Here is a 71456-nt window from a genome sequence, read left to right on the forward strand (position 1 = left end):
GAAAACCATTGCCAACATAGCAGGTTCATTGCACATTGAATCTTAAGAATTTACCATCATCGCTAAATATTCCACGACTAGCTTGGGAGTAATCATAAGGCAATGGATCTGAAACTTTATGTTTTTTGAAATTGAAGAAGACATTGAAGATCTCCTAGTTCTATAGAATTCTTATTAAGTGCAAACCTGCATATAACAGGAAGGCGATTAACTAACCATGTAATAATTTAATAATATATTTCTTTTCGACATCACAATGCAAGACGCATTCAACTAACAACCTAGACTCCTCAATTTTTGCATTTTTTCACGTAGTCAACCGCATCATTTTATTCTTTTTTATACCTATACTTTCCCCATTCAACGCATATCGTTCTAAAAATCATTTCTATTGCAAAAATATATATTATGAGAACATTAATATTCTAAAAAATCTCCATCATTTAAAATTTTCACAGTTGACAAGGGGTTGACATAGTTTCAACATTTATATTTTCCACCTTTTTTTCTGAAAAATCTGCGACGACAATATTTGCATCTATGCCGATAGCGAAAACTTTTCCTGCATACGTGGATCAAGAGGGGCGAAAAATATCTTCTGCCAAAATGTAAAGAAGGTGTGTCCTCGACCGCAAACTTTCTGTGACGTGGACAACACGTGACACTCATTTTAACCAAAGGAGTGGAAAATATACAGAAGAATTTAATGCACAAATTGGAGATATTTTAAATTTAGCTTCTTGTTACTATACGAACTCATTTTGTCTGTCTTCAAGCAAAAAATAAAAATAGAATGGGACAAAATGGAAAATTTATGAACAGAAGAATGGACTCAGCAGACTTGACTTTCCCAGCAATATTTGACAAAACTTTCGTGTAATATAATTTTCTCATCTCGGAACATTGACCTTCACGTGTGATAGCATTTTCGTAATAAATCGGAAGTTCTTGGAAATAAATTCGGTGGCGAACCCAATCAATCACTTCCATTCATCATATTCGTATCGTTCGATACACAAGCACAACTTTCACTTTTCATTTTGCTCCGTAACGTGGAATCCAATAGAGTCGATTGACAGTGCTTTCTCTTCCTATATACCTCCACCCTGACCTTGAAGCAAGTTCTAGGGCACTAGACATAATATGTAATGTCGGGCACGTGTTTGGCACTAGAACGCGTCCTATGGAAGCTTAGCATTTGCGTAGGTCTGAGGGAGCGTAGTAAATATGAACTTTCTTTGTATGAACCCAGCGAAATGGAGAGTACAATTTTGAAACTCGCTTGTACGCAAGTCTGTAAAGAAAGTGAATCGCTTCCTGAGGACAGGGTGGGAACATGTGCTACTAGTAATCGTAGAATAGCTATGAAAGCGTGCAAACTACGATATGTAATGAACATCCTGGAAAATATCACGCTCTTCCTGAAATAAATATTGGCATCCTAGCGACACGGACAATTTCCTTGATTAGTCAATGGGGAATAATAATTCATCGTAAAAGACTTGAAATCTTTTTTTGGGGGGTAAAGGGCCGTATTCTTGAGTACACGGAAGTCTAGCTTCTTGCTGACCCTATGAGCGTTTAAAGCTTTCACTCTACGCTTCTCCAATACCCACGCAAAAATACTAAGTATATATGTAGGTACTAATATGAAATTATCCCGATACATCCACTTTCAACAGAATGCCACATTTTCTGTATATATTGAAGCGTCACCAAATAGCCGTGCTACATATCTCTAGCGTGCCGTGCCCCCAGTATCTTTCTGCGTAGCTGACTATCGCATCACAACTTAGATGCACCTCACGGGGGTGTACTAAGATATCCTTGCTGTGGTGCAATTGTTGGAAAAGTAAATAAGTGAACTTCTGGTGCAATAATATAAAATACAAATTTATTAACTCGTCTAGAGGCCATCGAACGATATTTAAACAATTTACATATCCACATACCTCTTTCGATGGGCCTTCACCGCTGTGAGGAACGGAAGTAATCCATTAACGTATGTGCGGTTCGTTTTAATAATCTCGAGTTCAGAATCAGAGCAATCATCGAGATAAAGACTAGTTATTGCAATTAACATCAGTTGACAGAAGTAAAGTACAAGTTTTGTTGCAAGTGGAAATTAGCTGAGTTTTGAACTTACTCCGGGAAAGTTACAAATTAAAAATGTTCCGCCGAAGTTTAACTACATTTCTACGGAGTTCGAAGAGTTTGAATGATTTCGAAAGCATTCAACGGTTCGCGCATTCACTACCTACTGGGAAACCCCCGAAAATATTAATTACGGGTGAGAAGTCTAACCAAATATTGTGATTCTAACGAAATTGTGAGATAATTCTTTATGTTTAATTACCTGTAGGGGGTTTGGGGCAATTGGGAACAGAATGTGCTAAGTTGCTACGCTCGCAATATGGTCGAGAAAATGTAATTCTTTCGGATATTATAAAACCCAGCCAAGAAATTGTGGATAGCGGACCCTATATCTTCGCAGATATTTTAGATTTTAAGGTAAGCTGACTTTGGTTCTATTAAACTTGACCATCCGTTACGCCCTTAAATTTTGGAAGTTTGCTAAAAGAAATTGTGCGATACATATTTATACTCAAACATAATAGTTTAATTACTCATTAGTGCTGAAAAAATAATATTAATAGCTTCAGTTGATTTTTAAAAGAAGTTATCCAACGAGGAAATGTCAATATCCAAAAGTCCCAGAAGAACAACCCTAAATTCATAACAATCTAATATAGTTTAGGCAGTGATAAACGGTCGTGTAGAATTTTCGCACATGCAATTAAATTAAGCCTTCAGCTTGAAAAAGACTATTTCTGAAGCATATCCTTGATCTGCCCCTAGTTACTAAGTAGGCTCTAGTCTTCTTTAATTTTACATTCCTTTCGGCAATCATTACGGATTATATACATAAATTCTCTTAAGATCACCTCAAACAAAATGATTCGATCTCTCCACTTTTATCTATTATTTGCACTGAATGCTGGGGAATTACCCATATCTGAGATTTAGGACAAAAGTAAGAATCATTGTTACGCATAACATCACGGCACCAGTCATAATTAGTCAATAACTAAATCAGGAGCTAATAAACCTTTCCATGGTATAACAACTACATAAATACACTGGGTCAACCTGCAGGTCCTGATTATTCTCGTCGTCGCTTTTTAGTTCTGCCATCGCCGGCTCATGCTACAGTAAAGCCTACGTAACTCCTCTGCTAAAATGTCAATTGATATGGCCTCCATCTTCTCCCTGAGTACATGCATATTCCGTAGGAAAACAAGAAGGACTATCCAATGATTTCGACCTACTACGACTATTCTTATCACAAAGAACTTGACATAACTCAAAACGAGATTCAATGCAACCTCAAAATTTACCATTATTTTGCGAAATTGAAGCATATTTTCTGCTAACGAAAGGCGAGTGAATGTCAAAAAAAGGTATTACTGCTATTAAAAAAGTTCCCTTTAAAACCCCCATGAAAACTTTTTTAAACGCAAGTTGTTGCTAGCTACGAGACTTGAACGACCTATATGAAAACTAAGAAATCTTCGACAGTTATTTACTATAAAGGAGCACTCAACATCTGCGAGCCGCTTCGGTCACGCTGCTCCCAGGCAAAAGTGAGGCAGCGCCTGACGATTTGCCTCTGCCCTAGTAAGAAACCATAAAGCCCTCATCGCCTGGCATTAACAAATCCCGCGGCGTCTTCGATAGTATAGTCACGTAATTCGCACTAACGAGAGTTCTCTCGCCAAACATCAAACTCGTAAACGACGAAAAGGCCGGTCAAAACAACGGAAGCTTGATACGCTAGATGGGGATTTGTAAACCTCGTGATTTCCATCCAGATCAGGCTTTTAGTAAAACCAAATGGTGAAACCAACCACGACGAGCTGACTCCGATTGTGAACGGAACAAAGCCTGAAAAAAAAAAGAAGAAGAAGTCAATTCGATTAAGACTTCTCTAAAGCTAAGATGCAACCTCTTGATTGTTGGTGCATGGTAACAAATCTGTTGCGATAAGTTTCTCTGGTAAGAATTTAGTCATTCCTACTTTATCATCTTTGGGCATTGTCACCCCATCATGCCTAATGACGCAAAGGTTGCCAATTCCCTTGAATATCTGCCAGATCATCTTCTTGTGAAATACTTTGACCTGAACTATCTTCCTCGGGAACATTATTGACTTTAACTAGTTTCTTCAGCAAATTGTTTATGGTTTCGTTCCGCTAGGCAATGATCACTGATGTCACGGCTCCTTGTGCGCTATCTTCAGGATATTTCATGCCAATACATAAAAGACCAACCATGAAGAAAATCCGGCTCACGAGAAGCTTCTACGATTCTATATTTCTACCCTCGTTTCAATAGTTCCCTTATTGTACTATTAAACTACGTAATAAGTACTTGTTTTTAAACACGAGAAAGTGGCATTATCTTCACGAACCTTTGAATTTGCCAAACGCAATCCAGAGTTTCAGCATGTAGCTGGATTCTTCAACGCGGTTTGTGTTTCGAATGTTAATTCTTGAACATTTAGTTTATAACGAATGAATGCAGCTTGCTTAGCATATCCTTTGGCATGTTTGCTAGGAGGATTAAATTGCCGTCAACATCCACGTCTTCCTTGCACCTCCTGGCTTTTTTATTTGTTGATGATATCAATTCTTTCGCATCCAGGCTCTAGTTTGTGCTACTGTTATGGCTGTTATCGCTGTTCCGACTCCTTATTTCCTTCCGCTCCTGATTTTACAGGCTACAAAACATGGCGCCAAAGTTATCTCTCCATCATTCAATGTATGCGGCATCTCGCTTGTCAATAATCATCCATTTTTGGTATAGAATTTATTTTATCACACAGGACCCGTTTGTTGTTTTTGTTACTGTTGCTGTCATATTGTTCTAAAACTTATACTAACCAGTTCAGGCTGATTTTTTTATTTTCCGTTACGGTGTTCATTTCAACACCATAATAATACACTAGGAAGCAATGGGGTCAGCTCTACGCTGGCCTGAGATTATAACCCTGATCTGACTCATACTCATTCCTCTTTCAAGTTCTGTTTTCCTTGATTTTCCTCTGAGCAAAAGTATATTCTGTTTTGGAATTCACTTTTTTTGCGTCATTACCTTGTTATCCGGCAGTATACTACGTTTTTTATCAGTTTCTTAGTTATATCAGTTACGCAATTTAGATATTTAGTACATATATGTTGTCCTTTATTAATGGGTAGAATCCGTTGTCACGATGCCAAAGATTGGCTAATCGAGTGTAAGTGCAAACTTGGCTAAGTATAGGAGTTAAGATTAGGTGAGTTCAACAGGAGGAACCACAGCTCCAAGCAGGCAGGCCTTCCATTAATCTCACTACAATGCCCCCTAAAATTGGCCATTGAACTGCCTCATGCCTTCGGGGTGCCCAAAGTGATTTCGTCTAAGGTCTGGGGAGGTCGGGCAGCTGCATATGATATGTAAATGCGTCTCCTTCTCTTTCTTACTTTGGCTACATACATATAGCCTAGACTACCAACATTGTTCTATATAGTTAAAGAAGCAGTGTCCCGATAAAAGTCCTCCCCTCCTTAAGGGAGAGTGAAAGCGTAGCGTTAGCAGCTTCCGGTTTTTTCACAAAAAAGTTCGCCTATCGACAGGAATGGTTCCAACTACACCCTTTAGACTAAGTTTGACAGTGGGTGGCTTAATGCCAAATACTGGCATTGGTCCATCATTGTGCAGTTTTGTTCTCATTAATAACCTTGACGCCCACATCGGGAGTGTTTCATTCAGTCGACCAAGTTTCTGCAGCAACTCCTGGCCTTTCTTTTGCCTTGGTGATTACGGCAAAGCATGTTTTCTTAAAGTCAAATCTGGAAACCATTCAATCAGCAGCCACGTGATTCTTACCTAAAAATTTGCAGGATTTCTGATATTGCTCTTAGATATGATGCTTTCACGTTAGCTTGGAGTAGAGATACACTTCTAATTACTTGGCTGCTGTACCAAATACCACCCCCGAATAACTATCGAGTCCTCCTGGCATTCACCGCGAGTCTATTGTTGGGGCACCAGCTGTCTACAAAGTTCGTGAAAATTATTAAGGCTAGATCGTCCACAAATCCTTCCTCCGATATTAATTTTGACATTGGTTGGAAAGTGGAGGAGTGCGGAATCCCACAAGGTATCAACCCAATAATCTGAAAAAATATGGGAGTCCATTCACATGGTATCGAAGCCCCAAAATACTCCCGATACCGATATTTGTTTAACGAAAGCTAATAATAGCATATTAGCATATTTATTATTAGGATATTTTTTTAGAAGTTGACTGGAAACCCCATTACATCATCATGCAGTAGTGTAGGCTATACTAAAGAGCATTAAACTAGCAGGCTCTTTTAGTTGAGAGGAAATGTTTCTATATTTAGACATTTTTCGCATTTTGTTAACATTTTGCGCACATATTATCGACTTTTACCACTGGCCTGACAATAAAATGCGCCTGGCGTCTTGTGTACTCCAATTGAAGGGTTATGGACCGTAGTCAAGCTAGTTTTAATTTGGGTGTATGATTTTCTAGACGTTTAAGTTATAGGCCAAACACGCCTTAAAAACAGACCTGCTTTTCAAAACTTATTAACTCCTGAAGTAGATATTGAAGCAATTCTTTTTGAATTCAGGAAACACACGGTCAAAGTAGTTTCTAGGTATAAAGACTACTGAGAGAGACGGAGGCTTTTAGAGCCGCGCATGACGTATGCAGGGAATGTCCTAACATTAATCGAGCATGACTATAATAATAATGTCGGAATTTTCCAAAAATTTTAACACGATATTCTTAAAAACATTTACTTTCAAAATTTATAAAGCCTCTAATTCCCTTAAATTTAAATTGTACAGATAAATTAAAATTTATATGGTTCAAGTAATTTTTTATTCCTTTCCAGGGTTTACAAAAAATTGTGGTCGATCATCGCGTCGATTGGTTGATACATTTCTCAGCGCTTTTGAGTGCCATTGGAGAACAAAACGTTCCATTAGCTGTAAGGTAAACACGATTTTTTTTTCTTACTAGTATATGCACTGATGGAAAAGCATAAGAAGGAGGGAGAGTTGAAACCAAATTTCATTTAGTTTGTACAATCTGCAGTATGAAACCAGATAATTCAACAGGTGCTTTCCCCCTTCCCGCGGTTTTGATTAGCGAGTTTAAAGGAAACCCCGAGTTGTCTAATGTATGTATACCGACTTTTCCATTTGCCTAATGAGCTTAAAATATACCAAAAAAGTCCGGAAGCCCCGCGCTAGACACTTCAGATATAAAAGGTTTTGATGATTTTTTCTGTAATAATATTTGTCTACACGATAATCCCGTTGATGTATAGCTCGTAGTGTATACAATTTGAATATACCCGATATTCAATTTGACGTGGCAATAACACTTTATCTCGTAGGGCGTAGGAATTTGAAAAGGACAACTTTGGCCTACTATAACTTCGATAATAATTATAGGATTTCTACTAAACTTTCCAGTATGATGCCTCCTATTAAAGACTATCCTACTGCACTGACGGATCTAGGGTCAATATAAGGGCAGTTCGCAGTAAATTTTCAAAATTTAATAGTATACTATCATTAACTTTATTTGAGCAGATATCGTAACGAGAAGTATTTTGAGGCTTAAATATCATTAGCAGGGACCACCATTATTTTTTTCAGATTTTTAGGTTTTCAATTTCTGAGAACGGGTCCTTGAAACAATCGATCCATTTCGGAACCCCGCACTGCTACCCATTGCGAACAATGTCAAAACTAATATCTGCTTCGAAAAGTACTAATCGAGACCTCTCATTAGATACCCCACATGGCTATATTTGGTGAAAAAATATGTACACCCCCTTTTGCATATATAATATATACCCCCTTAAATCCAATATAGAACTATGTTGCTCACTGCATGTGGGGGCATTCACAATTTCCATCTTTCCACCAAATCTCGTATCAATAGGAGTAGGAGAGTATTCCCCAACTCTTGCATATTAGTAAAATCATAATCGAACTGACATAAAAATACTTCGGGATATGATGCATTCGAGCACATTTTGAGCAATGTAGCATCTGCCATGCACCGACTGATGATCGATGCTGTCCTGCTTACAGTAGACATTGACTGCTGATAAACGCAATTCACCAATTACCTCACAATTATCAATTGTTTGAAGATGTTAAGCAAATAAGGGATAGCGCAAACATCTAGTGCCGGTGTAACAGCGACAAGCATCTTTACCAGTACACCGGTCCAGGTTAGAATTAGCTTTGAGTGCTTCTTAAGCAAGGAGAGGAGGTGTATATATATACGACATGAAGAAAAAGGGATCACGTTCTCAATGCGTAATAATGATATTGATTTAACCATTCTAGGGCCTTCTGGCGACTCAGGATCGATCGAAGATATGACCTTTCTTTTTATTCTTTAATTATATGAAAATTTTACTAGATCATGTTAATAAGCTCAAAAAAATTGTAAAGAACCATAACTACTTAAAAACCCAGAAAAGTTCGTTCTCAAAGTTTCTTCTGCATTTTTTCGAATATATGAAAATTTATTAGGACAAACATCTTATTAACACGGTTTTCAGGAATTCTTTTGAATATACGACTTCTGGTAATAGTCAGTAACTGTTCAGACAATCTAAATTTTATCTAAACACGACATTAATTGGCTAGTGACTAAAAGCCGAGTAATAATGAAGTTCTACATATATCGTTTCGCATCTGAATATGTTGCTTAGTACATTACCCTTCCTTCAAACGGTTGTCTCTATAATTATTCAATTATAAACTGTGACGATGTACCATGTTGATAATAAACCCGCCGACTCGAACGGCAAATTATTTGAAGACTTTCACTATTTTTAATTTGATGTAGACTAAATGGTGTTCATTTTGATACTCTCAAACCTAAAAACTGAAGAAAAAGTGCATGAACGTGAAAGTACTTCAACAAATAATGGTATTTAACCTTTCTGAATAAATCATTTCATTTTAACTTCCCCAGGGTTAACATTGAAGGAGTACACAATGTTATTGAACTAGCGAAACAATATAATTTGCGTATATTCGTACCAAGTACGATTGGTGCTTTTGGACCTGATAGTCCCAGAAGGCCTACACCAAATGTGACAGTGAGTAATTTCTGCATAAATTTTCTATTTTTTTGAAAGCATAATGAAGCTATTTTCGTAACTTTGGTTGCAAACAAATATATGTATACCGACATAGATAAATCGTTATTAACGCTTCAAGCTTTTGTCTTTTTTTCTGTCATTGATTAGGTACAAAGACCAAGAACTATTTATGGCGTTTCCAAAGTACATGCCGAACTAATGGGCGAATATTATCATCACAAATTCGGGTTAGATTTCAGATGTTTGAGATTCCCAGGCGTTATTTCAAGCGATCCACCAGGCGGTGGTACTACAGGTGGGTAAAATATTCAATCTTCAAATTTTGATTTCGAACTGTTTAATATTTTAGGATATCTTTGAAGTATATGAGTATGGGATCCTCCCCTTTAATAAACATCCAATATGTGGAGCTAAAGATTACGCTTCAAGGTTCAAGGCTTTTTTGAACAGCGGAAAAGTCAAAAGTCATAGTTGCGCTTGTAAGAGAAAAGCCATTAATTTTCATCGCTAGCTATGCGAAGTGTATAGGCCATAATATATGGTCTTCAAAAATCTTCAAAAAAATATGAAAATAAGTCAGAGAATAGACTCCCTGCCTTAATTTCACTAACAATAAAAAAAATTTCTAAAAACTCCCAAAGACCATTTTTGAAAAGAAACTGAATTTTCTAAATTATCAGCATTTTAAATTTCAACCAAATTCAAATGTCATTGTGTATGACGTCAACAGCAACTGGCAATTACTCATTAAAATCTCAAAATATCAAAATTAATTTCTGGCGTGAAATGTTAAGGATCGTGAAATATTCTTTCGTGCCTTGTTGCATAAATAATTTTGTAAAAAACTCTCTGAAAGCCTTTTTAGCTCTCCCAAAAGGAAATACTCGCAAGAAGTGGATCGATATCGCCCGACTAAATTCAGTTTCTTTGGAGTCAGGTTTAAATTTTGAAGATAATTTCAATGTGAGTTAACATTTTTTAAGCTTGAACTCCAATCTTAATTGATAATATATGACTGCGTTAGAATTTGTGTCGCTATTATTTATACCAATGTAAAGACGCGAGTGAAGTTTCTTGGGCACCTTTTGTTCGGTCCTTATTTCTGAAAAATCCGTGTAAACATTGTCCTAACGTATTAACTGCATTCTACGCACTGCATTGTCTCTATAACTTTTACGCTGGGACCTGCAAATCAATTATGTAGCAATATGTCGATCATCATCAACGGCGCAATAACCGGTATCCGGTCTAGGCCTGTCTTAATAAGGAACTCCAGACACCCCGGTTTTGCGCTGAGGTCCACAAATTCGATATCCCTAAAAGCTGTTTAGCGTCCTGACCTACCCCATCGCTCCATCTCAGGTAGGGTCTATCTCGTCTTCTTTTTCTGCCATAGATATTGCCCTTATAGACTTTCCAGGCTGGATCATCCTCATCCATACGGATTAAGTGACCCGCCCACCGCAACCTGTTGAGTCGGATTTTATCCACAACCAGACGGTCGTGGTATCGCTCATAGGTTTCGCGCGTTATGTAGGCTACGGAATCGTTCAACCTCATGTAGGGGCCCAACAATTTTTCGGAGGATTCTTCTATCGAACGCGGCCAAAAGTTTACTGTTTTTTTTTTACTAAAAACTCAAGCTGCGAGAAATACATAAGGACTGGCAAGATCATAGTATTGTACAGTAAGAACTTTGATCCCATGGTGGGACGTTTCGAGCGGAACAGTTTTTGTAAGTTGAAGTAGGCTCTGTTGGCTGCCAACAACCGTGCGCAGATTTCATCGTCATAGCTGTTATCGGTTGTGATTTTCGGCCTTAGATAGGAGAAATTTTCAACGGTCTCAAAGCTGTAGTCTGCTATCTTCATTGTTTTCGTTTGACCAGTACGATTCGATGTTGCTCGTTCTTTTGGTTTTGGCACTGAAATTGCGACCATGTACTTCGTCTTGATGTGCAGCCCAAGATCTCGTGCCGCTTGCTCGATCTGTATGAAGTTAGACTGCACATCTCAAGTTGTTCTTCCCATGATGTCGATATCGTCAACGTAGGCCAGTAATTGGGTGGACTTGAAGAGGATGGTGTCTATCGCATTTAGATTGGCATCGCGAATCAGTTTCTCCAGGTTGAAGAGGACGCATGCTAGGGCATCCTCTTGCTGTAGACCGTTGTTTATGTTGAATGGTCTTGACAGTGATCCTGCTGCTTTTATCTGGCCTCGCACATTGGTCAGGGTTAGCCTAGTCAGTCTTATCAATTTCGTCGGGATACCGAATTTTCACATGGCTGTGTACAGTTTTTGGCTATGCAATTATAGGCGGCTTTAAAGTCGATGAAAAGATGGTGCAACTGATTTCCATATTCAAACAGTTTTTCCATCGCTTGCCGCAGAGAGAAAATCTGATCTGTTGCTGATTTGCCTGGAGTGGTATGAGCTAATGATGTTCTGGGCGTATAGGGCTATCCGGCCTAACAAGATAGAGGAGAATATCTTATAGATGGTACTCAGCAACGTGATACCACTATAATTGCTGCACTGCGTGATATCCCCCTTTTTATGTATGAGATAGATAATGTCTCGTTACCAATCGTCAGGCATTGATTCGCTCTCCCATACTTTGAGCATCAGTTGATGACCCACTTGGTGTAATTGGTCGCCTTCATATTTAACCAATTCGACTGTAATTCCATCGACTCCTATCGACTTATGGTTTTTAAGCCGGTAGATTGCACGGACTGTTGCTTCTATGCTTGGTGGTGGCAGTATTTGTCCGTCGTCTTCAGTTGACGGGACCTCCCAACCTGGAGGACCAGTTGACACAATTTGTCCCATTTTTAGGCACGGGAGACTCAGCTTCATCCTTCTCCTTCTGCAGTTTTTTCACTAAGGAAAAACTCCCAGCGACCACCTCGTAGAGGCGGAGATAGAGTTTGGTGGTAGAGCTGTTGGTGCTGGTTCAGCAGGCGTTTCCCAGGGTTTATGCTCCATCGTGGGTACCAATCCAAGTTTCGCTTTGGGGTCTATACTACTCTCTTACTGCCAGTTATTTAGCGGATCCTAAGGATCTCGTCGAAAATGTGAATTAAGCGAATTAGCTGACGATACATCTAAGGTATTCGATGTTCCTATCGCGGGGGTAATGACAACTCCAATGATTTTGGAATTTCCGTTTCAATCTGCGCTACGAGGGTTGTCCCTAAGGTACCCGCCCCCACATAGAGATGGTGGTAATTGTTTGAAAAATGACACTATATTAGAAAGTACACAATCTATCAAGCAAGTTGTTTAATTTTTGTTTTGGCAGCCATCAATAGTGAACGCTTTCAGTCAGTTTGTAAAAATGGAGAAAATTGGTCACCGTTTTGTGCTACAATACTTTAATTTGAAAGGCCTTAGCGCACACGCTCATACTCTAGCAAAACAGTGTCGTGAAAATGTTTCAATTGAGTGTTTAGCGAAATCTTACAGGAACAAAACAGAATTGTTGCGCCATTTTATAACCATGGATAAAACGTGGATGCACCCCTACACCCGCGACCAAAACAATCAAAACAATGGACTCAAAAGGGAGAACAGGCTCTAGAAAAAACGAAGACCGTTTCATCTGCAGATAAGGTCATGGTGATGCTCATGGGATCATTTCTATTGTTCATTGTAATGTTTGTGTTTTCTTTGTAAGGATGGGTACTTCTGTGACAACTGTCGTATTTTCAAAATCTACAGGTTAAATTAAAATATCCTTCTTTGTCTATTATTTAGGGAGCACTCAATACGTATCTACACTATCTTTTACAGATTATGCGGTTGCTATCTTCCACAACGTTCTTCGTAATGGTAAATACACCTGTTATCTGCGCCCAGATACTTTGCTACCAATGATGTACATTGAAGATTGCCTCAGGTTGGTTTTTCTATCCAAATAGCAAGACTTATATCTATTTCACAGAAAAATAAACTTTCATTAACTATCTCCCCATTGTAGAGCTCTTCTCGAATTCATGTGCGCCCCCGCAGAAAGTCTCAAACGTCGAGTTTACAATGTGACCGCCATGTCCTTCACTCCTGAGGATCTCGTCGAAAAACTTCGAAAATATGTTCCTGAATTGCATGTAACCTACAATCCAGACAGTCGGCAACTCATTGCCGACTCATGGCCACAAATTTTCGATGATTCTGAAGCCAGAGCGGATTGGAATTGGAACCATAAATATGACTTGGAGAAATTGGTGGATCTCATGGTAAAAGACGTCCAAGAAAATTATATCAATCCTGAAAAGAACCGAATTATAGCGAAAGCCTGAGTAACCTCGAGGACCCAATGGTTAGTGGGTGAATTAGTGTAGTAAAAAAAGAGATCCCTGTTAAGTTTCGCAAGGACTGCCATTGAAACCAAAAATCGTAAATGTATCAAATCTAGTTTTAGTTGTGTACAGATATGCATCTATGTAGGAAGACGTTGTAATTCGCCATTGTTAAATGTAATTAAGTGGTTAGATTTCCATGATTGTTGAACACTAGCAAATCTTGTGGACTATATATAGTTTACACTTACTATAATATAAGAAAGGAATATTCAATAAGCTGTTATGAGTCGAATTAGAGAAAATAAAGACAAAATACATATTTCACATCAATGAACCTCAACTTTTATTTCCTAAACAATAAGTGGGAATTTTATTGAACTAACCTGAATGTATGGCAGATTAATTGAATAATTCGTTTTCCGATTCAAATACCCATACCCAGAATGTAGAGTATACCATAGAGATCGGAATTATGAAAAAGAATCGAGTTACTTATAAAACCTGCAGGAAAATTTTCTCTATTTAGGACGCAATGTATCAACCTCGCCGTTGTTGTTGATCGATCGTGGCAATATAACATTATTCACTACATCTAACTAATATCGAAGCTTTACTCTCCAAGTCATAAACCCCAAATTGACCTGCAATTTTAAGCAATCATGTCGCGGTCGGGATGCAAATTACCCCATAGAGAAATCTGCTGTATGGATACTGTCCACTTCAATGGAAAGCCCACACTTAGTGCCGCATATTAGAGTACAGTAACTCCCATAACAGGAGAAATTGAAAAACCGGCTAGCGCCTAGAAAAAGCCTGCAAGGAGGGTTTGATAATCAAGGTTTTTCGATGGACTCCTTCATTTAGAATGCATTGATCAGACTACCTTAAAATGGTTCTAGCAAGCAATCCCAACGATTAGTTCTAGTTCCCAGTAGTACTTCGTACCCTAGCATCCACATCAGAATCATTTTGAAGGTTGTGGGTGGCTTCCCATATATACGAAAGAGTGGTGTAAATTTTTTTTGCCAAATACTTTCTACAATACTTTTCGGAATTGATTTTATTTTTGATATTGGGGATTGAAGACTCAAAAGGTGTGCCTGGAAGAATAAAACAGATTTCGTTCTCAGAACCTATCCAACCGAAAAATCTAAAAAAAATCACAATGGTGCAGCTATGCAAAATCTCAGCTTCAAAATACATCCCATTCTGATATCTCCACATATAAAGTTAATATTAGTATATTATTTAGTGCTGACAGGAATGATTCAAATGGCGTTGGGTTGGCGGAACGAACAATTTGCGTGTCGCATACAGGCAAGTGCAAATCGCGTTAGCCATGACATGAAAAAACGATTTTTAACAGCAGAAATTGTTTTCCGATGTCTGTTGGAGTTGAAGTCAAGCAGGAAGAGAGAGGTTACTCCTCTCAATTCAATGAAATAATTTAAATTAAATTAAAGAAATCAAAATAAAAATAATTAATATTTAAAAGTAATAAAATAAAGCAATTAATTACAATTTGATTTGTCTTCGCTTGAACTCCAACTGACATCGAAGAACAACTTTCGCTGTCAAAAATTGTTTTTCGATGTCATATCTAACGCGATTCACACTCGAGTGCATGCGACACGTGCGCCAAAATAGAGAGAATTATAGCGAATTTTACCATGTTCGAGATGTCGATGCGTCTTTCCCAACGGGCTGATCGAAGTTTCTCCCTCCTACAAGTGAGGTTACCAATATTTAGCGCACAGACACGGATTTCTGTGACTCCGAATAATTTATTTACGTCCTGGCGCCGTGCATGCATCAACAGCCTTTGCTCATTCCTCAACACGGCCGGAGTCTGCCTTGCTGCGTCAACTGAAGCCCTAGTATTTTTTCGAAGCTTGCTAAATAATCTATTCTTTTATTTTAATGACATTCAATGCGTTTTCTGGGTTGTTCAGTCTAAACCGATCCGAACGAAATTTGGTGGAAAAATGGGAAATATGAAATCCCACGCTTACAGTGAGTGGCATAAATTTAGGTGGAGTTTAAAGAGGGGCTCCCCATACATGCAAAGGTTGGATTTAAAATTTTTTTCCACCGACTATAGTCGTGTAGGATATCAAATGAAAGGATTCGATTAGTATTTTCCGCAACTGATATTAGTTTAGTCGTGAATTGCAAAGTATGCGAGTGAGGAGTCAAAATGTACGCACTTAAAGTGAGACAGGACTCATTTTCGGAAACTACCCAACCTAAAAATCCGAAAACAAATCAGGGTTTTGCGCTTATATGAAATCTAGGCCTCAAAATATGACCCATTCCGATATCTGCTAAAATAAACTATACTAACAGCATATTACCAACTTTTAGAAATTTACTGAAAAACCCCCCTTGAATTCATGCATCAGCATATATTTATTATTTATATATTTCGTATATACGTGCTATTGAAATCTGGCTTTTAACGCCAAAGTTATAGCACTTCAAACTTTCAATTTCACTCGAATTAACTGCTTCCAAAGCCATGCAAATAAGATAAATAAGAATCATAATTAACGGGAATAATTGACATTCGCGTGAAATATTAAAGTCGCATTTATGAAGAATCTACTTATCTGCAGCCCTTTTTAAGGTTTTGTGTAAAACACTTATGTGAAATCTAATCTTTGAGAGATGTCCCATTCTGGTATCTGCTCAAATAAATTTACTAATAGTATTTTACCAACTTTTAGAAATTGACTGGAAAATTCCGCTTAGGTTCATCCTAGGTGTACTTAATTTTGCAACCGACATAGAGGGCAGCCTCGTGCATACACATGCCAAGTTTCATGAAAATCCAACTAGTAGTGTCAAAGTTATAGGAGTTCAAACTTATCAATTTCAATTAACAGCATCCTAAGCCATACAAATAAAATTCTGAAGTCATAATTAACAAGAATAATTGACATTCGAGTGAAATGTTAAAATTCCATTCAAAAAGAATCTACTTCTCCCCAGTCCAACCTTAAAAAGTTTTGTGTAAACACAAAACGGTTTTCTGAGAGATCAAGCCAGTTCCATAATCAGGTTTGTCAGGAACATCACAGGATTAATAAAAAAAACTTAAAATTGTTTTACAGTCTATCTGCCATCCTGCCTGGCTGTCTATCACACGCAATCGCAAGTTTAGGATACCTTCGAATGCTTCATACAAGTTAGTTGAAATCGTTCCAGTAATAGTTAGACAATCGAACATCTGAATCTATCCCAGCAACTTTCTCAGCAAAACTCAATGTATATCAATAGACTGGCTTCATTATGATTTTTTTGTTAAATAACAACTATTATACTCTAAAGATCATCTCCAAAGGGCCGAAGTGTTCGTTATTTTTAATTGAAGAGGTTAGTTTCTTATCTTATTTTCAAATAAACTTCTAAATTAAAATTATGAGAGGAAAACATTGCTCCCAAACACCGTCATCCATGGATGTCTACTTTGAATTTGCTCCTTATTATATCGGGCGAGGAATATTTTTAGCAAGTAAAACAAGTAGTAAAACAAGTGAAATTATTGAACGTTTTCAGATTTGAAAATTTTCAATTTCACAGCATTTGAAAATATTTTTGATTGACATTTTGGCAATGAGAATTCTAGATATTTTTTTTTTCAAAGGTTAAAATGCGGCACACTAAAACATAATTTTATTTTAAAAGAAAAGTAAAAACCTTGAACCTGGATAATTTTGCAATTGAAACATTTGAATATAGTTTTTAGTATATTATATAAATAAAGATATGAGCAACCTAAATATGTTCTTATAATGTTTTAATTCTTCTATGATAATTCATGTAACGTAAATTCGGAAATATATATTACTTAATAAATTCGAAGCAATCATAGTGACAAATATCTGTAATCATAAGGAAACATAATTCATTTTCTTAATATTCGGAAACTTTCTTTTCACCACACACGCGTGACAAATTGTCTTAAAATAGAATTACCCTTCTCACGCAATTTAAATCACTTGCATGGCAGCTTTCCTGGAAAATTTCACAGAGCAAAAAAAAACTTTTCATTCAGATTTAATCTGCTCGTAATTTCATTTTCCGGCAACATAACAAACTAAACGGCTGAAATAAGATTTTTACATATTTCCTGCAGTTTAAAATTATATAAAACACTTAAGTGCGACGCACCAATGGCGTCTTTGTAGTGATGATGACATGCGTTAAGTGAAGCTTCTTCAATAAATTTATATAGGTGAGTATTGTACTTTGCTTAACACTATATCTTGGTATCGTAATTTTCTTAAGCTGGATGTATTTATCTAGTTTGCGTTATAGTTGTCTAATGTTGGTGTCTACGGTCAGTGATCACGGCACAGGTGAAGATACTGGTGCTTATGAGGAAATTATAAAATGAAAGCTGAATTTCCAATGTTTGTTTCCCTTTTCAAAGGTCCAACACCAATTTGTGCAGATTTTATGCAATATCACTCACACATTCGTTCATTCTCTGAGAATTTATAATTCGAAACCAAACGAATGAATGAATAAATGAATGCAATTAGAAGCTGCGGCTTAAGCCTTGTTAATGAGAGCGCAAATTCTAATTTCTAGAGTGGTTTCATGTTCACACAAATTTCATAACGACCTGCTATGATCACTCAAAACTAAAAATATTTGAACAAAGAAGTTAACACAACTGGTTCAAATGGATATGGTTCTCTCCGATTTTCCCCAATTTTCCCAACATCCTCATGTGGGGAGCCAAATATTCGTCGGAGGATTCTTCTCCAACTAACGCAACGCAATTTTTCTTGCTAAAAACCCGAGTCTCTGGGGTTCACAGTTACCAAGTTGTATGCTCCAATCTTCATTTTTCTCAGTTGAGTAATGCTATTTGATGCTGTTTCTCTCGTTTTGATACTGACGTTGCAACCATATATTTCGTATTGCCTTCATTAATGAGCAGCCCAAGATTCCGCGCCGTTTGCTGGCTCTGGATGAACGCAGTTTGTAAATCTCTGGTTGTTCTTCCCATAATGTCAATATCGTTACATAAGCCAGTAGTTGGGTGGACTTAAAGAGAATGGTGCCATTTACCCCAGGATTACGGATCACTTTTCCACGGCCGATGTTGATGTTGAATGGCCGCGAGAGTGATCCTGCTGTTTTTATATGGCTTCGCACATTGGTCAGGAATAACCAAGTTAGTCTAGTGTATGTGTTTGGGGGGAGCTTTTGAGCTCTCAGACCTTAGTGGTCCATTGTACTCGATTCCCCCATCTGACGGAATATCCCCGGATTCGTTTATGTATCGCAGAATTTCCGTTAGTAGATGTGAAGCTACCCCCTGCAGTTGTAATACATCAGCACCAAAAATCTGATGTCTGATGTGTCCATAGGCAAGCCATTACAATGAGAATATGTTTCGCGGACTCCGCTTCCTCATTACAGGATGGACACGTATCGTCTTGGAGAATTCGTATTCTGAATATGTGCCCAGCTAGTAAATTATGTCAGAATGCCTATAATAACTCTGCAAGCCTTCCTACTTTTCAACAGGATAAGCTTTTGCAGTATGTTTGTTTGGTTCTGACAGGAAAGTTTGATGTATTTAGCAGCATTAAGGCTCAGCCACCTGCCATTATGAGAAGCTTGTTCCCAGTTTTTGATACCAGCATTAGCCAATGCTACTGACACCCCAAATGCTGGTTCCGGTCCGGGTATAGGGGAAATTGAACGCTCTTTTGCTAAAGCATCCGAGATTTCATTTCGCTCTACACCACAATGACCAAGTACCCAAAGTAGTTTCACCGTATTGAATCTAGAAACGGCGTTTAATCGATTTCTAAATTCCTGAACGATTTTTGAAATGATCAAACGACTGGTCAACTCCCTCAATGCAGCTTGACTATCATTATAGATTGCGATGCGCTTGCCCTTCAACCGCTCGTCAATTATCCAGTTTGCCGCCTATAGGATCGCATACACTTCAGCCTGAAAGACCGTTGTGTATTGTCCCAAAGGAAAAGCCCACATCTCATTTTTATTCGATAGGAAGACTCGTGCTCCAGAACCCTGTTCTGTTTTTGAGCTACCAGTGTAGAAGATGTTAGTATATCCTGACACGCATTCTTCTGGTTCGTCCCAGTTTTCTCTTCGTTTGAAGATAACTTCATATCTTCTATCAAACAGATGTATGGGGATCTGAGAGTGAGAAGGCATTTCGAAAACTGAATTCAGTTCGCCCAATAGCCCTTCCAATGCTCTATGTCTCCGTGTCTATTTTTCCCTACAGATCTAATCGAATTAGTCTATGAGCTCCTCTCATTGCAATACTCTGGATAATGAGTAATGCATTCAGAGCTGCACCGGATGTTGTGCTCATGGCCCCGGTAATACCCAGATACACACTCCTTTGCAGTGTGGCTAGTCTACAGCGAAAACTCTTTTCTTTCCCCTTAACCCACCACACTTCGGATGTATAAGCGAACATCGGCCTAATGATAGCAAAATATATCCACATTTTTACCTGAGGGCTAACTCCCAATGTCAAGGCCAAGGTCCCCTTACACAGCCCACAATCTATGAGAGCTTTTATCATTTTTATCTCTATATATTTGTTCCAACGAAGTATATTGTCCCAGATATTTCACTTCTTCGAAGAGTTGACGGGTTATACCCCTCATCTCTGGAAGGCAAAGTCCATTCAGTTTCCTCCTTATTGTAAATAATAACATTGTGGTTTTATTTGCATTTACTGAAGGTCCATGACTGAAGCACCAACTGTTAACCAATTCAACGGCGCCTTGTGTATTTCTTCACACCGTTCCGAGATCGCAACCAACAGCTAACACAGCCACGTCATCTGCATAAGCTTGCATAATGCATATCCACTTAATTGCATAATGTAGATCCACTTAATTAAAGTTTCATCAAGAACGTGCTCTCTAGCGGGATCACAGAGCTTTTGGAAGGGCTTCATTGTCTACGAACACCGCCAGCGCGTACTCGCCCTTCAGAGTTGCTTCCTCTATCTTTGAAATCAAAGAATGAAAAACAGACTCACAGAACTTTCCACGTTACTAAGCATGTGAGTTTTCATTTAGTGGGTACGACCTTAGCGCCTTCTCACGAATGTGACGCTCAACCAGTCTCACCAGGCATTTTAACGAAAATGATGTTAAGCTGATTTGCCTGAAGTTCTTTGGATTTGAATAGTCATCTTTCCCAGGCTTAGGTATGAAGACCACCTTAACCTTCTGCCAAGAGGAAGACAAGTAGCCCAGAGCAAGACATCCTCGAAAAAATATTTCTTAGAAGTTGCTCTAAGTGCTCTATACCCTCCTTTAGTATCGCTAAGTAGATGCCATCTATGCCACGTGAAGGATGTTGAAGTGTTCAAACGATAGTACAGCAGCTCCCGCCTTTTCATTGTCCCAATTCCCCTTGCAACACCTTCGTGTTGAAAGGTTTGCAGAAACCCCCAGTTCTCTACCTCCCATTTCTGAGACCTGTTATCCCGGGTGGAGTACTTTCTAGAGAGTCGTGAAAATACCATCTGGTTTTCTAAGAGAGTCCAACCTGGCCAACTCATCCTTATTAAGCACTCTGCACAGTCTGGAAGTCTCCCTTTCACCTTCCTGTTCCTCACAATATGCTTTAAAATAGTCTCCTTTTAAACGTTTTACGAGTCTCTTATATTCACACTATGAGTTCCAGAAGTTTAACCAATCTTCTTACTTATTGCGATTTAGAAGTCGTCTGGTTGATTTCCTGGGTCTTTGCAGTTCTGGGTTTCACCATGGAACCGTTTTATTGCGCTGGCCTCGGGAAGTAGGGCAAGTCTCTAGAAAGCACTCTAAAAATGTGCGATTCAGAGTTTCCAATTGATCTTCTATCGCCAAAGGATTGCTTAGTCGCCTAGGGATATCCACTTTGTTTTCATAGAGTTCCGTTTTCATATTTTAGACTATTCACCTGCAATAGACTAAATTGTAAGTAACGGTGATCTGAGAGTGAGACTTCATCTGGCACTCGTCAGTTTCTAATCAACTCTAACAACTTTGAAGTGCAAATTGTTAGGTCAATTACTTCACTTCTTTTTCAAATAGGCTGTGCGTTCGGATCACTACCTATTAAGAGTTCAAGACCACTTGATTCTGCATACACTGCCAGATCCCTTAGTTCTTGCGTCGGCGGAGAGCACAAAGAATCATAGGGTTAATAAGCAGAGGCAACTATGACGTTTCTCCTCTTACCATTAACCTGGTATTGTAAGTTGACCGCAACCAGGTTCTGTGAACCGAATTGTCTCAGGATGGTTGCCTCTAACAATTTTGACATCAGAACGCGGGCCTCGAGGATCTTTCATTGAAGAAGATTCTAATCCCCTTGACTGATTCAATACCACAGACTTTGTTAAAACGAACCCATGGCTTTTGAGCCAGAAATATTTAAGAAGAGTCCTGCAACTTTGCCAGCCTTCCCGCCAGTAGATAGGAAAAGGCTTTAGCATGCTGCAGGTTAATTTGACTAACTCTTATGTTTGTAGACATAAGTGCAGTATTATATGCAAATCCGCCCCCGCCGTTAACTGAAAAGTCTGCTACGTTCGATGCGGATCCCACCGAGGTTTCCAGCTTGTCCGCACCTTCCGCTGAAAGTTCCGCTTTCTCGCTTCCGATTTCTCTGGATATCGTATCAACGCCCATGCCCCCATTCCCAAGAAACTTCGCCCCCTCTTGCAGTACCTTCCGTTATCGTCGGCTGGGAGCCCTCCCAGGTTCACGGCGCCCGGATTTGTTTCCATATACCGCAATTAAACCAGTTGCGTCCACATCACCAGCTTTCCTTTCTTCCATTTTTCCTAGTAGAGGCGGAGGATAAAATTCTGACAGGCAAGCCTGTAGTCCCTTCTCCTTTGAGGCTGAAGTTTTCTTCTGCCGAGCCGTCCTCTCCCGTTTTTTCGAAAAGTTAGACAACAGTGTCACCGACAGGCCGGCTGTAGTCAGCTCTGCAGTTCCTCCCATTAAGGGAATTGCTGTACTGTCCTTTCTGGCTGACCATGCCGTAGACACTGGGTGTAGGTTTTCCACCGAAGCGGAAAGCCTGTCTTGTACAGATTTATCCTTAGGGGAACATGAATCTGGTCCGATTTCTCGAAATCGAGAGTGGATATGAATTTTGTGACTTCTTACCACTTAGAGAGTTACAATCCTTTTTTTCCATCTTCATGTGTTTTTGGACACCCTTAGTATAAAATACTAAAAAAAATCCTATTCGGTATTCGGAAGCAGATACGAATCACTTATTCGACATAAAATTGTAATACACAAGCAAGCAATCAAAGTGACCTTACTAGAATTGATGTATCGAAATACAACGAAAATCGATTACATAAAATAAAAATTAAACAAATAATATTTGTCTCTCAACTAAACTGCCTTATCGACATACATCAAAGTCCAAAACCAAAAAATATTTTCTTATAACATATTGAAACCGATCCCACCATTCTCCAAACTATTACTGTCCGAAAACTATTGAATTTAAAACTGTATGGATTTTGTTTACCTCTTTCGCGCCTTTTCCTACGTCATTACGTCAAAGTTTCAAAATCGGTAAAGCGAGAGAACTTGTATTAATTTTCTTTTATAATCAAAATAGCAAATTTTACTCTAATAATCAACTAAAAATTGTTGTAAATGAAGTGAAATATTTGTATATCAATTAAGTTATATAGAACAGACGCTATTGTTCAAGTTTGATCAATTATTTAGCGAGAAAAATGTAAACAATTCTTGTTGACGACGTGTATTCATTAGCGCATGGAAATATTGGTGCAAAGTGCTTGCTCGTAAATAGAAGTAATATTTTAATTTTGAGTGACCGTGAAATCAAGTTATACAGGGTGGCGAATTTGCTCTGAATATGTTTTAGATTCCGTGGCTATTATATGGACATTTTCTGCCGTTTTCTTCCCAAAAATTGCGCATCAAAATGGACATCAATTAGTGCAAGAAAGTTGGGTGGAATTACGAATTTGTGGATCTGGTGACGCAATGTTTCCAAACGAGAGAAACCACATTGATGCCATCTTAAAAGCACCTGCATTTGAAAGGTCTTTTTAAACAGATAAACGCGATAAATTCACTACAAGCCGAGTCAAAAGTCTTCTTTAAATACGGCAGCAAAGTAAATACTTTTCATGAAGGTTTTATGTGCAAGTGGTTAACAAAGTTTTTGGTAGTTTTTGGGGGCTCAATTTAGAAAGTAATTACTGACATCCACGTGTGCACTTCATTGTTTAATCCAAATTAAACTCAACTTTCAGATGGAGACACCAACGACCAGAAACAGGTTACGGCCTTCTCACGTTCCTACACCGAAAATGTCGGAACGTAAAAAGAGCCTGTTCTCCTCGACTTCGAAGCAGCCGAATGACATTCATTCAAATAATCGAATGAAACCCGAAATGCACATTTTGGATGGAATGATGCCATTAGATTTCGAGTCTGCGATCCACGTCCAAACCAGCTTGAAATCATGTCTTCGGCCCAAAGTAAAAAAGTTGTCCGGCAGCGTCACCGACATCCTCAAATCAAACGATCGTATTCCACTCAGTGTTTTATGCAATTCAAATACGGCTACAGAAATACGTCATTCACCACGAGTAAAAAAATCCCCAAAAAGGTATAGCCCGACTAGGAGTCCGGTAGTATTAAAAACGCCTAGTCCTAGTTCAGGGAAGCAGAACTGTTTAGACGAAGATTTAGGGGATTTACTCAAAGACACGCTTCACTTGAGATCACGAAGAGGACCAAAAGTAAGACGCGACAGCGATGATAACGTTACGGATGAAGAAATTTCTGAAATGATGTCCCCATTGTCTCATAAACGCCACCAGCAAAAATCAAGCCAATCACCTAACAATAGCCCGAAAGCAAAACAACCGAAAATCGACCCCCCATCATCCACTACGACACCAACAAGCAGCAGAAAATCAGGAGACCCTAACTCGAACACAGACAGCCCAAGTACAAATAAAAATTATATTACGTCCATTGAACAGTTTTCAATTCCTGCCAAGACGTTCTATTCATCACACAACAAATCGCCAAATACTTCTCCAAAGTCAACGAAAGCCCGATTTTCATTACCACTCCTCAATCAAGCCAAATCCTCCCTCCAATCATCTGGAAAGAAATCCAAATATAAACCTCGCAACGATGTACGCCTGGCAAAGCATGTCTCCCACAAAGTACCTCGGCCTAAATTCAAGCCGACCCCACAAACCGTAGACACAATTCTTCAGTCACTAAACGGCGAAAAATTCAAAAAACTCCTCGAAAATCGCATGTACAAAAAGAAAGCCGAAGAAGTGCACAAAATCATGAAATCGAATGCAAATCCAATCGAGAAATCGCGTCCATTAAATACTAATGGGGATGCGAATGCTGACGACGATCTGTTTTCAGATTGTGAAGAAGACGACCAAATGGACGTGGTTGAACCGCAAGTAGAAAGGTGCGAATCTAGAACCAGCACCGTTTGCGATGATGACGAACTCGAGGAAGAGGAGGAGAATGCGCCGATACGAAGGAAATTCTTTAAGAGCAGAAACAAAACTAGCCGCAATGCATTCACGATAAATAATGTGAGAGGAACTGTTACCAAGGGACGCGTTTCTTTGCTTCCTATGCCTGATGTTCGTGGAAGAAAAAGGTCAACGGGATTAACGAAAACGAGTAAGTGAATATATTGCATTTAGTTCATTATTGTTTGTTTAGGATTAATTCGAAAATTTGGTCTATTAATTTCAAGCTCTAAACTACAGCATTTAAGTTGCATATCAACGAACTGTTGACATACAAAACGCAATCGGTTTCTCTTATCTTCCATAGCATTTTTTGCTTATCAGTTTTTATCATAGTATTTCTCACGTACCACGGACTATTTACTATTTTACGGAATACTTTTGATTAGAATCTTCTTCTTTAGCCTTTGCCCCATTCGATAGTGGGATCGGCTCGTTTATATCGGATTCGCCACTTTTCTCGTCCATAGTCTTGGTGGAAGTAAAGTGGAGAGGCTCTCAAATGATCCCCCAGTGTATGGAATCTTCTTTATTTCGATCGGCCTTTGTGGTAGTTTCCCATCCACTTGGATGGAATGCGGATGTGGCCAGAGTTCGTCGAGGATTTTCAGCTTCCCTCGGACTAGCCCTCCCGCTCTCCTGGCTTTGGGAACATTCAAGTCAGGGAATTCCTTTCACCGCCGGTCGAGTTCAATATTTGCAATAAGAAGCATTTCTCTGACAATGTTGCCTGGAGAGGGCTTCCCTCCCCACCTCTCGCCTTAGCTAAGTCCAAGGTCGTGAAAATACGGTAGTTAGCGAGATTGTGCGCAAAGTCGTGGATGAGTGGAATAGGATAGCAGTTTGGAATTGTATCAGCAGACATCCGTAATCACCACATGGTCTCCAATCGCCGTTGGACTTTGGGACCTTTTGTAGTGGAAAAGACCAACAGCTATTTGATTGTCTGCAAATACCCTGCTCTAAAAGTATGCCAAATTCTTACTTAGCAACAGCAAGTTTCTGTGGTGGCAATGGACGCACTTTCGAGAAGATATGATAGCCAATAGTGCGGATGTGGTGCTGTAAATCATACTTATCTGGTTGCGAGAGACTAATTTCGGTAGTTGTATTTTTGAAGAAGCGCACGAATGCGAAGGTCGGCTACCTCTTCAAAAATAATCGAAAGATTGACAGTAGAGCAGGCGGGAAGTTTTCCTGAAAACCTGAGCGAGTTACGGGATCTATAAGAGATCTATTCTGCAGATGCACTGGCAACCCATAGTGACTTAGAAAGTCTGCGCCTAATGTGGGAATGTGGGATTACTGATGTCCGTTACTACAAAACGCCGTGAGTACGCTCGCCGAAGTCCCAGACTTACGTCCACATGCCTGTAGCCGTAAGTATATATTTTTGAGGAATTTGCCGCTGCTACTTTGAGTTGATGCGGAATCAGTTTGCGATTCCGCGATACCAGAAGAACTGAGACGTCTGTGCTTGTGTCGATCAGGCAATAGCGCTCATGAAAAGAATCGAATATTGTTAAGCGGCTTGGAACCGCGGTCTGAGTAGCCGCCGCCGGAGCTCCCAACGAGTTTAGTTTTTTTCAAGCCGTGAACGAGCACGGGCTGCCACATTTCTTTGCTTTGTCGGCAAAGATACGGTGTTACTAGCAAATTACAGGACTCCTTGAGGACCCCGAAGCACGACAATCCGATTGTCCGTTATGGTTGACGTGGATTTTGTCAGCAGTGTTTGCTAACACCTCCAACGATTTGGAGTCAGCAGAGGCCAAGGTGGTCTGAGTGCTTTCCGGAAGTCGCTGCAATCACAACGGCTTCAGCAGCTCAACCCCAACCTTATTCCCGCCTAACTACTTCATCTCACGCAGCAGTTGGCTCGGAGAAAAAGGTGTGTTCAGCGTCGTCCGTCACTCCATTGCAGAACACACAATCAGGAGATCGTGCGTTCCCAATCCTGGGCAGGTGGCACCTCCACACCCGCTTAGAAGTTGGGTAAGGAAGTAATCAATCTCACCGTGCGTTCGGTTCAACCACGGGTCTAAATTGTTGATGAGCCGCGCAGCACTAGATCAGCATTTACTTTCGCAGCGAACTGTGGTAGCAACTGGTGAACGGTTACACTCCGGTGCATGTTAATTTGTAAAATGCGGATCATGCCGTTCGCACCCTAGCCCTTTCCAATTCGGTTCCGAGCCCGCAGTGCGTGCGACGCTCTCACCAGCCGCGCCACGACTCTGCAGAGAACGCAACTCTCGCTTCCATTGCAGAACTTCCCTTGATGACCCACTTGGCCGCATCTCCGGCATGCTATCCTCCTGTCCGGCCCCTTGCAAACTGTTGACGTGCGTTCATGGTCCAGACACCACGGCAAGCTTTTGGCCTCGAGCATATGCAGAGGTGATACCTACCCGGTCATTAGTTACCTCTGGACATTCACGCTTTATCGCCTCCTCTACTTCGACCTTTTCTCTGAGGCAGTCAAAATCCCGGATTTCTAGAGAGCATAGAAGACACCTCTGCTCCGTTGTCTTCGGGTTTTATTCTGTAGCGGATTTCACTAAGGACTATTTGCACAGTTTCTTTACAATAACCTTCCTTGCGGAATCGATATTGTGCTAAAACCCTCTCGATCCGATCTTTGGCTTCACCTTTTGTTCTACTACTGGTCCTTCCAAACTAAAATACTGGGACAACATAGAGAACTTTTTAAACGCATAGACAACTGTTAGGATCTAATTATAGGACTCTGCTTCGATGGCATTGCTCCAAGGCGATCCAAATGAAATGTATCAATACGTAGTTCCTCTTTGGGATTTGGAGAAAGAACGCCTTCCTTCCTCCCTGATTTCCTACTTCTTAATGCCAAAGTACCCGCGTTCATGAAAGTAACTTATTACGTCCATGCGGATATTTTCACGTACTACAATTCTTGTTTTTCAATAATTGTGTTCGAATAATATAAATAAAGTCTCATGCAACATAGTCCCAGATTGAATCTGAATAAAACTGGATTTTGGACGACCTATCCCCTTGAAACAGGCAGTGACCTGCCCAGAACTGAGCGATTTAAATATCTCGGGTCAGTGCTATCAGTCAAAGATGAACTGCGTTAGGAAATTGCTTTACGCATCAACGCAACCTGGATAAAGTGGCGTTCCACAACAAGTGTTTTTTGCGATCGACGTATAAACGAGCGTCTCAAATCTAAATTTTACCGCAATCAGGCAACAAAGTCACAGGCAATATCTATGTATGGTAGGAAAAGCAGACATTACAGGTTTTGTCTGGTAGTGACGTGGCTACGACACCAGACATATGATTGAGGTCTCCTATACTCCCTCTATTTGTCACAAGCGTCAGTTGCGTTACTATCACACTTATTGCTACATAAATGACAAGCTCACAGCAGCGAACGAAACAAGACGAACACAAACATCTATGACTACTGGGATTCGAGCCCAGCGCCACGAGATTGAGAGGCTTGCTCCCCCTCAACCACCACACCGGTCATCTACCACCGTCCATAGTATGCCGATTGTATACACTCTCCGCGTTCATTGTCTTGCTTCTTTTGCACTTATATATATATGTTTCGACACTTCAATGGTAATTTCCTATATGCTGGCATTTATATCTGCCTCCTATCCCAAGCCAACTCAAATCAAAAATAAAGAATTGAACTTGCTGCACGGTTGGCGCTTTCTTAGAATCGAATCTCGCTCCGCTAAAAGCTTTTCTATTTGGCCTAGGAAATTGTTCATGATATTGATGAGCTCCGGATCTGCCTTAACCTTTCAAAAAATGACAGCATGTCCTGTTCACACGTTTGAAGATGATGATCACTCCTTCTAGTCCTCCATGTTCTTCCTTTGACAGGCGCCATTTACTTTTTCCAAAAAACGCTATTTTCGGTTTTTCTGTTTTCTTCAGAGTCCTTTTGGGAGTTGTCCAAGTTTATCCTGCTTGTGTTTTGTGGCTTGTCATCTGTGTCACGTAGCTTATCTTCCTACTCAATGCCGCTAGCGTGATATCTCTTATCGTATGTGAGTGATCTTCCCCTCCTATATAGATTCACCGAGCATCGTTTTTTATCACCAAATATGATAAAAACTGCTTCTGTTTAGCGTTATATTGTCGCGTAAGCAATTTGGTGTCAAAATTTCTTCAACTATCCTGTTCTTCTGAGACATACCCTTAATAGCGAGAGGTTATATGCCGACTCAGCTGTGAAGGAGTACATGAGTCAAATCAAGGCAATCATCATGGGCAAAAGAAATGCGGACCACATTGCCTCCTACAGTGTACGTTACGATCTTGAATGAGCACTTCCCACGCTCTCAAAGGCCCAGACGTAATTGGATTGTCGCGCCAAAAATTATTATTATTACCAGTAAACCTTTAGAACTACGTTAAGGGTGCCCAAAACATGAAAATGTAGGCAACAAATTTTAACTCAAAGAGTCAAAGAATTCGGATTCACTCGCGACTTTGGACAATCAAGTCGAAACCCAGGCACGGTATTTAAATACTTCACCAGATTGATGTTCCCGCTCGGAAAATATGCTCGCCTCTTCAGCGAAAAGTCTGCATTCAATGTTTACGGCGCGGTCAGCGGGAAAGGATAGTACAACAGCTTCCATAATGAGAGGAACTGGCAACCAGACTACGACCGGTCTGTCGATGACACTGATTAATTCTCCTAAAAAACGGGAGAGGAAGGCTCGGTAGAAAGAGTGTACTACAGGCTGAATGTTGCCGGCCAAAATCTCTTCCTTCTCTATCAGGAAAAGCGGGTGATGTGAACATTACTGGTCTAATACCGGTATACCGGAAAGTACTGGAGAGAGAAACGTTATATGATAGTAGTCCTCCGTCGACGCAACAACTAAGGGATCTGGTAGTGTACAGAGAATCAAGTAGCCTTGAAGTCTTAATAGGTGGTGATGCGAACCCACAGCGTATTCTCCTTCAGAGTATGCTGTGATAAACTGGAAAGCGAAAGGATGACTTCAAGGCTACACAGACTCCTGAAAGGGATGAGCCGGCCAAGTTGGACTCTCTTTGGAAAAGGGTATAGAACTCTACTAACACAAATTGAAAAATATTTACAACTTGCATCGTGTCTCCGCTCGGTGTTGCCCGTCGTTTTGTTTTCTTATAATACCTCACAACAGAAAAACTGAATTCTACCTTTTCATAATCCAAGAAGATATTCGGAAATCTCATATGTTCGCCGGCACCAACTTTTTGCTGTATCCAAATTGCGCTCTTACTGCCGTTGACTGTACTTGAAAGTATCTCAGACAGGTTAAAAAGGATTTCTATGGCAGCAATCAAGAATATCTTCACTGTCTATGATCCAACAGTTCATCCTGGGTCTGGTGAAGACTCCGCTTCCATTCATACTGGTCAAGCAATCACGTCCTCCAATAGATGGAGTCAATCAGCATTTGTCTTGTCTTGCATCTGTTCCGACGTTTTTCAGATGATCGTTGGCATTTCATTGGGACCGAGGGGAAAACGGGGTATTTGTGTCGGATGGTATATTTCGATCATCTACAAACATTTCGCCCTTGATTAGATCCCGAGAATTTACGGAACTTAGGGAGAAGCTCACCTCCCTATCTGTTAACAGGACGATTTTTTTTAAATCAAGTCATCTACTGATGATCCTCTGCTCTCATTTACTTCTCAACTATGGCCTTCTTTAATTATTTCAACTGTTTGGTCGGTAATTTAAAGGCCGCCCATCCATTAGCACTATTACTGTTCTATGTCCCAACTTCTCACGTCAGTTTTAGCAAATATGAATTTCTGTGCGACTCCTATTATTTAGTTTTTCGGATATAAGATTTTATAGCTCAGTCCAAGTGACGCTCTTACGAAAATCTAAACCTTCAATCCAAGTAGAGATGTTTTGTCTGTTTTCGTCCTTGAACTTTTCGGCCGCTATCACTTTATTGTCTCCATGGGATTTTGTTGATTGAACTCCAAAAGTTCGAGCCGCCAGCTCCTCTTTCTTGCCACTATCTCTCTGGCCTCGTATTATACAAGCTCATTCGTGTATAGATCAAGCCACTTAGTATTCAACTGAATGTGTTTTTTGGAACGAAAATCAAGCACTAGGCTTAAAACCAAAATTCTTATTTGAGATTGCTACGTGCTAACTTCTGGTGAATTACGTGCCCGACAGAATTTGATGGTTTTTTTCAAAATCAATGAAAAGTCTAAGACTCAGTCAAATAGTTTTCCAAATTAATATAGTCCAATTCATCAACTTCAACTTTTATTTTTTATTTCTTTAAATTTACTATGTTCACTTCTCTGCGATTAACTGACCGTTTATTTTTCCATAGAACTCGATTTTACCAATGAACAAGCTGCCGTCAATGATATCATTGAATGGTTGGGCGATGACTCGCCATTGGGGAACACTCCTCCCGCAACTGTTTCCAACGACATCCCTACAACTCTACATGAAGATGAATTTCTAGAATTTCGGAAACGTATCCCGTACAAAGCAACTGACCCAATTGCCATAGAACAGCAAGAGCTTCTCCTTGATTTTCTTATCTCGTACAATATATGCAACGAACGTAATTTTGAAATTTTCATAATGGATCCAGAAAACCATAAGGAAGAAGCTGCGAAAATTATAGACAGTTTGATAACAGTTGCACCAACAAAAGATTCTTCTCTGGAAAGTGGAAAGGACGAGGAAGATATGATGTCAGAAATGTCGGAATCGATCGTATTAAACTTGACTGATTCACAGGAAGCCAATACTTTCCGACAACGACTTCCATACAACACAAATGATCCTGTTGTAGCAGAACAACAAAAAACACTGCTTGAATTTTTAATTAAAAATCAAATCTGTAACGAAGAAAACTTCCGAATTTTTATCGCTGAACCCGAGAAACATCGTGACAAGGCGTCAAAGATCCTGCAAAATTATATGGTACCTAGTAACATAGATATCCCGAATGAACCCAGAACTGTTCTGCAGAATCACGTCAACAACTGCATGGGTATTGATCCCTTTTCAGTGGCAGCTGAACTTCCTTCATCAAATGTAGCTGATATTACGTTCGAGACTTCACACACCACGCTTGAATCAATGATGTCCGACGATGACGACAGCCAGTGGCGTCCCCTCTCTCCAACAATTCCTTTACAACAGCCCCAAGAGGAAGATACTGAAAACAGAAGCAATAACCAAAACGACCCGAAACTTTTCCCGATTTTCTATTCAGCGAAAGTGAAGCCGATCAACACACAATCAACTCGGAAGAAGTCTCCAAAATCATTTTTGGGCGGATTCGGATTGAACCAATATCAAATCGATGCTGGACAAAAGGAATTTGGGGCAAAGCAATGCACGAAATGTGGTCTGGTGTACACAGTTCATGAGCCAGAGGAGGAAAAACTGCATGCTATATACCATCGGTCACTGAACATACTCAAGTTCAAAGGATGGATTGATGAGGATATTGTGATGAATTTGCCGGAATGGGGCCCGGGAGGACGAATAATTCGACTTACCCACAATGTTCATCCGAAACGGATGGAAAGGATCGTGGATATTTTGAATATAATAGATAAGGAGTTGGGAATTGTGTCAGACATGGTTCCAACACCGTTTGTGGTAAGTAATCTTGGCAAAAAAAGCAATTCTTAAATGCATTTATAAATCACTCGATTGCTCATAGGCTTTCTTGGCGGTTCGACGAAACGAGATCGTTGGGTTTAGTCTTGTTCAGCCGATCAAATCAGCGAACAGATACGTTTGCCTAAACGGCGTGGATTGCTGCACGGAAGAGTCTTTCGAAGCGAAGTAAGTATTCATATGAAATTTTAACCCAATACATGAGGCTACTCCTCATTACTTAGCAATTTTTCAACTAAACTTTCAAGCTTTTGTTGTTAGATTCAAATACTAACTCTCCTTAATGATATAAATAATCCTTTTCACCAACAGATGTGGTATTATGCGAATTTGGGTCTCACCGCTCAATCGTTGTCAAGGAATCGCCTCAAAACTTACTGAAGTTATTCGCACGTCAACCTTCCCTGGAGTGGAATTGCCGATGAGCGACATAGCATTCAGCTCGCCAACCCACGATGGAATATTGTTTGCACAGAAAATAACAAAGCGTAAGGATTTTCTAATGTATCAAAGTTTCTGAATATAAGTTTGCAAATCATGTTAGTAGCTATTATAGCTTTATATATGGTAGATGGAGAACCAACCTCCATCAATTACAAGTTAGATTTTTTATATATACAAAAGAGAAAGCTTATAGCAATATTTTTAATGTTTTTAGTGATGAAGAACAGAGAATTGAATTTCCTATTACCATTATAGTAAGAAGTTTATGTAAAATTTATAAATAAGATGTTTTTTTTTCTTGAAATATAAAACCGTTTCTGCGGGAATAATTTTCTTTATTAAAAAATGCATCTTGTTTAGACAACAAATACTTAAGCGAAAGTATCACCGCAAGGGAAACTATTCAAAGTGCTTAACTAACAAAAGGATAACGCTGAGGCCAATTGTAGGCCCAACGTTTAGCTGCTACATGATCGCCTCTTCATCATCATCAACGACGCAACCACCGGTATCCGATCTAGGCCTGCCTTAATAAGGAACTCCAGACATCCCGGTTTTGCGCCGAGGTCCACCAATTCGATGTCCCTAAATGCTGTCTGGCGTTCTGACCTACGCCATCGCTCCATCTCAGGCAGAGTCTGCCACGTCTTCTTTTTCTACCATAGATATTGCCCTTATAGACTTTCCGGGCTGGATCGTCCTCAATCATACGGATTAAGTGACCCGCCCACCGTAACCTATTGAGCCGGATTTTATCCACAACCACAAGGGGAAATTTTCAACGATCTCAAAATTGTAGTCTCCTATCTTTATTGTTTTCGTTTGACCAGTGCGATTCAATATACGTTCTTTGCCTTTTGGCGCTGACGTTGCCACCATGTACTTCGTCTTATCTTCATTTATGTGCAGCCCGAGATTTCGCCCGCCTGCTCGATCTGGATGAAGGTAGGTGCCTCTCGCATTGACATCTGTTTCGGGAATCACTTTCTCGAAGGCCAGGTTAAAGAGGACGCATGATAAGGCATCCCCTTGTCTTAGACCTTTGTTGATGTCGAACGGTCTCGAGAGTGATCCTGCTGCTTTTATCTAGCCTCGCACATTGGTCAGCCTAGTCAATCTTATTAATTTCGTCGGGATACCGAATTCTCTCATGGCCGTGTACAGTTTTACCCTAGCTATGCTGTCACAGGCGACTTTAAAGTCGATGAAAAGATGGTGCAAGTGATGTCCATACTCCAACAGTTTTTCCATCGCTTGTCGCAGAGATAAAATCTGATCGGTTGCCGATTTGCCTGGAGTGAAGTCTCTTTGATATGGGTCAATGATGTTCAGGGCGTATGGGGCTATCCGGCCTAGCAAGATAGCGGAGATATATAATTGCTGCACTGCGTGATATCCCCCTTTTTAATGTATGAGACAGATAATGCCTCGCTGCCAGTCGTCAGGCATTGCTTCGGTATCCCATATCTTGAACATTAGTTAATGAACCAGTTGGTGTAGCTGGTCGCCTCCATAGTTAACCAATTTGGCGGTAATTCCATCGGCTCCTGGCGACTTATGGTTTTTAAGCCGGACAGTCAGCTGCGAACAGTTTGCTGCAAGCCCCGCGAAGCTAGTATACGGAGAGAACATGAAGCTACCCAGCAGCCCGATTCTCGACGTGCTGGGAAGCATAAATCCGACTGACCTGTTGCGCCTCATCCGAAAAACACCACCAGCGTGCCCAGGGATCTCGAGTCGTGCACGCACGTCTTGGTAAGGACCGACACCTCCCGAAGATCGTTGCAGCGACCGATATCCACACCACTTTACCCCCGACGTCGGAAGCGCGCCCAAGGTCTCGATAGCTCACCGCCAGGGGAAGGCGCGAATGACGCGTCCGGTTCAACTTGCCGAACTGAGGAAGTTATGCATCGGACTTTTGCTGAAACCCCTTGGCCAGATCCGACCACGAGTCTGTCTCTTTGGAAACTAGCCGTCATCGAATGCGAGCGTTTTTTTGTTCGGATTAATTCAATTAAAAGATGGGACCCTTTTCACCCTAAATCTTTCAAACCAATTTGCCTAACATCATGCGTACTCAAAACGGTGGAGAAGTTCATAGCCAACTATATTAGAACTAACGCTCTAAAGCGTAATCCCCTACATCACTGTCAACACGCTTACCGGGCAGGACAGTCAACTGAAACTGCTCTGTATCAGCTGACAGAGGTACTACGGGATACCATAGAAACAAAAGAAATAGCATTGTGTGTTTTTTGATATCGAAGGAGTATTCAACAATACATCGCACACAGAGATACAAGATGCCCTGAGCCATAAGGGAGTGGGAAACACCCTGGCGAATGCTAGAAAGCTGGAGAGAGCGGATACCGGTGTCCGGTACAAGGAAACTGTACTTAGAGCCAATGGGTAGGTACACTAGCATATTCCAGGCGGAAATATACGCCATAGACAGATGTGCCTCCTTTAATCTCGAAAGGAACTAGAGGGGGCAGAACATTGCTATTCTCACCGACAGCCAAGCAGCGATGAAGGCGCTTAGGTCTAATCAGGTAAACTGGTATGGGAATGCCTTGAGAGACTGAATACACTCGGCTCGTGCAACAAGGTTTGGGTTCCAGACCATGCTGGGTTGGAAGGCAAGGAGGCAGCGAACGAACTGGCTAAGGGGGCGGGGACGCCTTTACACAGACTAGAACCCTTCTGTGGAATCGGAAACGGGTTCATGACTATGACATTAAAAAATGAAGAGGAACGGTTGAAGGAACTATACTGGGCAGGCCTACCAGCAGAGACCCTGTACTGCTCTGCTGGTAGTGCAATGAGGCAGCGGAGGAACTAGCCAACAAGGGCGCAGGGATGCCTTTACACAGACTAGAACCCTTCTGTGGAATCGGAAACGGGTTCATGGCTATAACATTAAAAAATGAAGAGGAACGGTTGAAGGAACTATACTGGGCGTGCCTACCAGGAATGGAGCGTCCTGGGCGCTTATTGGGGGATGCGAGCCCATGCGCATAAAGGATTGCTTAAATCTCACCAAAAAGAACTTCCGAATCATAGTGGGAATTCTCACTGGTCACTGTCGGCTAAACTATCACCTAGGGAAGCTAGGAATATCTACGGACACTGCCTGCAGGTTTTCTGCCGAGTGTACCCGTCCTGGGACAGTGTTCGACACTTGCACAAAAAAAGGTCGAGGCATCTGGGAGAACACTTAATGCCAGATGCAAAGTTAAAAGATCTGGAAGTAGGGGATATACTAAAGTTCCCGACGGTTATAGGCTTACTTGATACACTATGATTAATACGTACGCTATAATCAGCGAAAGGGGCACAATAGTTTTTTAAGGACCCGATACGACTTTCCCTTAACAGAATAATAAGGTATAGGTAGCAGGGATTTCAGACAGTTTAGATTTCTTAGATGGATTACAGTGCATGATTCATATTGCTGTATTGTCTTCTAAAACAAGTCTCGAAACGGGGGATAATGCCTAATACACAGTCAAATAGAAGCTAGCTATCAACAGAGTATGCAGAAGGTGCCAAGGCATCTAGGAACTTCTTTCGGGCAAATTAGACAAATATCAGCTTGCAAGCCACACAGGAATCACTTTCGTCTGCCGATCAAAACCTAATCACGCCATTCATGGCCTCATTCCTTATAGATTTAAGGACCATCTCGACCAAACCCTATTGCTATGTAGTAAAAGTGAAAAACTGTAACTTCAAGATATACTTCTATTTTTTTTAATTTCACCAAAATCTCAATCATATGTTACACGATCCACTTACAATATATAGATTAATTTCTAAAATACTCGTACTCTTACCATTGCCAAGGAAAAATACGTTCTCATGACATAATTAATACATGATTGTATTCAAGGTTTTATTTGTAGTCTGGAAATTACAAAACAAGGGAAACAGATGATAAGGATAGCAAAGGACACTGTTAGGATGCTTCCACTTTAATTTATCTTAGATTAAAATTATTGAATTTTAGTTGCCTCAATGAGAGAATATGAGAATATTTCCAGTAAATTTTCAAATTGTATTTGTACGCACTTTTCTAAATGTTCAGGCCAATCTCTGAAGGTTGATAAATGAATCAGAAGACATGTAACGTGGGAAATGGTTTATTGGCCTATACACATCCTTCAGAAGAATGTAGTAAATAAAAGAGCTCTCCAGGCATTTCTGGGAATGATATTTTTAGACTGAACATAATAATCTTCAAATAAGTATGTATATTCCAATTACTGTAAACAAAGTTTATGTAGGAGATATGTAAATCTAAGTGTCTTAAACTTAAAAGAAAAGTAGAAACGAGAAATACCATTGAATTACATATTTTATATCCGACAATCATGCCGATATCTGAGGTCAAATACTAAACTAAACTCTCAAAAACGATATGGGGCTAAAAGATTTCTACGTGCATTGTGTACTGTGCGCAACGTGTCCAATCTATCTACTGTATTTGTATTGTATATGCATGAATTTTAACTCGTCTCAGTAGGGTGCATAACGTCGCCCGGGTGGGGATGCTCCTCTCAGGCCTGGTCGTCGGTCGTCAAATGAATCGCGACTGAAATCCTCGTAGCCCCTGAAATGAAGAGAAAAATATTAAGTTCTAATGCTGTGTGAAATGCGATTAATGTTTCTATTAAAGTCCGTGTCCGTTATGTTAATGAAGGATATAACCACCTCACACTACAGTTAGGTATTTCTTTGAGATCACCAAAGAACAATTTTTCTAATGTGATGTCTGGCCCTATCCTTAAAACGGAACAAACACAAAGAAAATGCTTGAGGGTTTCGCATTTCTTTCCGCAACGTAGACAATGCTTATTACAAGGTATGGCGGCATATATCTGGCGGCGTGGACACCTGTCGGCAATACCTTGTACATATTGCCGAGATCCTGTTTGTAACCATACGAGGCTGATTTAAAACCGCCGAATCTTGCTTCACTTAACACAGGTGATCTGTATGCGCCATCTGGAATCAGGAATTGTTTAGAGCGAGTAGATTAACTGTTCGCCAGGATGGAACCCCGTCTGGCCAGTTCGTGGAGGCGCTCATTCCTTCTTCTATATTCTTTCTAGGAGTTCAATGGAAAAGAGACCTCTGAGCGGGCCGACTATCAATCAAAATAGCTATATTTCGCTTTGGAGTCGAATCATAAATTATTCGCAAACAAGCTTCTTGTATCGTCTGTATTCCTAGCTGTGAAACTGCCCTGGAAGAATGTACGATTCAGAACACAATATATTTGATATGAAGGTGGGTGGATGATTGTAAGAGCACAATGAGAAGAGCTTCTGTTACGCAAGACCGCATAGCCACAGTAGTGCCTACACTTATTCCTTAGATCCTGTTAAGCTCAATCCAAGAAATGTATCCTTGTTTAGCGCAGGTCCGTTCAGCTGCGCGAGATGGAGAGCATCAGATTAATGTTGGTTGAATTTATTGGAAGTCCGCGACTATACACGACGCGAGTAACTCGTAGATCATTGGAGGCGACTACCAGAATCGAGTGTTTCACAAAGATAGTGACGTCTACACGATTAAATAATATCTCCACCCTACTTGGCCATTTTAAAAAGTAGACTTACTGTCAAAAGCTTCAATAGTACTAAACTAACCACTTAATTTTTACGAGAAAGTGTAAACATATTGCTTCAGTTAGCCCGTGTAGATGGTGGTTTCAACTCCAAATGGGCGGTTTTAACATTTTAGCAGAACCAGGAGAACAATCGAGCGAGAGTTCGGATTTACAAGCTGAATATTATGGGCTAAGCAAGCGTACATAATGGGACTCCGGAGAGCATTCGTCTGTCTTCATCTTTACATGGGAGCCAATTTCGAACAGGATACTGACTGGGAAATTCTGATCCAGATTCAGGAATATTTTAAGAGTAAGTGCTACGCATCAACGGAGATTAAGCAGAAGAAAGCTTTCTATGAGCAACCGAAGGAAAGATCATGAGAGGCTTCCTAAGTCACATTATGATCGTGACGGGGGACTGGAATGCCAAGGAGAGCTGATGGGTAAAGCAAAATAAGAAATTTGTGGGTTTCTGCAGTTGCCACCCACTCATCTTAGTGGCACATTGGCACACAATACAGAACTTGCCATAAGATTAGTTAGGTTTCAACTAGCCAACAGCGCAAGAAGTAGACTTAGAAGCTATCTCGAGTGGAATGTCATCTAATAACCGCTTCGCGCAGACTTGAAGAGCTACGTTAGGGAGTCGTCCAACACCGATCGGATGTTAAATGCCTTGAATATCGAGTTTGAGAATATTGACGAGCATTGAGTCGTTGTTAAAAGTAAGTTTTTCTCGGACACTACTTAGGTCGCCAACGTCAGAAATTCTCGCTGATCAAAGATCGATGAACGGAACGGATTGAAGGCTCTATTGATCAAGTGATGGCGTCGCGGTCAAATTCGGATGCCAAATACCCGAAATGTACGCTTTGACAAAAAGAAATTTATTATTACGCTAGTGAGACGGCAAGAATTACATCGCATCACGAAAGAACTTGCTGGTGGTCGCTAATCTTCTGATCTTTATGCCTGTCGATCGAGGCCGCGATAATGAACGGTTGAAGAGGCGGAAGAAACACTTCACCACGGGACTCAAACACATCGCACCTCTCGTGGATAAAATGACTAGTCTTCGTTACAGGCTGTTCCTAGAAATAAAGTGAAATCCTCTCCGAGTAAAGCCGCTGGGCTTGGCGATCTCCTGGCAGAGTTATTCATTGCTGTTTTTGCAATTTATGCAAAGCTACTTTTTGCACTTATACGGAAATCCTGGATATCCAAGATTTTTCGCATAGAATGGAAGAAAGTACAATCCTTAAGATAGCGAAAAGGTCTTGGCTACAACAATTGGCGACTAGTCGTTTGCGAACGGAACAAATGCTAAAGAAGAAGAACGAGTTTGCCAAGATTGCATTTTGTAACCGATACTTTCTCTCCTCGTTATAAGTGGCGTTCTTCACGCTGCCATTGAGGAAAAAGGTGTTGTTGGGGCGGGCGACTGTATGTAAACACATTTTTTATAAACAAAATTTGTCATCAATCTGAGAGGCAAACTCCCATTTCCCTGTGCAGAAAACATAAGTGTGATATTTTCCTTCAGAATCTGTTTAATTTCCACGGACAATAATAGATCATCGTCCTGACCACCCTGTCGTTATCAAATTCTTCCCCCTATCGTGGACTGGAATCTATTTGTGACTTTTTCGGCTGAGATACTCCTGCTGTGACGATGTACTCTTTGGGACACTCATCTGTTCTCCTTAAGAAATAATTCTCGACCAAACTCGAAAAATATACAGGAAAACTTATAAAAGCCAACTCGCCTTTAATTTAGCTCCAGCTGCCAGAGTTAAAGGTGTGCATCCAGCACAAACACCAGAATTAATGCCGCTTCGGCCGAAATAACAGTGATTATAGCATCCACTGTAGAATATGCGCGCCGAAACACATACTGTCACTCCAATAGACGATTGCCGCTTGGAACGATGGCTAACAATCTGTTGCAGATCTCCATTATCTTCTCCATTGTATACAACAAGCAGATCGGGCGATAAATGCTGAATCTGCAGGTGGCTTATTGACCATTGGTCAAGGAATATTCCTTCTTTTAGGTACGCTTCGAATGTGTTGGCGAAAAGATCGAACCTAATTTTCACTGCTAGCTTTATTGACCTATTTAGGGATACCATCCATATTTCCTACTGCTCGTTCTCGGTAACTGGAGGTACCACGGATTCGTAGAATAATACCATCCTTTGTCTCCCGTTGTTTTGGTGGTGGGGAAACAGAAAGGCAACAATTTCCTTCAGAAAGCACGGACAAGCCAACTGGGATAATTTTTGCAGTGTGTTTGAAGCAGTTTTTTTTGCTTTTGCGAATCCTCTTTTGAGCGGTGACGCAGTTGCCGTCGCTACAGATTTTTCCCCTAAGCCTTTGATAAAGCATCCTTACCTAGAAACATGCAGCTTATAACCTTAAAATTTTGTTCTTCGACCAGTGGTTGGGTTGCCACTGAGGACCAATCGCCTTCTAGGCATAGATACATTGCATGTTTCCGCCACTCATTGTGTCGTCTACGGCCGTGCCAGATGGAAGATATATAGGGCTCGAACGCTGCAGAGGAAGTAAACCCCTCCTTTGCTCTTTTTGGAGCTCGATTTACCCTTGATATTCATGCAGTGAGTGTAGTCCTCACTAACCCCCCTTCCCTGGAAGTGTGAGATCCCAGCTTTCGGGAGTACAACATTTAGAAAAAATCTTGACTGACGGTTTCGTCCAAGGCAGAAGCAACTCATCAGACGCTGCCTTACCTCTACCCTGGGACCAGTGTGAGCAAAAGCGGCGACAGGTAGTTAAGCGCTCCATTTATATATAACCGCAAACACGACATGAGTGCGAGTTATTTTGAAGTAAAATCCGCCCTAAGTTCAAACCTAGACCGGGCCGAAGTGAATTTTTTTGTTGAGGGTACTGAGTCCGTATCCACTTGATAACGGACCGGACCACTTGGAAAGCAACTTACTTCCTCTCTTGTGATCCACGGACAAAAAGTTCAAGTTCAAAAAGAATAAATCTTGACTGACGGGCAAAGGTGAGGCAGCGTCTGATGAGTTGCCTCTACCCTGGACGAAACCGTCAGTCAAGATTTTTTCTTTTTGAACTTGGATGTTTAACCCAAAAAGTAGTCCGTGGACCACAAGAGAGGAAGCTGCTTCCCAAGTGGTGACTCCCAACATCCTCAACAAAATATACCACATCTAGCTCCGAACAGTTGAAGCAGAAATGCGCGAGATACATTACTTTGCGTTTTTTTTGGGGCTGAATAAGCCTTGAAAATTGCTGCTAGTTGTAAAATCGCTTGATAATCCAACCACGTAATGCCTCCTCATCTATGTTAGTCTCCTTGCATCCTCCATGCTTTTTAGTGGGCAATTCATGCAGCGCGACATTCGGAACCGTTTTCCATTCTTAACAAAAATTTAATAGATGGTCTGATGCGTCAATTGTTCCAAGTGAGGAGTTGATTTTCACGACAAGTGCGATATAATTCACTACCTGCTGCCTCAAATGGAATGGGCAAATCCAAGTTATCTCGACAAACTTTGTGCGGCAGATAACGCAAGCTTGCGGATGAACCAGAAAATGTAAATCATAGTTTGTTACACAAATCAAACAGATATTTCAGACCTTCATTTGTATCTTTGTAACAAAACTCATGTATTAAGTACACAGAAATTGTGAGGCAAAAGTGGACGACTAAAAATATCTAAGAATCTAAAATGTTCCGTCAATGTGCATACAATCAGGAATGTGTACATTAATCAACAAATGTCCTCCAAAAATTGGTTGAAGTAATCAAATGGCTCCCAACTCTTTATCTTAATTTGAACTCTTCAATTTAAGAACCTACAAACTAAATAGGTTGAAAGTTTGCTATCTACAACATACTTATATAACCTAAAGATCTTTTGAAGTTTTAGCAACATTAAAGGAAACAAACTTACGAATATCTGCTGAGACCGTTGCTGCTGCGTGGTGGCGGTGATCTACGGCTGAACATTGAGTCATAGCCTCGACTCAAACTACTGCTGCTTCTCAGCCCGCTACCACCCAATGGTGGAGGTAGGGGCATTGGTTCCCGTCGTGCCATTGGTGGTGGCGGGAATGGGTCGCGCATACGCGAACTCGAGTAGCGCCTTTCGAACAAATCACGACCGTCATCATATCGGCGATCATAGTAATCATAATCCTAGAAAAGGGAAGAATATACAAAATTCATGAGAAAAGCCCGAACCCAAAATCAAGACCATTATCGATGAGCGATAGATAGGCATTTGCTGTTATGAAACGTTGTCGACATTTCTTATAGTTAACGTCCGGCATCTCGAAACCGTTTCTCACACTTTCACAGAATAATGCATGTCTCGTAAACTGTTTCTTAGCAACAAACATCTAAGTAGCGAAACATTTTTTATGCAATGCTTTTTAGGTCTTCAAAATTATAGTGCATGCTAGTATATTACAGTTGTCTAGGAAAATTTAGAGCTAATAGGAAGTTAATTGGAAAAAGCGTTCTATCTAGACTATGTATCGTTTGTGTGAAAACTGTATTTCAAATGGAAGAGGAACAAAAAACATATTGTCCTGGTCGGCATGGATTACATTTGAATTGAAGATGCAAGTTGGCTATCGGCGAAACTAAAAATTTGAAAATAAGTCTGTTTTTTGGAAAATCAAGTTAATCAAACATTTTAGAAGTTTGCCGTTACTGAAGGTAAATTTTTATTTGAAAAGTCTGAGCACTGATTTGGAAAAACAATTCTAAGACCCAATGTTACGTCTGTCTAGGGACATATTTCAATTCAATAAGTAGTTTAACAAAATTGCATTGCATGACGACTTTTTGACTATCATTGAAGAATAATCGAAATGAACGCCGACCAGTTTTGTGCTTCAAGTACCAAAGATAAAAATATATTAACAAAACTAAAATTCTGCAGTAATCCATCTTCCGGTTACATTGTTTTCACTTCAAAAGAAAAATGTATTAAAAAAATTTGCTCTCAATTTATAATCGTTACCCTAAAACCATCCATAATCCTTTCGCGTAGAAACGGCGGTGGTGGCGGAGGCGGCGGATACGGATCCCGTCCATACATACGATCTCTATAGCCGCGTTCGCCAAACATTAGACGTGGACATTCCTTGGACCAATGCCCCGAACGACCGCAACGATAGCACTGTTCTGGATCGCCCATACCCGGCTTCGGTCGTACACGACTCGTCGACACTTGAACTTTTAACGGTTGACCATCGACCACACGTCCATTCAATTCTTTTATAACATCTTGCACGTCGCCGATACAATCCAGATGAACGAATCCATAGTTACGGACAATGTCACATTCGACCACGGTACCATATTTTTGAAAGAGTTCCCGAACTTCAGGCGCTCGGGTTTTGTCCGTTAGATTGCCAACGAAAATTTTTGTAGTCGGTGTGTTCGGTGCCCGTCGACTTTTGGCCGCTTCCACCTTAATCGGGTTATCATTGAGAACGTAACCGTTTAAGTTTTGTATAGCATCGCGACCCTGCTGCTCGTTTTCCATATGAACGAAACCATAGTTTTTCACAACGTCGCACTCGATAACCGTCCCGTATTTTTCGAATAGCGGACGTAGTTCGCTGGCCTGTGTTTTATCGTCGAGATTTCCGATGAAGAGCTTAAATGTTCCAGCGCCCGGCATGTTTGCTTAGCTTTCCGATCGACTTCTCGTAGAGTTGAAGACGGTTATAAACGCAACGTATTGAGATAGTATACCTTTTGCTTTTCTAATCGCCGTCCGTTTACAAAATGAGTTCGTACTACGTCGTACGATATGTGTATAGGATACACAGCGATGATCTTTCTTAATTTCTTCTTATAATTCTGCCCGACAGACTATTGACACGTCGAAACCGGGAACGCCGCGTTTCTCTAATATACAAAATAAATAGGCACAATTGGATTTAAAGCGAATTGAGCATTCAAACAAGCTAGGATTTATTTGTTTGTAGTATATAACAATAAGATATGTTTTCTATTTAAAACGGTTTAAATATCCATTTAATAAATAAATCGTGGTCCCCCTAAAAATCAATTCAACATTACAGTCCTGAAAGATAAGGACTGCAAAATCTGCCGTTCCGAAACTTGAAAAAATCACGCAAATAACACAACAGCAACTCTTTGCTGCGCCAATAAGAAATGTCGATATCAGACAGCATAAAAGCCGAAGATAATCCCTGCCGTTATCATATTTAATATCGAATAAACCAAAGCAACACTAAAATACCAACAGGCACGAAGAAAGGTGACAAATATTGGACGAATTCGCGCTAAGAGTATAAAAATTCATGATAGGATGAATAATATGTTTTTTCATAACTTAACGGATCAATAATAGCAAATCCCTCAACCAAAAGTAAATTTATTTCTAGAAACAAAACAAGGGATCCGGAAAAGACAAGGACTAAAATTGGTACCAATATTAAAATCAGTAGAAGGCAATCCAAAAGACTAAAGATGTCTTGAGACATTTAACACCAACCTGTGAAAGCCGCTACACTTTACTCTATGAAGTGACTATCCCGAGCCGGATACAGCGAATTTAATGAGAAATACACTGAGAAACCATTTTTAACACATTCACTGCGGGTGATTCAATAATCAGATTGGGGGAGAGGACACCTCTGCATTTCCGATAAAAACGTCGCAAAAAAACACGCGTCTAGACCAAACGTTGGCTTTCATATCTTCCACCTTCTTTCGTGATCAAAGCTCTACAGCCAACAGAAAGCGCAGGAAACGCAGAGTACTTTCATGCCGACAATTGAATCATTCGTCCCTGGGTGATGACCTTAGATTTCAGTCCCGCGTTGAATAGGTTAAGGAGGAATTTTCTAAACAACAATTTTTCGACACGGATGAATATGTCAAGGAGTCAATAGATGCTAATTTTCTGTCAGCGCAGCTCGGAGTTACTAGTAAAAATCGCGACATGAACACCAATTTTCGCAGTTCATGGACGATGTCAAACTGTCACCTCACCCTGCGTCCGAGCATTCACTCTGTATACATTCCTTCAATTCATAGAAACTCAAATGAGTTCAACTTCAATCGTTTCTTTCAGAATGTTCAGGCCAAATTCCTCATAGACATTTTCAGTGTCCAGGACAACAGCTCCCTCTAAGTTCACTCTTCCTTGTATTGTTATTAAGAAAGGAAATTTCCTGTACCAGACAATTTGCTATAAACACGACGAAGATAATAAAGTGTACTTTCCTCACCGTTCGCAAAAGTTAAAGATAACCAATAGTGATCCCCCGGAATATTTTGCGAAATGGAAATTGATCTCTACTCTCATCGACAAATTATATTTTCTGATGAGATAAATAACAAGCAAAATTGCCGATTACTGTCTCAAATCGGGTCCCCCTGGTGAAATCTATATCAAAAGCCCTGCAACAAACAAAACATTCAGCAAGCGAAACGATGCAGGAAATTCATTTTTTTGTTGATATTATGATTAACGCAGACTACTTTCTGTGGGGCCCCTCTTTAATAGGCCAAAATTCATTCAAGGGCAAAATTTTCGACATTTTGGTGTTAATGGAACTAGTCGAAGTCACGACCACAAAACGTGATCTCAATAATTCCGAAGCTGTCCATAGTACGTGTAAGCAAAGTTTAGATTATTCCTTCGGCTTTTTACGTTATTCGGATCTATTGAAATAATTTCGAGCAATTAATTCCCACCATTCTCAATGGTAGATATTTCGACTAGTAACTTAGATAGAATTGAGTGACTCAGGTTTATTAGGGCCAACATCCGTGCAATTATAGCTACCCGTACTCAATATATCCTATGAATTCGGATTTAAGAATACCCTCAAAGTACCCCCTAATTGTCATAAAAGATGAGTAAAAAGAATAGGAATTTGTTGGTCAGCAGCCAAATTTCGAAACTCTTTTTAGTAGCGAATCGACCTCAAAGTAGAATCGAAAATGGCAATGATTGATTTCTGAAATGTGCAAACGCTCCTCAACAGCAGTATAGAGGGCCCTCCCAATGCTCCCTTTCTCCAACTTGAACAAGACTTCCGGGGGTATAAAATGCGCACTCTAAGCCAAAATAAGTGCCATGACTGTCACTGTACTTTTATGCCCGATGTCGGACTGCTACTTAAAACAAGGCGTGCTCCCTCTGCCCGGAAACCGGCTTTTGACAAAGTTCCGGTCCAGGTTAAAAGGCATCATAATCGTGCAGTTCTACGCAGTAACAGAGATTCCCTATATAATGGGACATGAAAGCTTTTATGAGCGTTTTAAGAAACGCAGAAGAATCTTTTGGATGTCGGAGGCTAAAATGCAATCAGAGTAGGCAGATTGGCATTTATTAATTACAACCGGACGAAAAAATATAGTGACACCTTTGCAAAAGAGGATACACATCGACAGCATTTGCTCGAGCTCCAGAAGCATACATAAATATCACATTTCAAAAAAATATTTCCGGAATGAGTGGCGCTATCAAGAATTGGTCTGAACATCGAAGTCGACAGTAAACGACCAAAGGCAGCCGGAAACAACGCTGGATGGGGATTTAAAAGCCTCGAGATTGCATCCAGATCAAGCATTTGGTAAAATAAAATGGCGAAACCGACCACGACACGCAGACACCACTTGTGAACGGGACAAAGACTGAAGAAAAAGATTTCCTGAATGAGTGGCAGAATTCAACATCTGCACAGGTGAAAACCTGTTTTTCTATACGTTCATACAAAGGTCCTAATGGTGACAATAACAATGGTGAAAGGTTTATAGAGTTCTGCGAATTTCACCGCCACATCATCGGCGGTACACTATTCGAGCACAGGGGCTGCCACAAGGGCAGTTGGTTGCGTGCGACCATTTCAAAATGTTATGCTCAAATTTAAGTGCGTTCATTAGATTTTCATCAGAACTAAAGAAACATTTTCTTTGAATTAGTAAGGGGTCACATGGAAAGTTTGGATTCTACCCCGCGCGAATCGTTCTATTTGCATTCTCATGAAGGAATATCCATGTGATTTCCATTCCAGGGACTCAATAAAAAAGCATGCAAAATTTCAAGTCGATAGCTTTTATAATTTGTCACTGAAGCGAAAGAGGTTGGCCTTCCGCTTCCCCAGAGAACTCTACAAGATTTGGCCCACCAAAGAGATTGGTGGTAGTCATAAACCTTTCCGATAGCCCGGTGACGGGCGTGGATCAATCGTATAACATTCATTGAAGCTCCACCTCTTGTGGATGATATGGAAAATCACTGTTACACGTAACACGGATTGTAAGGAAATTAGGTAGCCTCCGATTCAGATTGAAAGAAAGCTAAGGGAATCTACCTTATGGGACTAGACCGGGCGAAACTACAGCGTCGATAACTGGAAAAAAGTAATTTTTCTAATGAGTCTAAATTTAATTTGATTGGACCAAATGGTATAGCCCTAGTTCGCCTGAGAAAGGCAGAGCGATACAGCGATGAATGCATGCTATCAACCGTCAGACATTCTCCATATGTCATGGTCTGTGGATGCATAACAGGACACAGTCCTTATTAACTATCGCCCGCTATTTCTCTTTTGGAGGTAGAATCTTTACCCTGACCCGCGAAAAGTCCAGAACACGATCGAGGAAGTGTGGGGAATAATCTTCTCGGAATTGCGTAAGAAAAAGGCAACAACTCTTGCAGAATGGAAATTGAAATATTGTAGTATGAAGACATTTCCTGTGATATCCTAGATTCGCTTTACAAATCAATGTCAAAGCGGTTGGAAACTGTGATGCTATGAGCACGCCATATTTTTTTTTTTTTAGTTCGACATTTGTCAGTGTATATCATCAGCAATTTCATGCAAAAACATTTTTTTTTTCTCTTCAATAATTATGTCATTTTGTTCCCGGAATGAAGCATTAGCGGGAGGCTCTGCTTCAATTTGAAGAAATCAGCCGCTGAATTGCATCGAATGCTTGTGGAGACCTACGGCAACAATGCTCTATCGGAAACATGCCGAGACTGGTTCCGTCGGTTCAAAGATAGCGATTTCGATCTAAGCGACAAGGAGCGTGAAAATTGGCCCGGAAAAGTTAAGGACCACGAATTGGAGGCTCTTTCGACAAGGACGATACCCAAACACAGAAAATGCTCGCCAAGCAATTAGGTGTCTCTCTATGTTTCCATGCAAAAATGACTTGCACTGTTATACTCAGAAGTACCAGACCATCAACTCATGTCTAGGTCGTGCCATCGAGTTATTTTGACCTGAAGCAATACCAAGTAAAGAACTTCATCAAAAGCGATAGACATTGAGAAAAGGCGGCAAGTCCATTGTTGGATGTGATATGCAATGAAATGTGCCACTATCAGTGCAAGAAGTATGCAAACTTCTCCGAAAATCACATATGTTAGGAGTTCATAACAAACATACAATTTTGATGTTAAGGGGGTCATCCCGTGTGTCGGGTTGGAGAAATCGATTTTTTTTTTGCATGAACTGTATCTATATATAGTGAAGAATATGTGGGCAAAGGGATTTTCCGATATTCCGAGTCCTTCCGAATTTACAGGGTTAAACAGGTAAGGAGTTTGCAGCCGCGGCTAAAGTACTCGATGAGAAAGAGCATCGAATCTTTTTTTACCTGTTAGTTTTTTACCTGAGTCTTATAAATTTGAACACAGGTATAAATATGAGAAGATAGAAAACCAATCAATTGTCTAAACTTATTTGCTGTTTGGACTAAAAAGGATAATCCAGTCTAGAGTGAGCACTGAAAGGCGTTCAAGTTATACTCAGTTATATTTTGTTGTAAGTATTGTGCTGTTTGTATGTTCAATGATTTTTTTAAATGGATCGTACGAAGGGAGATCGCTTTAACGTTCAACGTCATGCTCGCACTAAAAAACAAGTATTTCATGGGAATCGATACTTATCAGAGAATAAAAAGGACTTCGCATGAACATGGATGTTCCAATTGCGACAAGTTTTGTATATTGTATATTGGATTTTGCTGGAGTTTTCTCCGGTATTTCTCCAAATTTCTGCAAATAATAAAATATACGTAACAGTAAAAAAGAAATACGTAGGACATGTCGAGAAGAGAATGGGAACGCGGCTTAGAAATGCAAAGAAAAATCACAAAGGCATTGATGGAAAAGGGGCTGGAAAACTTACTGATAAGGATCTCACTACATTTTCTGGGCTGGCTGTTCGTCGACACGCAAATTCGATAGAAGGAACGAAGCAAGAAATTTGGGCAACTTTCTTCCATAAATGTTCTACAGATGAAAATCCTCAGCATCAAAATTGTCCAGCAGGCGAGGACAGCTGGTGCAAATGGCGTAAAGCGGAATCTAAAGGAGAACTGGATAGTTTTCACCACGAGAAGGCACCTTTGACTGAAGAAGTTCAAACAGTCATCAAACCAATCTACGAAGATTTGTCACGAGATGATCTCTTGAACAGATGTTTAGGAGCAGAAACCCAGAATAACAATGAGTCGTTAAATGCATTGATCTGGACTTTCGCTCCTAAGCACCTTCATTCTGGGGCCAAGGTCGTAGAAATAGCCAGTTTTCTGGCTGTCATTATTTTCAATGAAGGATTCAATGACATTCTCAAAATCCTAGTGACAATGGGATGTCAAGTTGGTCACATATATCAGGTTTATGCTGATCGCCGTAATGAAGCGCGAATTTGGCGGTCCGAACGACGATCGACTGACCTCGCTTAAAGAGCCACAATTGAGACCAGAGAGCAACAATCGGCCTTACAAGACTTTTTTGAAGAAACGGATGGTGCTCTCTATAGGTATAGCAAATTAATGGTGAGTTAAAATTTTACTGTTAATCATATAATAATCACATTTAAATTTTCAGTTTTTCTCGAAACTGCATCTGGAAAATCGGCTGCCACCATAGCTCAAAATCTATCCAACCAAATTCTTTAAAATTTTCACGGCTTCTTTAATACATTTTTCTACGGTTTGCGGACTAGGATAATTGCAATCCGTCGGGTAGTTTTTTTTTTTATTCATAAAAAAAAGCCGTAAAAAAGCACCAAAAACCAAAAAATTAAGTTTAAAAGCTCACCAAAAATTTACCTTTTAATATATTTTAATTATCCTAGTTTGCGTACCGTGGAATATGGTCCGCATTAAAATACCGTTTAGTTTTTTTTCCTCAGATAAACACAGCGCCCTCCAGCGTGGCAGCAGAAAAACACCTTTTTTTGGAGATGGGTGCATAAATTAACACGTACTCCGAAAACTAGCTAAGCTATCAAGCTGAAAGATTTACCACATATACTAGAGATATGAATAAACATATACTAAAAAAATCACGTTTCTATCTTTATCCAGTCCTCCACAATAATTTTTCAAAAAAAGGCCTTCACACGGGATGACCCCCTTAATGCACCCCCCCGTCCTGGAAGGTCAATCAGAGCTTATAAACACAAAGATTGATTGCAGCAAAGCGCCGAATAACCCCTAAAATTGCTGATTAAATTGATCGAATTGGACAATTTTTGGTCCCATGGAGTAATTAGATTTAATTCCGAAGCTTGAGACATGCCTTTATAGGAAGAAATTTGCTAGTCTCCATTGACCTCTGAGATCTACCTCGCACACATCAAGAAAATGATCCACCTTTGGAAAAAATTATCCCTGGGAGTGAGAAGTTGTATTTTCACACCGTTCCTGGCGTTTGACGAAATTTCAAGGATTTGTTTGAGCTTCAAAGGAACAATACCTCGATCACAATTTCGAAGAATTAGCCACCCAAACAAAAAAAAAAGAAAAATGAATAATAGAAAAGCCGCGGAACATCATATTTTGTTTTTTTTTTCAGACAGGAATCCCTCCCGAGAAAGTTAAGGGCCGCCAAACCATGTCTACATAACAACGCAAGGACTCACTCTTCACAGATCAGACATTTTGAATTGGAACGCGTTGAACCACACACACTGATTGAAAAAATTATAGCAAAGGTGAGGATGAATGTTTTCAAACATTCACATCTGCTGGTTTGGGCGCTTCAACATCTTAAATGGACATTTTGGGCAGGAGAAACTAATCGGGCGATCAATGCCGTCTGGCTAGAAGTTGATACGTGTTCATGATTCCAAGTACGATCTGGCCTCGCTTTTTGAGTAATTAATAACCTTTTTATGTCGATTGATGGTCGACGAACGAGGTATTCACTGTTACACTTGATAGGAGCCGTTCGAAAACTCGACAGCCACCAAGATTATGTCCAGCATTTCTGGGATGATCATGGAATAATCGAAATTGGGTATTTGGAGAATAGAGAAACTATTCCCTTCACTGGACCGTATAACTGACGAAGTGAAGAACCGACTTCTCACGGCAGAGGTGTGCTGCTATAGCACAGGATATTCATCACGCTGCTGAGAGCATTGAATAAACTTGGACCTACCTTGCATACCTCGACAAATAAGTCTTTTTTTCAAAAGGTATAGAAATATGAAAGGTAGCTAGATTGAAAGAGTAATGCTGTGAAGATTTATCGAACAATAAAAACGACTAAAAGTTTATTTTTCTTGTTAGGCTCAGAACTTCTTACTCCATTTAATGCGTCTAGTGTTCATAGTTATAGAGCCCAAACAGCCCAATCTCTCCTTCCTTATATGTCTTGAATTTCATTGTGATTGAGACCCTTGAGCTTCACTATAAATATACTCAATACTACGCAGATTATGTATCTGCGTAAACACAAGCATTTATGATTGGGGAAAGGATTCGAACCCAAACAGAGGATGGGAATCTGACAACCACCTCGATTACCGCACCGTCAATGTATCGCTTTGCATCAAGTTTATGATTGGATAATGAATCTCAAGCGAATAAAGCTAAGACGATTGATATTTTCTGAGGAACGAACTTTGAGAATGTTCCAAAATTATCAACGAAACTGCTTAACTGGATGTTAATGTAGGAACGCAGAAAAATTGGCTAACAATACATTTTGGATGCCTGGCAAACTTCAATTTATGGAAAATAACCAAGACTTTTAATTGTTTGGTGTTATTGAGAAGAAAACAGGGAACCGAAGCCTGAAGAAAGTGGAAAGATCGAAATAGTATCTCCATGTAGCTGCGGGACCAGAAAATTACAGAAAACAAAAAAAAAAAACAATTCCTGGGAAGCATTCCTTAATCTTCATTTGGTCAATCCGACGAAGCCTTCAAACTAGATCTGCAAAATGTAAAAAAACAATTTAGGTTTGATTCCCTTGGTACAACCATACCGACAGGGTGAAAGGCGGACCACAGCCTTAGGGAATGCCGGCTGTGACAAAAACGGGGTCAAGTTCTCAATATACTACTTCTTCACGGTATCCTAACTTTCCATAGTTTCTCTTGACAACACAACTTCTGAGACGTTCGCCGGCCGGTCAGAGTTCGAGTCCTTGAAATTTTCAAACGCAAGGACAAGGATTCGGAAAGGAAAGAATGTGAATCGGATTATCTTACGGCGCTAACACACTTAGATCCCCTGTAACAACAATTAAAACTTTGAAAACCACCTATTCATTCCTGAAAACAACCAGTCATTTTCAACGTAATATGATCTCGAGTCGCGGCATATTCTACCGAACAATTCAAGTAAAAATGGCGTCCACGCACACTTCTCGCGCTGTCCGATTTATTTCATATAGGAATTTCTCTGAAACTAACATGTTTACTTACCCGGTTTTACACTTAATCACTGTCAAACTACGTAAAGATTCACTTTTAACAACCGATGACTTACTACCCGCCTTTGACGGCAAAATATTTAAACTCACTTCCTCTGAACAAAATCGATGTTCATAAACCTCTTAACATTACGAAGAAAATGGCCGTACGAATGAAGTCATCAGTCGTTGTTGTGTGGAGATGGTAGCAATGGAAAATATCGTACGATATTTCATGTCCATGGGGTGCGTTCAATAGACTCCGAATATGTCAGTATGATGAATATTTCTATTTAACGGACTTTTGCAGATATCAGTATTAAAACATAGAGTAAAGAAAGGATGAATAAATGCAATTAAAATTTCACTTTCAAAATCATTTTATTTTGGAATTTTAAATACACACAAAGAAATTTAAGCCATTTCCACCGAAAAATTAATACAGCGCAAACGAATTTCTAACTGAAATTTATTGCAATAAAAACCAAACATTTTACAAACATTCGCGACTGTTTCTCATCAACGCAAACAGGCTTAAACTTCAATAAAGTCGAAAGCGCGAAATTATAGCCAAATGTTTAACATTTCCGCTTCTCTTCTGGACGGTGAAGTTTCGTATCAAGAATTAAATCCTGTTTCAATGCCTGCATTGATAGAAATCTTAAAACGTAATGTGGACCACCAGGTTTATCATTTGTGCCCGACAATTTGCCACCACCAAAGGGTTGTTGACCAACAACAGCACCGGTAGATTTTGAATTCAAGTACATATTTCCTGCAGCATATTTGAGTTCAAACAGCGCCTCACATATGAATTTCTCATCTTCAGCGAAAATCGATCCAGTCAAGGCGTATGGCACTGTAGTCCGCACTAATTCTAAAGTTTTCTTGACTTCACTATCCTTGTACACATACACCATGAGAACAGGCCCAAAAATTTCCTCCTTCATTAATCTGTCGAGAGGATCCTTGGTCTCTATAACAGTGGGACAGACAAAGTATCCTACATGGTCGTTGTAATCTCCTCCAGCGATAATTTCCATCTTTTTATTGATCTTGGCGCTCTGAATGGCTTTAACAATCTTATCATAAGCAAGTTTATCAACGACCGCGCCTGTAAATGTGTTAGGATCTTGTACATCGCCAGTAATCAGACTATTAGTTTCCCGCACTAATTCAGACTTAAGTTCGGACCACATGCACTCTGGCACGTAAAGCCTGGAACAAGCTGAGCATTTCTGACCGGAATATTCAAAAGCTGACTTTATTGTAGTTGCCAAAACGTTACACATATTGGCAGACGGATGGACAAAGTGGAAATTCTTACCGCCGCATTCGCCCAAAAGCCGCGGAAATGTGTTGAGTTTTGTAATATTTTTACCTACTTGCCCCCATAAATGACGGAAAACTTCGTTTGATCCCGTGAAATTGATGGCCCCCAGGCAAGCACATGCGGTAGTCCGATCACCAAATAGTGATCCCTCCGACGGAATGAAATTTACGACTCCACGAGGAACACCGGCTTCAGTCATCGCCCGGAAGATTATGTAATTAGACAGAACAGCTTGATGAGATGGCTTCCAAAGGACGGTGTTCCCACAAAGGGCCGGCGTATAGGCCAAATTCCCCGCAATCGCAGTGAAGTTAAATGGTGATATTGCAGCCACAAAACCATCTAATCCACGTAGCCTATTCGAGTTCCTGGTAACACCCTCAATACTTATAGGTCTGTACTTCAAAATATCGTTCAAGAAATACGCATGGAATCTCATAAAATCAGGCAGCTCGCATCCTGCATCGATTTCCGCCTCGTAAGGAGTCTTGCTCTGCCCTAACATCGTCGCAGCTACCAACTGCGTTCGATATTTCCCCGCGAGAAGATCTGCTGCTTTCAGGAAGATATCAATGCGGTCTGAAACAGGCATTCGGTCCCATTCTACCTGTTTGTCCAAAGCTGCACAAATGGCCCGTTGAATGGTTTTCGAGTCGGCCTTGTAGTATTTGGCAAGTTTGTGAGAATGGCAATGAGGCACCAGCTGGTAACCATAATCACGAGTCGTAATCTCCTGATCCCCTATCACAATTGGAATACAGGTCTCTGTATTGCTAAGTTTCTGAATCTCCTCATCCAGTTCTTCTCGCTCTTTGCTTCCTTTCGCATAAGCTCGAACGGGTTCATTTTTGACCTCAAATTCCTTAAATTTATGATCGAGATCAAACACCTGCACATAATGTCGAATTATAATTTTTTGGTGCTGCCTGAATGATTTTAAAGTTTTGAAAATATGAGGTTTAAAAAAGTTCATTTTTATTGATTTGAAAATTATGACGTTAACACGAAATGAACTTCCAGATTGTTGATTTTTTCCAGGATGTGACAATGCTAGCAAAGCTTCCTATGAAAATATAGGTAAACAGTTTCAGCGACTAGATGCACTTTATTTTTCAAGTTCCCTCCCAGTGCATTAATGTCTGGCTTTTAAAGAGGACAAGTTGTTGGCCCAGAATGAGAAGCGATGAAAAAGTGAAGGTTATCAGCTCAAGCAGGAATTGAACTACCAAATCCTGGGTTTTGGTGGTGGAGACTTTTCCCAGAGGATGAAAAAAGGAATAATTCTTGAGATTTCTGTCGAAGGGTATCTGCGAGTTTTCTGTTCTCGCAATCCTGAAACGCTTAAAGGAATAACTCGAAGGGTTAATTGACAGAGAGCAGGTTAGTTTCCGTTATGGATCCTCCTGCATTGACCACATCAACACCCAACGGATCATTTTGGAACAGTACAGGGAGTTTAGATCTTCGTTTCGTTTCCCCTTTATGGATTTCAAACCGGCTTTCGACAACGTCAACAAGAGGTGTATCTAGAGTGCTCTACGCAGGATGAACACTTCGGAAAAATTAATAGCTTTTATTATAGCGACATACATATAACGCTGCAAACATCGAAATAAAATCTCAGATGAACTTGAAGACAAAAGCGGAGTTCGTCAGGGTTGTATCTTGTCGCCGATATTATTTCTTTTTGTTATCAATGACGTTGTTATGCTGCCTTGTGCGGAGGTCCTGGAAGAATTCAATGAACCGTGATATCTTTCCTCAAACACTTTGATTAGGCTGATGATCTCTGCTTGTCATTGAGTCATTGACCTAGACCAAATGTCTCTAAATTTGGAAGGAGAAGTAAGTAGAGTCGGGTGGAAAATAAACACCAACTAAACCAAGGTTCTCAGTTCGACGGGTCATCGCAATTTCCCTATATGTATCGATGGACAGAGCATTAAAGGTGTTGATCAATTCATATATCTAGGAATTCTAGTTTCCGCCGAGATGGCACCGAACCAGATGTCGTTCGACACGCTAACAATGCTGCATCTGCCTTTGGAGGAATCTTTTGGAAAATTTTAAACGCTCGTATCTCCGTTAATATAGGGAATTTCGAGAAAAAGAAGTTAATACGTGATCACTAGTATAGAGGGGAATTAGTCCTTTGAAATGGTGTATAGGTTGGGGGGTCTAAGTGTTGGGGAAATGCCCGGAAAATGGAGGTATCTTTTTAAAAACTTTAAACGCTCGTATCTCCTATCTGGCGCCCTGGTGTACGCCATCGCTTCATCTCAGGCAGGGTCTGCCTCGACTTCTTCTTCTATCATAGATATTGCTCTTATAGATTTTCTGGGCTGGATCATCCTCTTTCATACGGGTTAGGTGACCCGCCCACCGTAATCTGTTGAGCTGGATTTTATCCACAACCAGACGGTGGTAATATCGCTCATAGATTTCATCGTCATGTAGGCTACGGAATCGTTCATCCTCATGTAGGGGGCTAAAAATTCTTTGGAGGATTCTTCTCTCGAACCCGGCCAAGGGTTCGCAATATTTTTTTGTTAAGAACCCAGATCTCCGAGGAATACATATGGACTGGCATGGTGGCCCTATGGTGAGAAATTTTCACCGGCCTCAAAGTTGTTTATTGTTTTTATTTGACCAATGCCATTTGATGTTTTGTTTTTGGTGCTGACATTGCCACCATGTACTTCGTCTTGGCCTTATTAAAGTGCAGCCCAAGATCTCGCTATATGGTAGTCTGTATGGTTGTTCTTCCCACAATGTCAATATCGTCAGCATAGGCCAATAGTTGGGTGGAATTGAAGAGGATGGTGCCTTTTGTATTAACATCAACATCGGAGATCACTTTTCTTAGGACTAGATTAAAGAGGATGCATGGTAGGGCATCCTCTTGCCTTAGACCGTAGTTGATGTTGAATGCTCTCGAGAGTGATCCTGCTGCTTTTATCTGGCCTCGTACATTGATCACGGCCAGCCTAGTCAGTCTTATCAATTTCGTCGGGATATCGACGTCGCTCATTTACCCGGAGTGAAGCTTCTTTCGTATGGGCTAATAATATTCTAAGCATATATCTTATATAGCGAATATCTTATAGAAGGAACTTAGCAACGTAAGACCTTTATAATTGCTGTACTGCGTGATATCTCCCATTTTATGTATGGAACAGATAATGTCAATCGTCAGGCATTGAATCGCTGACCCACACCTTGAGTATTAATTAATGAACCGCTTAGTGTAGTTGGTCACCTCCATATTTGACCAATTCAGTTGTAATTCCATGAGATCCTGGCGACTTATAATTTTTAAGCCGATGAATTGCACGGACTGTTTCTTCCATGCTTGGTGGTAGCAGCATTTATCCGCCGTCTTTAATTGGCGGGACCTCCAACTCGCCAATATTTTGGTTGTTCTCAACCCATCGCTCCAGTGTTGAGACGGTTCTGTGCTAATATTCTTTTTGTGTTGCTATATGGAAGCATGGAAAGTGACCACGATTGTTACTCAAAGAGTGTCTAAGAGCGTCTGTTGCACAAAGTGTCTAAGAAAAGAAAGACAGACTCGTTACCGAAAATCATTAGACAAAGCCCCGCAAAATGCGATAAAGCAAAAATTTAACGAAATTGAAAGTGAAACTTCCTCCGCCGATTAATATTAACGGAATCGATAAGCACCAGAAAATTAAAAGCCTCCTATCGGCAGCTATGATAAAGGAGTACTCAACAGTTGCTCTAACTATCATTAATATGAAGGTCTAGGTGTCTACCTATCCTTAATATGAAGGTCAAATTAGAAGCTCTGAGAAAAGAAAGTCAGCGGCCTAATACTCCAGTGCAAAAGATGTCAAGATTTCAATGACACTCCAAAGTATTGTAATTAAAATCCAAGATTGTGTGAAATGCGCTGGTGATCATGAATCTTCAAAATGTCCAAACACCAGAGCTTATTCGTTTTGAGAACAGAGCTTCCCCGACAAAATGTGTAAAATTATTAAAAGGAAAAGTTTCCAGTTTAACGATAGATTTATTATTTATTTAAGAATTGCAGACACGTGTTTCGGACAGTTAGTCTGTCCTATATATATACTGGTGCATTCCGGGCATATGATCTTATAGATCGCGTCCTCTTCCTCCTTGGATTTCGGGTCCTTTACGCTCCTAAGTCGAGTTTTAAGTTGCGCATACCTTCTTGTTGGGACAACCTCTATTTTAAATTCTTTAAGCGCATTGCTGATCCTGAGCCACAACAAGGTGTATGTAATGCTCAATCTCACTGTTGTCTTGCCATTGATACCTAGCAACGACGCCAATTGTTTCCTGTTATTGACAGCCTGTTTCTTCCTTATTATTGCGTCTATAATGTTAGTGTTGTATCCGTTCTTTCTCGCGGTGTCTTTTATATAAGCCAGTTCTTTAAAATATCTCGATTTTGTTAAGGGGATGTTTAGCATTCTATGTATCATGCTGTGGGAAACCGCGAATTTATGCTGGTATGAATGGAAAGAGCTGCTAGATTGACTCGTTTTTTTGATACCTTTAAATAATATATATCAGAGCGCCCATTCAGAGTGAAATACCAAGGAATCTACTCTGAACTGAAAAAAATTACAGTTGGTATACCGCGAGGTAGTGCCTTGGACCCAACACTGTTTCTCCTGTATGGTAGGTATCAGTGGCCGCTCCGAGGAGCCCAATTAGCGCTTTGGTGCGCCGTTTTGATGCCACAAACTCCTAAGACCGTGACTGTTGTTATGGGAGCAGGGAAGCAGAGTCCAGCCGGCTCCGATCTTCAGAGCCAGCCCGTAGCATTCCGACCCTGCAGCTAGAAATCTCTCTGAGGTCCCCAAAGAATGGTTTACCCAGTGTCCGCAGCCTGACTCTAGCCAGAGCTGGGCAATCGCAGAGAAAGTGCATAAGAGTTTCCCTTCCTTCTCCTGTATACCAATGATATACCTTGCTGTGAAGAAGCCAAAATACCGACATTTGCGGACGACACTGTCATCTTTACCACGGGTAAAACTACAGAAGAGGCAAAAATAAAGCTACAAACAGTTATTGACAATATTGTTGAATGGTTCAAAATATGGAACATAAATTGAATGAAGGCAAATCAACGTACATTAACTTCACAAACAAAAAAATAATCCAGCTGAAGTCACAGGCGCGTGAGGTCCAAAATTGAGACGAACTAAATGGTATATGCAGACAGATGTACTGGCTATTGGGGAAGAATTCCCAGCTGACCATCGAAAACAAATTGCTAATCTATAAGCAGATCCTAAGGCTCATATAGACGTACGCCATCCATCTCTGGGGCTGTGCCGAAGAATCAAACCTGAAGGTCATTCAAACGTTCCAAAATAAAGTGAAGAAGCATATTGGACTCTCCTGGTTTATTCGTAAAGAGGATCTGTACAGGGACCTGAAAGTACAGTTGGTTAGTGAAGTCATCAAAGACCAAGCAATTAAAAATAACCACTGACTACGATCACATGAGAATAACGAAGTCCGAAAATTGACTGATATTGCTGATATAATGAGACGACTGAAAAAAAAAATAAAACCAAACGACTTGCTAAATAAAGGATGCCTAAAGATAGAGGCTACTGAGAAACCAAACAAAGTGACGGGGTGGACCACAGGGTCTTCTCCCAATAAAAACAAAACCTAAATATGCAAATAAAGCTGCTGGATAGGGAAATTTCATTCGTTTCTTGGTGTGAAAAGTTTTAGTGGGTAAAAATCCTGAACTCTCAGGGATCGTGAACTCTGAGGTTAGCCTTTTGAAGATTTCCACCTCTTAAAAAAAAAATTTGTCTTCGACCTTCGACCTTCAGTTCGGTACGGACGCCGCAAGAATATCCAAGGAGGTATACAATTAAGGGTAGTAGACCAGTTAGAAAATTAGAAAAAGATAGGAAGATGCTAATGATGAAAGAAATTGGGGCTCTGCTGTAGGGTTGCTAGAAAAAGAGAAAACCTTTCCTTGAAATCCCCAGCTTTTGGTTGGAATTCCTTAATGTTAACATTTTTTTTCAGTTTAGATATGTAAAATACTTGGAGAAAAGAACACGTTATCGATTATCAGTAATTTTCTGAATTGAATCTGAAAAATCTAGAAAAACATATTTCCAGTGCTAGCCCAAGCGCATATCATTCGTTATTTTACACAATATTGAATAAGTGACAATTCCATCGCTTTTTGCAATTATTCACTCATCACACGTGCCCATAAATTGCATAGATATATTGACTGGCGACAGAAAGACGATCACTATATAAAATGGTTTCCAACTCAAATGGAATCAGTTCCTCAACATCTTTGTAGAATAGTGTTCAAATATGGTCAAAATAGTAACTACTTTATTTCTATTAACGACAATTTTTTACTGCGTCCAATCACGTGACAACAATAAGCTCATTCACGATATTATAAGGGATCATGAAATCGTCATCTTTTCACTAAGTTTTTGTCAGCCTTGTGCTTCTGTAAAGAATGTGAGTTTAGTAATCCCTTCATTCTAATCCCCAAATAATCCTGTTTATTGTTATTACCACTTTCAGATTTTCCGCGATTTAAACATGAAATTCTTTGAGTTTGTAATTGATCATCAAGGCGAAGATTCCTTTGAAATACTGGATATTTTGAGCCTTTTGACCGGGAGAACATCAGTAAGATATGTTTTTGTCAGTCATTGACAATTTTAAAATCTCATTAAATTTAAAAAATTCGTCATCACTTTTTGGAATAGCTTAGAGCTGAGACATTGAAGAAAATTTTATCAAAGATTGCTTTTTTTCCAGGTACCCCAAGTCTTCATAAATAAGAAATTTGTTGGCGGTTACAAGGAAATACAGGAAATGTACGAAAATGGCACCCTTGTAAATTTTTGTGATTGTCTAGATTGTGAATGCAGTATGGAGACCTATTAACTAATGGTCGTTGAACCAATTGCATTAAAATGAAGAGTCGCACCTGGCGAATTGCTTCCATGGCGGAATGAAACCACCAGTCTAAAAAGAATATTTTCAATTAGGGATTTCTATAATTATTTTTCATTCTTTTGTCAGTTAATGCCACCCTAGGAAACTCATTAAGAAAACTTTTCTTTGTCTAAATTGAAATAAGAAACTATTGTTAGATACAAACATTGTCAGGCGGTTGCAGATAGACGAATAGGTATGAACTTAATCAATATAAAATAATTATAAGCATAAAATCATCTGCCTAAATAAGAAGACTTCGTTCGTTTAGGATTAATCAGTAGTGTCGAAAGTAGGATATTCCAACTTCAAAAGATACTAAAATGGTTCCTTATTCACAGTTTCTGTTGCCAAGCAGCATTGGGATATCATGGTTGGTAACTGGTTAGCTACACTTTTGAACAGATATATATGTGTCTCATATTCACTCTTTTGTGGAGTACAGCGCATTTTCTTATTGCTATTTCCGTTATCATCACACGTAATTGTTAGAAAACCAAGAGAAAAGACTAATTTTCCTTAGAATGCTGAAGCAGATTTTTATTTCCCATATATTAGTGAGTTTTAATCTAACTCACTTATAGTCTTGCTTGTCCAATAAATGCATGAATCTTAATTGCCTAATTATAATATTTAATTACTTACGACTAACTGTTAATCCAAGTAGCAAACTGTTAACTTTTATGTTACCTAGACCGCCGTTGATCCTTTTGTTCTCAGGTATCCTGTAGATCAGAAGGCTTTCCAAAGTATCTAATTTTTGGAAGTAATTAGCCTTCTCGATTACCCTTAAATTATCGTTTGCCCTATGTATGATTTTTCGCAATCCGTGCAAATTATCTGGTAGATTTCGCTTTACTCGCTGGATTCCGTACTGGTTCCAGTCCGGGCATGGGGAAATTGAACCTTCTTTTGTTAAGCATCCGATATTTTATTTTCCTCCACCAAAATGACAGGGTACCCAGAGTAAACGCCCCGATGCGAATTTCAACAGTTTTTTGTTTCCGCCGCTATGCAAAGACCACCACCTCCGTCTTGTGTTTGGCAAACTCCAGTCCGTGGTCTTTAAGCCAAGACTTGATCGTCCGTATAGTCTCGTTCACATATATCTGCACTTCGTCGGGGTGATTGGATGTTATGACCACTCCAACGTCATCTGCGAATCCGACGACATCGGCTTGTTTAGCTTCTGGAGGCCGTAAAACGACATTATACATTAAGTTCCATAACAGAGGACCCAAAACAGACCCCTGCAGAACTCCTGCCGTTACTACATACATCTTTGACCCTTCGTCCGTATCATAAAGTAGCTTCCGCTGCCGGTAATCGAAGATTATAATTAGTATGTATTTTGGTGTTTGTGCCGCGATGAGCGCTTCGATAATATAGTTCCATCTGGCAGAATTGAACCCGTTCTTGATGTCAAGAGTAACCAGTGCGCAGTATTTTCCTTCGTGGTAGGCTTTTCTGGCTAGTTCAAAAACCAGTTTGGTAGCATCAACCGCTGACCGACCCTTCCGGAAGCCAAACTGCCTATTCGATAAATAACCTCCGCTATCAATTAATGGATATAACCGGTTATAGACTACCCGCTCGAGGATCTTGCCTAGTGTATTCAGAAGACAGATAGGTTTATAGGATGTTGGTTCACCTATCGGCTTACCTATCTTCGGGATCAATACAAACTTTTATATTTTCCACTCTGCGGGGAAGGACCCTTCTTTTAGGCAGTCTGTAAATACCCGTGCAAACATGTTTGGTGCCATTCTCATTGCCAATGTTGTTGCCTTGTTGGGGATTCGATCCATGCCGGGGGCTGCGGCATCGCGCACCCTTTTCACTGCGTCCAAGTTTGTTTGTCTGTCATACGCACTTTTCTCAGAAACTGCTGTACTGATTGACTCAAAATTTGGTAAGAAGGTGGGAACTGTGAATGCCCAGACAGAACGGTCTCGATTAGTAGTTTTCGATGTCAGTCTTAGTTTTAAGATTTGTTAGAAGGGCGGGGGGTGGGAGGGGTGGAAAGTGATGATTTCTTTAACGGATCCATTCTCAGAAATTACCCAACCGAAAAATCTGAAAAAATGCATGGAGTGTCTCTATATGGTGCGCAGGCCTCAAAATGAACCAACACCAACAACTCTACTACCAAACCCTGGTGACCGCTGGGAGCTCTTTCTTAACGAAAAGCTGCAGACGGAAAAGGATGAAAGCGAGTCTCCCGCGCCTAAAAACGGGACAAAATGTACCAACTGGTCCTCCAGGTTAGGGGTTGGGTAGGGCTGACAACCCTGCACGGAGAACAACTTGTTACGAAGCTACAACAGGAGCCTCGGACTGGACGGATTACACAACGACGAACCCGGTAACGACAAAGGAATAACGATTTGCGCATTTCCTCATGGAACGTGCGCTCCCTGTACAGAGATGAAGCTGATGATCAGCTAGACAATATCCTGTCCCAATATAGGGCTGATGTAACAGCGTTACAGAAGATGCGTTGGATAGGGACCGGTTTCCTGGAGAAGAGCCGCTACCGCATATATTATAGTGGCCATCCAGTAAACTATGTGCTCGGAGTAGGTTTCTTAGTTAGCCAAAAAATGAAACCTGCTGTTATCGGCTTCAAAAACATAAGCGAACGGCTATGTTCTCTGCGCTTGAGAGGCAAATTTAGAAATATTAGTCTCATTTACGTTCACGCCCCTACAGAGGAGACAGCAAAGTCGGAAAAGGATACCTTCTACGAGGCAGTAGAACGAACCCTCGAAACTTGTCCCAGATATGATATCAAAATCATACTTGGGGACAGCCAAGTAGGGAAGGAGCCCGTATTCAGGCGATACGTTGGCTCAAATAGCTTACATCAAAATACAAATGATAATGGACTGCGGATTATCCAATTGACCACGTGTTTATTGAATCCCGCCACCTCTCAGCTTTGATGAATGTCAGAACATATGGGGGGGGGGGCAATATAGACTCGGATCACTATCTCGTTGGTATGGTGCTCCGAACTCGAATAACAACACCACCCAGAATCCCCTCTGACAATCAGGTGAGAGTTAACACTGAAGCCATCCACAACATCACGAACTCCGTCGAGCGGAGAAGCGACTTCACAGACGGAAAAAGGAAGCCTGGGAGAACCAACAGGTCTGTGAACTTGAAAAGTACAGAGAGCAACCGCACCGGGCGCGGAAGTTTTACCAACAAGTCAGCAGGATGAAGCCTTATACACCTCGATGCTCATCCTGCCGAGAAAAAGAGGGAAAGCTGATTTCCGACTGAATGGGCATATTGGAGCGATGGGTTGAGTACTTTGATGAGCTACTGAACAACCAGAACATCGGCGAGTTGAAGATCCCGCCAACTGAAGACGACGGACAAATACTGCCACCACCAAGTATAGGAGAAACAGTCCGTGCAATTCATCGGCTAAAAAATCATATGTCGCCAGGAGCCGATGGAATTAAGTGGTTCATCAACTTGTGCTTAAGGTATGGGACAGCGAATCAATACCTGACGATTGGCAAAGAGGCATTATCTTTCTCATACATAAAAAGGGAGATATCACACAGTGCAGCAATTATAGAGGTATCACGTTGCTGAGTACCATCTATAAGATATTCTCCGCTATCTAGCTAGGCCGGATAGCCCCATACGCCCAAAACATCATTGACCCATACCAAAGGGGCTTCACTACAGGCAAATCAGCAACAGATCAGATTTTCTCTCTGTGGCAGGCGATGGAAAAACTGTTAGAATATGGACAACACCTGCATCATCTATTCATCGACTTTAAAGCCGCCTATGATAGCATAGACAGGGTAAAAGTGTACATGGCCATGAGAGAATTCGGTATCCCGACTAAACTGATAAGACTTACCAGGCTGACCCTGACCAAGGTGCGCGGTCAGATAAAAGCAGCAGGATCACTTTCAAGACCATTCGGCATCAACAACGGTCGACGACAAGGCGATGCCCTATCATGCATCCTCTTTAACCTGGCCCAGGAGAAAGTGATCCGTAATGCTGAGGTAAATGGAAGAGGTACGATCCCCTTTAAGTCCACCTAACTACTGGCCTATGTTGACGATATCGACATCATGGGAAGAACCACCCGAGACGTACAAACTGCCTTCATTCAGATCGAGCCGGCGGATCAATGAAGGTAAGACAAAGTATATGGTGGCGACGTCAGCACCGAAAACCAACCAATCAATAACATCAAACCGCACTGGTGAAACGGGAAGAATAAGGATAGGAGAATACACGATTACAGTTACGATGATGAAATCCGCGCACGGTTATCGGCAGCCAATAGAGCCTATTTCAGTTTACAAAAACTGTTTCGCTCGAAACGTCTGACCACAGGGTCAAAGCTCTTGCTGTACAAGACAATGATCTTGCCAGTCCTCATGTATTCCTCGGAAACTTGGGTTCTTAGCAAGAAGAATTGCGAACTCTTGGTCGCGTTCGAGAGAAGAATCCTTCGAAGAATTTTTGGGCCCATACATGAGGATGGACGATTCCATAGCCTACATGACGACGAAATCTTTGAGCATGACCGTCAAGTTGTGGAAAAAATCCGTCTCAATAGGTTACGGTGGCTGGGTCGCTTTATCCGTATGGATGAGGATGATCCAGCCCGAAAAGTCTATAAGGGCAATGTCTATGGTAGCAAAAGAAAACGGGGGAAGGTCAGGTCGCCAGACAGTTTTTAGAGACATCGAATTGGCGGACCTCGGCGTAAAGCCGGGATGTCTGGAGTTCCTTATTAAGACAGGCCTAGACCGGATACCAGTTGTTACGCGGTCGATGATGATGATGAATAGTATAGTACCATATTTTTGGAGAGATTAAATAGAAATCCTCCTTAAGTTTATCCCAGAGTTATAAAGTAGTGGTATAAAATATAATATGAAGCATATTATCCCCAAGTTTGATCAAAATCATACTATTACTAATAAAGTTACAGTAGCTCAAAGTTAACTTTACCGTGTAAATTTACTGCAACTAAACATCAATATCACACTAAAGTGAGTAGTCAGACATGCTAAATGCGTATACATAACGAGCTACGTACAAATGGGATAGTTCTGCACGCACAGAAAATGAAAACAAAACCTTTCATAGCTGAAGCGCTGAACTCCCGGTTTCCCGACTTGTTTTTGACTAGCAGTTGATAGTTGGAAAGTCAACAACTAACGAGGACTCTGTCAATTGTCAACTAAAAACTACATTGGCAGTTATTGGCTAAAGCTACATCATGCAACAGTTGTAGCTGCATTTGGCACGAAACTAATTTACATTTATCTCCAATTAAATTCAGACTAAATTTCCCGCCCGAAACTTCAAAATTATCAGTTGTCATGTTGTTGACGCCAATCTATTGATTCGCGTATTATTGTCAAGATTGAATAAAATCAGCTGCTTGCAACAGATGTGCAGAGATTGGAAACCTCCCTCGTCCGTCAACCGATGCAATAGCGATTGTGCAATTTGCAAATAAACAACCCCCACCCGCCCTTCATACAGCCGACTGGAAAACAAGTGCATTTTTCGCGTGTGGAGCGGATAGTGGAAGCGACGGCGCGTCATCACCGCTGTGGAGTGTGTGGTTGTGGAACTTTTGTTGACGCAGTGACTTCACATAGAAATGGGATCAGTAATTGGCAGAGTAACACCACGAGTAGTAGACATGGCTGGCCCGCCCGCTCAATACGTTTTGGATACCATCAAGAAGGAAAAAGTAGTTATATTCTCCAAGACTTACTGTCCGTATTGTACGATGGCTAAAGAGGTAACTTTTCGACTATCATTTTTCCAGACTATCTGGTCCATGCATTGTCATTAATCGTTTTCTCGTCTAATTATAGCAATTCAAGAAACTAAGTTTCCCGTTCTTTGTTGTTGAATTGGACAATCGTGATGATAGCAACGAGCTTCAGGATGTCCTTGGAGAAATGACTGGAGCACGAACGGTAAGTCCTAATTGTGAATATGTGTTCCTCTTTGAGGTTACGAGAGACCAGAAGAGGAATCACTGGAAACCAAGAAAGTTAGGGGGAATTCGGATGCGTCACTGGTTAGAGATTCTTGGCTCTTATGTACATACCATTGTTGGCGAATACTCGCTTCTATTTCAAACTGGTTTAGATCGTTCAGGGCCACGTGAATTGTGCATGTCTGGTCGTCATCGAAAGACTACTACTTTCTCGTGGTTGACCCTGAATCTAGATTCTCTCGCGATTTCTCATTTATATACCTAACATTTTGTCATCAATTTTGTGTATACATTGGAAAGGAATTTCCTTATATTAACAGGAATAGTTTGTCGACTCAGACATTTTAGAACATTTCATTGTGATTGCTAACTCCCTAGAATGTTTCACTAGAAAAACATTGTCTTCTGGATCGGGCGAGCTTTTAATTTTCATTTCATCTCGTTATGAGATGAAGTCAGGAAAATCTATCGAAAAAACACTTGGTGCAAAGTAACAATTAAACCAGTTCACTTGCCTTCCAATTTTTTGTAGATAGAATTTGTGTTATGTGGTTTTCATCATTTTTTATGCTTTTCGTATATCATATGTTGTTGAATTTTTTTCACACTTAATCATATTAACCATATCATTTAAAACTGAAAATTGTAGACTGATAAGGAGTGAAAAAACAAAACCACAATAAACCTTATTTTATTGTGGGTTATATCACCTTATCGGGGAATAATTTTATCTGTCTGCTTTGCTTTACATGGCCAGGTCACATGGACAACAATCTGTCTGATATCTTTCAACGATATTCTGTGCATAATTTCAATAATCTACTCGAAACGATTCTTGATTGATTGATTTAATGGGCAAGTTGCTCTTTAACCAAGTGACTCAACAGTTGAGTCAAGGCGGCAATAACAAATTTCAGTCCCGCGTTGAGTGGGCCAAGCTTGATGGTGTCGCATGGAACTGTTTCAGGTAGCTTTTATACAAGTTAAGACATTTATTCACAACTAATACGACAGTGCCGTTTAAAAAAAACTCAAAAATATAAAAAAATTCCCTTCATTAAATATTTGCGTATCTCTTCAAAACACACTTGTCTTGACAGTGCCCTTTTCATACATAGAACTCTTCCCTAAAATTATTATATATGTTACAAATCGGGCGAATAATGTGGATAAAAAATTTCTAGCGTTTTCATGCAATTTGAATAAAAAAGCCCATGTTGTAATGAATCAGCATTCTTTCTTCTACGAAATGCACAGCCATATTGCTCACATTATGTTTTTTAGTTCAAAAAAGTCCAACTAAATTATTCCCTAGAAATCAGAAAGGAAAACAATTCGGTCTGATGCGAATACTTTCACGTTTTTCAGAGCAGATACGCTTCGAAACATTGTTTTGCTATTTGGATTCTAGTTCATTGTGGTGTTTATTGTTCAACGTGAGCAATGCAAATTGTGCGAGAAATGTGAGAACTGGATACCCACAATTAGTACATGTTCATTGCAAATTGTTCAACAATCTTCTGAGCGCAAGGGAAAGACTCATATATATTTTTTTGTAAAGACCAAAGTTTGGGAGAAATCTTTTAATTTTATCCTTAGCCGTTATAATCTTTTTTGAACATCTTTTTGACATTGAACAGCTTAAATGTGATATTTTATTTTCAATGCCAAATCTCGTCTGGCATTAGATCATGTTCGTCGAAAAGCTAATATAACATTTTTATGGTCATATTGTAGCTATCCAAGACTTTTAGAATCGTCGCGCGTATCAATCCGATACAGAAATGCTAATTTTAATAGCCGACCATGGGCAAATTTAACATTTTTAAGAGTATTCATAATTCAAGTGGTCTCCAGCATTTTCTAACTTACAAAGAGCTCTCATATTAAGAAGGTTGAAAAACACTGCCACTTATTCAGAACCAAATCACCCGCGGACCCCATCTGAAACTCGGTGGTCGCCTACTACTGTCAACGCTAAAAGGTTGAGGTTGGAAGGTTCTTACCTCTGCCTCTCTTCCCCCACCGCCCGGCTGATATGGTCAGACTCGGCCCGCTCATCTCCTTCTTCACCTCCCAAGAAGTTGAACTTGCAATAAAAAATCACCCTGGCAGTATCTCAAACTTCATCCTGCCAAAGTGTGCGCCCACTCTTTCGCCATCTTTTTCAATAACTGCCTGAATAACTCTCTTTAACACTTGCCTGTATCCTGGAAATTAGCTCTCCTAATACCTATTCTTAAGAAGGGGTGCTCTGGCAATATCAAAGATATGAGGCCTATCTCTCTTCTCGCCAATATTGGAAAATCATCCAACATATCCTACTAATTCAGCATTCCACTTAATCAATTCGGCTTCGAAAACCTCAAATCTACCGAACAGGCAATCCTTTACCTGCAACACCACATCCTCAATCACCTGGAACATAGGCGATGTACCGTAGCTTGCGCCTTAGACTTTAAAAAGGCATTCGAGTTAGTCTGGAAAGAAGGGATTTCTCTCCATTGACTTCCCCGTAGACTCAGGGATCCATTCTAGGCCCCGAATTCCGCTTCCCCCCGTAAACTAATCCTCTACGCCAACGGTAGCCCAGGCTGCCTCACACCTGCCCTTTCTTCCCAACGACAATGGTCCTCCGACATCTGGAGGGGACCCTCTTCCTGACGACACCATCCTATATGCAAGTGGGCCCAGGCCTCACAGACCTCTCTTTCTATCTCAAACACCTAACAAATAGAGCCATTGCGTATTTCAGCTGGTTTGGAGTTATTTGCTACAGAAACCCCAGCGGGAAGTGCCACTGGCGCACAGTACTAGCAATGCCAGCCACACTCTCAAGCTAAAACCAAACATTAAATACCTGGGAATCTCTCCCAACAACAAACTTAAATCCAACTCCCAGGTCAGATCATCTATTGCCAAAGCTTCTGAGGGCTCAGCTGCCTTAAAAACCTCCTCTCCTCTCGGACCCTGTTTCTTGCCACTAAAAACCTCCTCTCCTCTCAGACCCTGTTTCTTGCCACTAAAAACCTCTTATACATAACCCTAATTCGACCAATCTTGATCTATGGTTGCCCAACGTGGGCTACCATGTCACCCAACGTAGACGAAGACCTCCAATGCTTCGAACCTAAAATTCCAGAAAAATTCTCTCTTGTACGCACTCTCCGTTAGACTGAAGAAGAGAAGAAGAAGAGGCTGTCCCCCACTTATCCACTGATAAAAAATCTTACTACGCGTAACGCCTCGTTGGACGAGTGGAGGTATTACGTGTCAAAGCTGGCCCTCCTATCGGACAGTAATTCTCCACTCAACCATCACGCCTCCCCTCCTTTTATCAAAGTTCTTCTCCGGACTTTCACAGAGGCTAACCGCATCGGGCCAATGCTCCGACAGACAATCCTTGCGCAGGTATAGATCACCTTTTCAGTATATATTATCTAGTCTAGATTAAGCCAGTCAACATCAATGAAGATCACTCCTTCTACCAATTAGGCTCCATAATCTAAGTTGCCACAATCCCACAAATCGAGTAAAAGGTAACCCTTCCTCGGGTTGCTTTTACCAGCGA

At 40.4% G+C, this 71456-nt stretch overlaps 6 protein-coding genes across 8 annotated transcripts in view; 4 read left to right on the forward strand and 2 right to left on the reverse strand.

The window, feature by feature from the left end:
- Window positions 1-1725: 1725 nt before the first annotated feature.
- LOC119648281 (L-threonine 3-dehydrogenase, mitochondrial) lies at window positions 1726-13849 on the forward strand. The gene is made up of 7 exons (XM_038049936.1): window positions 1726-2290; window positions 2363-2511; window positions 6969-7069; window positions 9080-9206; window positions 9357-9504; window positions 13007-13112; window positions 13194-13849. Exons 1-7 carry the CDS (start codon window positions 2170-2172, stop codon window positions 13510-13512), a joined length of 1071 nt encoding a protein of 356 aa, XP_037905864.1. The 5' UTR covers window positions 1726-2169; the 3' UTR covers window positions 13513-13849.
- A 9268-nt stretch (window positions 13850-23117) lies between these two features.
- On the forward strand, window positions 23118-33538 carry LOC119649828 (N-acetyltransferase eco). 3 transcript variants are annotated; one of them, XM_038052169.1, is made up of 6 exons: window positions 23118-23366; window positions 23440-23772; window positions 23834-25247; window positions 31456-32747; window positions 32812-32936; window positions 33081-33538. In XM_038052169.1, exons 3-6 carry the CDS (start codon window positions 23834-23836, stop codon window positions 33286-33288), a joined length of 3039 nt encoding a protein of 1012 aa, XP_037908097.1. In that variant the 5' UTR covers window positions 23118-23366; window positions 23440-23772; the 3' UTR covers window positions 33289-33538. The 3 variants fall into 3 exon arrangements, with proteins under 3 accessions (XP_037908097.1, XP_037908096.1, XP_037908098.1); XM_038052168.1 differs by having other exon boundaries at window positions 23118-23772; XM_038052170.1 differs by lacking the exon at window positions 23440-23772 and having other exon boundaries at window positions 23354-23366.
- A 3414-nt stretch (window positions 33539-36952) lies between these two features.
- On the reverse strand, window positions 36953-53720 carry LOC119647422 (RNA-binding protein lark). The gene is made up of 4 exons (XM_038048319.1): window positions 53563-53720; window positions 43857-44752; window positions 42780-43024; window positions 36953-37827 (listed from the first exon to the last, which is right to left on the reverse strand). Exons 2-4 carry the CDS (start codon window positions 44520-44522, stop codon window positions 37734-37736), a joined length of 1005 nt encoding a protein of 334 aa, XP_037904247.1. The 5' UTR covers window positions 44523-44752; window positions 53563-53720; the 3' UTR covers window positions 36953-37733.
- A 407-nt stretch (window positions 53721-54127) lies between these two features.
- Window positions 54128-59342, reverse strand: LOC119647789 (delta-1-pyrroline-5-carboxylate dehydrogenase, mitochondrial-like). Its single transcript, XM_038048981.1, has 2 exons — window positions 59077-59342; window positions 54128-55808 (listed from the first exon to the last, which is right to left on the reverse strand). The coding sequence occupies exons 1-2, from the start codon at window positions 59340-59342 to the stop codon at window positions 54128-54130; spliced, it is 1947 nt and encodes a 648-aa protein (XP_037904909.1).
- A 1846-nt stretch (window positions 59343-61188) lies between these two features.
- LOC119649584 (glutaredoxin-C8-like) lies at window positions 61189-62442 on the forward strand. Its single transcript, XM_038051788.1, has 3 exons — window positions 61189-61389; window positions 61456-61563; window positions 61696-62442. Exons 1-3 carry the CDS (start codon window positions 61234-61236, stop codon window positions 61822-61824), a joined length of 393 nt encoding a protein of 130 aa, XP_037907716.1. The 5' UTR covers window positions 61189-61233; the 3' UTR covers window positions 61825-62442.
- Window positions 62443-67285: 4843 nt separating this feature from the next.
- Window positions 67286-71456, forward strand: part of LOC119649122 (glutaredoxin-C4-like) — an 8030-nt gene continuing 3859 nt past the window's right edge. Inside the window, exons 1-2 of the mRNA XM_038051127.1 lie at window positions 67286-67681; window positions 67758-67862. Of these exons, the coding sequence (XP_037907055.1) occupies window positions 67538-67681; window positions 67758-67862 (249 nt within the window). The 5' untranslated portion in view covers window positions 67286-67537. The remainder of the gene's footprint in view (window positions 67682-67757; window positions 67863-71456) is intronic.

The sequence above is a fragment of the Hermetia illucens genome, chromosome 2 (genome assembly GCF_905115235.1).
Source record: "Hermetia illucens chromosome 2, iHerIll2.2.curated.20191125, whole genome shotgun sequence".
Lineage (NCBI taxonomy): Eukaryota > Metazoa > Arthropoda > Insecta > Diptera > Stratiomyidae > Hermetia > Hermetia illucens.

Coding starts and splice junctions, on each gene's coding strand:
- LOC119648281 (XM_038049936.1), top strand. CDS start 2,170: ATGTTCCGCCGAAGTTTAACTACATTTCTACGGAGTTCGAAGAGTTTG. Junction 9,207..9,356: donor GGCCTACACCAAATGTGACA/GTGAGTAATTTC, acceptor GTCATTGATTAG/GTACAAAGACCAAGAACTAT. Junction 13,113..13,193: donor TACATTGAAGATTGCCTCAG/GTTGGTTTTTCT, acceptor TCCCCATTGTAG/AGCTCTTCTCGAATTCATGT.
- LOC119649828 (XM_038052168.1), top strand. CDS start 23,834: ATGGAGACACCAACGACCAGAAACAGGTTACGGCCTTCTCACGTTCCT. Junction 32,748..32,811: donor TGGTTCCAACACCGTTTGTG/GTAAGTAATCTT, acceptor GATTGCTCATAG/GCTTTCTTGGCGGTTCGACG. Junction 32,937..33,080: donor GAAGAGTCTTTCGAAGCGAA/GTAAGTATTCAT, acceptor TTTCACCAACAG/ATGTGGTATTATGCGAATTT.
- LOC119647422 (XM_038048319.1), bottom strand. CDS start 44,522: ATGCCGGGCGCTGGAACATTTAAGCTCTTCATCGGAAATCTCGACGAT. Junction 43,025..43,856: donor GGATTATGGATGGTTTTAGG/GTAACGATTATA, acceptor TCCCTTTTCTAG/GATTATGATTACTATGATCG. Junction 37,828..42,779: donor AACGGTCTCAGCAGATATTC/GTAAGTTTGTTT, acceptor TCTTCATTTCAG/GGGCTACGAGGATTTCAGTC.
- LOC119647789 (XM_038048981.1), bottom strand. CDS start 59,342: ATGCTAAACATCCCCTTAACAAAATCGAGATATTTTAAAGAACTGGCT. Junction 55,809..59,076: donor GAGGTTGTCCCAACAAGAAG/GTATGCGCAACT, acceptor AAAATCATTCAG/GCAGCACCAAAAAATTATAA.
- LOC119649584 (XM_038051788.1), top strand. CDS start 61,234: ATGGTCAAAATAGTAACTACTTTATTTCTATTAACGACAATTTTTTAC. Junction 61,390..61,455: donor CTTGTGCTTCTGTAAAGAAT/GTGAGTTTAGTA, acceptor TACCACTTTCAG/ATTTTCCGCGATTTAAACAT. Junction 61,564..61,695: donor TTTTGACCGGGAGAACATCA/GTAAGATATGTT, acceptor CTTTTTTTCCAG/GTACCCCAAGTCTTCATAAA.